Source organism: Echiichthys vipera (assembly GCF_963691815.1).
Source record: "Echiichthys vipera genome assembly, chromosome: 15".
Taxonomy (NCBI): domain Eukaryota; kingdom Metazoa; phylum Chordata; class Actinopteri; order Perciformes; family Trachinidae; genus Echiichthys; species Echiichthys vipera.
This window is the reverse complement of record NC_139840.1, coordinates 17,072,335-17,138,619: the sequence shown is the minus strand read 5'-3', so window position 1 is coordinate 17,138,619 and position 66,285 is coordinate 17,072,335. Positions and strand designations below refer to the sequence as shown.

Below are 66,285 nucleotides of genomic sequence, written 5' to 3'. Positions count from 1 at the left end.
GCCCAGAATGAGTCTATATAAACGGAATAAACAATAAAATAGATAGACGCATAGATCCTCATTAGGAAACTGCCCATGGTGTTGTTCCTCTGACCTTGGCAACCTCAAGCTGCTGCAGCTAATCTAGTTTCATCCACCTGAGTAGCTCCAGGAGCAGACAGATAGGGAGTTTGTAAGGGAAACCAATTGAAAAACATGTCAGGGTGAGGTATACTTGTACTTTTTATTTAAGTCTTGCTTGCTTAGTGTGTTACGACTGCGCCTGCTTCCTCGCTGTATATGTAGTTTTTTTTGTGGTTGCTAAACCTTTGTTGAAAGTATAATGCACGTTCATTGTGATGTGCATATAAAGATCTGAAAAGATGAAACCTTTGCGCCGGCTTCTTTGGACACAGCTATGATTTGATGATATTAAGTGGATTCCCAGGCTGACAGCAGCTTTGGAGACGCTCAGACAGCAATGGAGGTGACGGAGGACAGCTTCAGTGTTCATCACAAGGAAGATGATGGGACGGTGTGGTTTGAGAGCTACATACCCCCCTCTCGGGACGCTATCCACCTGCCCACCTACGCCTTTTACCTGATCATAGCACTCTTTGTGGTGCTGGGTGTTCTTTACGCCATCATTGGCCACCTCATCAAAGACCTCATTCATGACATTGCAGGTTTGTTACAGCACTGCAGATCTGTCTTAAGACAGAAGATACTCAAAGTGTCTGCTATTAAATATCATTACTCTCTTTCCTGTCTTTCTGTTTTCCAGACTGGGTGTTAGGGGAGCAGCCTGAGGAAGTGGTGGTAAACTATTGTGAGGCCAAGGATAAGTTCATGGCAGACTGGTGCCCGGAAACCTCTCCCGAACTGGAGGCGATGGCCCGGGCCGAGGAGAACATGGTTATTGACAGGGACTTCATGAAATCCCCCACCATCTGGATCATCTCTGCAGAACCTCGGGGGAGCAAATCGGGACCCCGTGTGGTCTTTGAGAAGAGGACTTAGGAAAAAGCAGACAACATCAGATTAGAGACTAGCTGTTAATGTAGATCTCTTGTACAAAGTGTGATTGTACTGAGACGATGGAGAAGTGAAGTGAATGGCTGTAATGTAGCGTTACTGTGTAAGGCTGGAGAAGTGTTGTGACGTTGGCGATACAGGGTATCACTGTCTGGAAGTGCCGAATGTTTGAGTGCCCAGTGGTCTTATGAGGACATCTAGTGGTCATTAAGGTCATCGCAGCTAAAAATAAAAACAAAGAACAGAAAAACTATGATCACTGCTACGGATTGTTTAAAAAGTTTCAGATCATATTATTTTTTCCTGTAATGTAGATATTCATGTCTCCTCTGTAGTGTGTCTATATAGTGTGACATTTATGACTTGATTTTAATAAACACAAAAACAAAAAATGTCCTCAAGTCATTGAATACTTCACTTCTAGCCCTAAGCTCAGCGTTCAGGGGGTACTCCTTTGATAACCAAAATGTCAACACTAGGATTGATTCATTAATCATATTGGAAATTATGGGAAAATATAATCTAAGAGAGAGAAATGTGATACCTTATGGAATAATAACAACAGCCCAAATTACTTTCATATGGAATTGAGTGAATTGCAGAAAAATCATGATGGGAGTGTGTGTAAATGCCACAATAAAAAAAGGTTGTAATGTGATGTGGTGATTTATTGGCTGGCCCATATTATCGGCCGATATTTGCGTTTTTTAGGTGTATCGTCCACGGGCAGCTCTGATTTGTTATCATCATTGTGTAATTTTTGTGATGTAAATTGAGGAAGCAAAAGTAGAATCGGCTCCAAATATCAACTCAAGAAAATCGTTAGTCCGCATCGGTCCTTGGCTTTAGGCTTGGCTTCAAAGTGCACCAACCCTGTCTACCTTGGTGTAACACTGGATCTCACTCTCTCCTATAAGGAACACGTGAAAAACATCAAACTGAAAGTTAACTCCCAAAATAACATTCTTCGGAAGCTGACCGATTTCAGATCCACTGCTTTGGCCCTGTGCTACTCCTCTGCCGAGGGAGAGATCATCCCATGCCAAGAAGCTAGACCCAGCCTTGCATAATACCTGCCGCTTAATCATGGGATGCTTAAAGCCCACAAATATAAACAACCTGCACCTCCTCGCTGGCATTGCCCCTGCTGATGTGAGACGGGAAGCCGCCAGCCGAGTAGAGATGACCAAGGCCACCAGTGATGAACGCCACCTCCTCCACGGACGTGTACCCCAAGCCCCTAGGGCTGAAGTCCAGGAGAAGCTTTCTCAGCCATGTCCAGCCCCTAATTGCATCATGGGAAGAAACCCGACTCCAACTATGGTCAAAAAGGCTTGAGGATGACCCGGCTCAGAAGCAGCGTGGGTCCAGTGGAAGACACTCAAAAGCTGCCATGGCCAGATGGGGCTATGAAGCTGGCCAAACCACCTGTGAACGTGGAGAAGAGGACAACACAATGCAGCACTGCCTCATCTGCCCCCTTCTACCCAACCAGTGCAGCCCAAAGGATCTCGCAGTGTTCAATAAAAATGCAAAGGACTGTGTAAAGAAATGGGAAACTGTCGATACTACAAACCAGCTAGACACGAAAAGAAGAAGAAGAATCGGCTTTGGTAGATAAAAAAAAAAATCGGTATAGGCATCGGCCCTTAAGAATTTATATCGGTCGATCCTTAGTGATGTGATTCAACAATTGTATTAAAGAAATAGAATATATGCAAATAACAAAAATGTTTAGCCTCCAACTGTCAGGGCTGGATCCCAACTCACCAATGAACCCCTTTGTTTATTAAAGCCCTTATCTTAACCATGCTAAATTAACATGAAAATGTAAGTTCACCCAAATGATGTGTAATTTACACCTGCATTAACAGGTATCTGAATGTAAAGAAACAACCAGAAAGTTCACTTAGTTTGTCTTCCATCTTTATAGCAAAAGCGGGAATTTCTGTGTTCACAAAGGTCAAAGCTTGGGTTGTTTGAACCCTTTTTTTTAATACACTATGTTTGAACCTTGCAGTACAAAAGCACATGCGTTGGAGTGCACCACCGCTCCAGGAGAGGGCGCCATGTGTAAAAATGTAGCCATAAGCTGCATGCCATCACATCTGATACTCTGGAGGAAGCCTTTTTTATGGGGGAGGCGAAAAACCCTTTTAAGGTTACTTCAGTGAAGAAGTAAATGAACTCCTTAGCTTTGATATTTTTGGTCCTTTATGAGCTTCTTCATCCTTCAGACTGGTGTGTGTTCCCACAGACTCAGCTGAGAACTCAAACTATGTCCTGCTACTGTTGCCTGTAACAACATTACCAAAGCTGTGTTCCTCCTCACATCCATTTGCTGTTACTGACTGCTTAAGGCAAACAAATGCATAATCTTATTAACTTTGCCCCCTCCTAATCCCCCTGCTCTTTCACGGCAGGACCCTTGAGTCAATACTTCACAGTCAGCAGCTAATGCAAGAGAATATAAATAACAGCTGAGAGGGAAAAGTGTTTAATGTTAGGCCTCAGTGAAATGTGCCCTAAAACAGGATTGTGGCTGTTTCGATAAGGAAAAATCACCTCCAGAGAATTATTTTTGAAAGATATGTCATTATGCAAAGATAGTGTGGAAACAGTTTTCCAAGCATGTTGCAATGATTCTGTTAAAATTAGAAACCAGAGGAGAGATCATATCATGGGTTTAAAATCATCTGCGACCTCGCAAGTGGTTTCTGTTTCCAATTAGAACATTTTCTTCCTCTGATTCAGAATGGTGTACTCATTACTTTTATTAGTATTATTTTTGTGTGCAATACTTTATAAAGGAGAGGGAAAATATGTTGGAAACATTTGACAGCTCAAGTTAATTTACAAATGACATTTTAAACATGTGAGATTCTTTTAAAAAAACAAGGCACTGTTACAGTTTAAACTACCCAACACTAAACTAAAATGCTTTCTATGTATTATGGCACCAATAGTACAATCCAATATACAATGATGATAAAAGATGAAAATAAAAGTCTCTCAAGTGCTATTCTGCTGCATAATGAGTATTTCATTTATTAGCAAAAGTAGTTTAAATTACTTGTAATGCAGTATCTATAGGCATCTGTCTTCCTCTAAACATAATACATATTTCTTCCTCCATTGCTGTTTAAAGTGTGTTGTTGTTAATTGTTTATTCATATCTGATAATGTATCCGGCTACTGAAAATTTGCATATTGATCAATACCTAGGATACATTGCATTTCAAACAAAATGGACATTTGACTAAGAACTCTGATGGGGGAAAATCAGTCTATAGGCTACATGAAGGACATTAATAAAGTGGAATATTAGGCTGAATGTTGCCTTGAAGTCATTTATGTGGGAAAAATCAGCCATCTTCAGTGAAATTAGGAAATCATCATTATTTTCAACTCAGCATCCTAAAAACAGCATATTCTTCCTCTCAGCTCATCTGGTGGTGGGCTGGTTGAACAGCAGGGGCTCTGCTCTGTGGGATGGGTCCCTCTCTCTCTCTCTCTCTCTCTCTCTCTCTCTCTCTCTCTCTCTCTCTCTCTCTCTCTCTCTCTCTCTCTCCAACATCCCTCCTTTCATTCCTCAGGGCGCGCATCCACACACACCTCCTCCAAACCTGAGCGGTGCGTCGACCGCGCACATTAACATGTTCCCGTTTGGTTGTATTTTCTCTAAAAAATGAATAATGGTCGGGTGATTTAAAGGGCGGCAGGTTACCGGCATGGATGCCCGTTGACTGAAGGAGCAGCCTTTATGGAGTGGAGCTCATCGCCGCTGGAGCAAATCTGGGGAGAGTCTGAGAGGTGAGGAGGCATTTAACCGATTGTGTGAGCGGGGGGACACCGCAGAGGAAGACTGTGGTGCTCATTGGGGCTTTTCAGATTATAAACCGTGATTTGACCCTTTCGGTTACAGTTATTTTCCATCACATGTCTTCTATCATAAAGCAGCCGTGCATCCTCCGGTGTAGCCTAATAAAGGCCGTGGCTGTATCACATACAGTAGCCATCTGCAAGCTTTATGGGTCGGTGGATAAAGCGATGAGGCCACTGGCGATACAGTTTTTGGACTTCGATTGTAATATTGCACAGGATGTCTGTATCTTCCCCCAAATACATTCATAATATATAACATAATGTTCTGATGAAATAGGCTATGGTTACATTTTGGCCTACTTTGCACAAATTAACTTACATTGCGACACAGTAGCAAATATTTAAAGGGCCCAATTGTGCTAGTGGGCATTAAGGAGACACTTAATGTAGCAGGTCAAGAAGTAATGAGATTACATTCCTCCGTATGCTACTCAACTGAATGCATGACCTTTAATAATCAAAAAGGTTTTTACACAACACACATATTTATTATTAATTCAGAGTGGTTGCAGTCCCCCCACAGTTCAAATTCTCCATGCAGTGTGTGCTATTGTATAGGTTACTTCATCACCAAATCCCTCCCACATACAGAACCACTCACTGTAGCTATAAATGGACCATCCCACATCCCAAAATTTGCAGTGTGAAGCAGTGGAAAAAGTGGTGATTCTGACACCCAGCCTTCCACAATGATGCAGCATGTACTATTTGTTTGGGAGGTATGCATTGTCGTGAGGGTGGCATCCACCAACTGTCTTTACATTTTCTGATGGAGCAGCTGCCTGAGGAATTTACACACAGACTGGAAGGGGGAGGACTAATGCACAGTATCCAGTAGTGTCTGAGTAGTGGTAATAGTTGGCAAAGTGACGAGTTTAATGCTACTGTTATGCTGTTTTAGCGTACCTGTCAATCACTTGTGGAAATCAATCACCTTGTTACTGTGCACTCTAATCACTCGGTGATAACCACATTAAGGATGTTATTATTCCACTGATTGCAACTGTTATGTAAGCAGTCACCCTGTTTTGGTTGGTAGACCTGTGGGTGAACGTACTGAAGGCCTGAAAGGCTCAGTTGAACTTTGACCCTCAGTTTCTCCTCCTATCTCTACTCTCTCTAACAATTCCCTACAGAGATGCAAATGAGATCATGCTGTTAGAGTGAAAAGATTTTAGAGGCTCTTTTAATTTCCTGAAGCACTCTCTGCTTTTCAGGCTTACAAAGCTTATTACCTATCGGTTGGCGGATTAATTGAGCCGATTAATACCATTTTGAGATAATCAGCTTTGGACGATACTGTCGCTCACAAGGTGAATTAACAAAAAAATGTCCACAGACACATCTGCAGGCAGTCCTGTAAGTGTGGCTGCTGTAGAAAAAAGTTGGTGATCCCACTTATGCCATTTTCTCTGTTCTACAGTCGCCACAGTAGCAAGAAGCAAGTAGTAAGCCTTCAACCAGCTAAACAAGCTTATAGGTCTGAAAAAAACTACTGTATGTGCGTTCGTAGTGCAAAAGTTATTGGATTGGTTATTGGGATTGTTGGTGTGAAGCTTTTTACGAAATGTTTTGGAAATGAAGACTGTCATTGTGTTGTATGCTGCAGGTTAAAGCCTACAACTAAACACAAATGAAACAGAGACAATGCAGCAAATAAGAGTAATAAATAAATGTTTATTATATAAGCTGCTGTAGGTTTTTGATTTCACAGGTTTGTTCCTCTCTCTCTTGACAATGCTTTGTTTTTCTGGACAGTGCTGTGGAAGAACAGACTTCATCCAAGATCCCAGGTCCCATGACAGGTACGCAGCTCTCTTAATAGACCATTTCAAATTGATCCCATTGCTAAGCAACAGCCTGGGTCATTCACATACACTACAACCAAGTAGAGTTTCCCTGCCATAGATAGGCTATTGAACAAGGAACCTATGCAGCAGGAAATAAACTGGGACATTGTTGTAATGTTTACAACTGTGAAATGAAAAAAAGAAACGCGAGTATGGCTTGTTAATTTAAAAAATATATTTTTCCTTTGCTTAGATTTGTGTGGCGATGAAACAGACAACTCTCCTCCTCTTCAGCTTCACACACTCAAGGAGTTTGAGCAGGTGAGCCTTCATTTTGAGTTGTTATTGATCTTGATGTCTTGACACTTCCTGTCCTTCAGCATAATGCACAACACTCTGAATATACCCAACGAGAATATGCTCTACAGTGCCCTCTTGTGGCTCTGTATCTGCTTGTGTTGAATGTAGTGAGCTGATTTGCTTTGACTCAGCATCCTCACCATGGATCAGATCACTGACTGTTGAGAAAATCAGGAGTGTCTAATACAGAAACCCATGCTTTATCCAAACTCTCTGGAACATGTGTTATAAAATACAGTACAGAAGAGGGAAACACCTGCAACAGATGATTTCAGATGGAAAACACCCTGAGCACTCCTGGTGGTGAAAGTCTGCCTCTTGGTACATCGTGGCCCACATAGGCTCAGGTTACACCAACTCCAGGATATTTGTGTCTGATGCACCGCTAGATAAATTTGTGTAGAGGTCTTAAAACTAAAGAGAAATGGTCAAGAGTATGATTGCAAGTCACAGACTAATTGGAAAATCTAAATCTCATAAAGATTGCATGTACTATGTTGGACTTGCTGGTCAGTTTTCCTTTTATATGTTTGAGAGCAGCGTTACATTTTATGAAGCTGTTGCTGCTATTTAAAGGTGAAATATGTAGAATCTTCATTAAAAGCTATATATATATATATATATATATATATTTTTTTTTTTTTTTTTTTTTTGAATGATACACCCATGGGGCGTCTTGAGGCGTATTGAATGAAAGTATTGCTTTTCCATAAAAAAATATATTTAGTCTGAATTAATATTTAAATTTTTTTTTGATGGGTTTGACAATGACTTTCTGTCACATTGTATCACATTTTACCAGCAATTAAGTGGCCAACATTGCGAGTTGCCAGGGTTGTCTGTTGTTTGGCGCAGCTACTGTAGGCTGGCACTGGGTGAAATGGAGTTTGCCAATCCTGCAGCTGCTTTGCTATTTGTCCCAGCAGCTGAGTGACTGGAGACGGGCAAAAACTAGAGTCAATAAAGGCCAAGCATTCACTCGATGGACTGAGATAAAAGAGTTCAACGGCATTAAAACGCATGCCGAAATTGCTACGTTTTGCCTTGATTGGTAAGCTAACTTTCATGTTTACTTAGCTGTTACAGCTAACGGTAACAGCTAACGGTAACTGTCAGTCAAACTCCTCTGCGATACTTGTTTTTATGGCGCCGGGTCTGACCAACCTGGCAACCCAACTACTGGAATTATTTTCTCCATATTCAACCTTAAGATAGTTATATGTATAAAGGCTTGTTTCATCCACAGGCACCTAGAGATGAATTCAGAGGAATAGTTTGACATTTTGAGAAATACGCCTGTTTGGTTTCTTGCCAAGAGTTATCTTAGAAGATTGATCCCTCTCATGTCTGTGCGTTAAGTATCAGTGATAGCCAGGTGACGGTTAGCTTAGATTAGCATAAAGACCGGAAACAGCACGACAGCCAGCCTGTAGCGTAAGTAGTACTCTACATGTAAATAGCACAGCATGTAACAACAGCCCCAAAAGGTTGTTTTTACATTTCTGTTTGTGTACTAAGAATCTAAAAACAACATGTTAGCATTTAGTTTGGAAGATTTTGGCAATGTATTTCACCCTGTTTCCAGACTTATTGCGGTATGCTAACCTCCAGGATCCAGATTCATAATCAACGCACAAATATGAGTGTCATTAATGTTGTCATCAAACTCATGGCAAGAAATGGAATAAGTGTATTTGCGCTTTGCATTTCAATTTCCTCACCTGGATTTACCCTGCCGGTCTAGGGGATTGAAACAATGACCCATCCGGTCTTAAATCAAAAGTCTCTTCTGGTAAATATAGCACACAAGTAACCCATTTTGAATGTGTATTGTCTTTTTGCAGTGCAGGTTTTCACTGTGGACAGGTTCTCAGACTGTGCTACATTGATTTCGAGTCCAAACCACGCTCACGTCAATACATACCTCCCAACTTGTTTCAGACGCATACCAGATCAGAACAACAAGTCAAGCACTATTACTGTCTGAAAACTCGCAGCCAGTGACGGTTTCTTTAATGTTATTCTGGGGGTGTTGCTGGGCCCTGTTAAAACCAACTGGAGGTGTCACCAACTAGTCATGAAAGCCGAAGTTACTTTCTAAAAGGACTCAGAGCTGGAGTCACTTACATGGCTGCCAATTCTTGGATGTGTCACTTTTACACTGAAATAAACACATACTGCACGCACATACTCACACACATTCACTCCTATGTGTTTGTCTTTGATGACGAGCTGAAAGGAGTGTACGAGTGGTGTCACGTGTGGAGTTTAAAAACACACACACACACTATGTACATGATGTCATCCCTGATGTATTGTGGAGACTCCGCTTGGCGCCTGTCCTATCTTTGCTCAGAATTATTTAGCAACAGCATGTAATGTGACACTTAAATTGGCACACTCACTGAACGCATTAAGAACTAATATTGACGTAACTATGTGTTAGTATGTCTTGGTCACTTCATTATTGCACTGAACATCTGTCTGAAACTTGATTTAAGCCAATCTTTTATTATGAGACTAAAAGACTCATCCGTCTTCCTTTCTGTTCACTCATCTCTCTGTGGGACACTGAGGGATTCACCGCTCTGTGAGATTCAGGACACCTCCCTATTTATAGCACTGTGGCTCCCAGGTCTCCTATTTCATCCAACTTCTTTCCACTCACCTGTCTGCCCCGCTCCCATTGGCTCCTCTGCCTTCCCGTGCTGGTTACTCTTTGTCAGTTTGTTTGATTTTACTGGTTTTCTATCTTGGATATTAACTCATCCCATTTTGTCTTTTCATCTCTCTGTTTTGAGCCATGTTACTACTTTACTCTCAGCCAGACATGCTATATATTCCAATTTTCTGGAGAGATAAGACGAGTGGGAGAAAGTAACTAATACACAAACAAATACATTACTGTACTTAAGTACAATTTTGAGATACTTGTACAGTAGGCTTCTTTACCTTGGTATTTATGTTATATTACTTTATGCAACTACAAAAACATTGTATTTTCTTTACTGTACTACATTTATTTTTGCAGCAATTGATATGATGTTACTTTGAAGATCAAGGTACAATGCAAACCATATGATTCATTTATAAGACATTATGCATTGTTATACTGTACAAAAAAGTAGTCAAACTTGAACCAGCTACAACATAAAATGTTGCATAATGCCTCTAATAATCCTATATCTACTGAGAGTTGTCATTCTACATTTAAGTACATTACTTTTTTAAATTAGGTTAAAGTACAGAAGTATTTTTGGCAAAATGCATCAGTATCATAAAAGTAAATGCATTCTAAAGTACAAATTTTAACATAAATATCTTTATTGATCGTTTTCAAATTATTTCCAATGATTAATTAAGTTGTCAAGTGTATTAGCATGCTGAGTATGTAAGTGTAATGTGTAAAATAAAACAAATAGTGTTGAGATTGTCATGTCCCTAATTCAGAAGAGACTAAATGAAGGCGAATTACTGTTGTGATTATATAAGATGCAGTCTAGTGTGGACAGAGTTTCAGCTGTTCTCTCAACGGCAAACAAACTCCACACTTAAAAATATATTAAAAACAGACAGGGAAGTGATTAAACTGGACAAACAAATTGTATTTTCAATCTAAAAGGAACCAGACAAAATGATAAAGAATGGGACTCACATCTAAGCCCTTCCTATCTCTTCATGTCCCTGTTTGTTCCTTCTGGCTCTCCTGTTTTGCAGAGGGGTGAAATTTCTCTTCATATCACAACTGCCTGTTAGCCCTGAGCCTCGTACCTCCCCCGACTCACCCTCCCTCCCCTCTTCTCCCCTTCCACCCATCTCCCCTGGCAGTCTGGGATTCCAGGGATGTCTCCTCCTGTAAAATAAGCTCTTGTCCCGTCCCCGAGCACACCAGAGCAAACCATGGAGCTGACATGGTTACACCTCTGACCGGCCGGGCTGCAGAGTCGCCCTCTGCAATGCAAACACACCTTTAGACTCTAGTGTGTGTGTGTATGTTTGTGTGTGTGAAGGTGTTTGTGTGTGTGAATGTGTTAGATTTAATGTGTGTTTGTAGATGGTATCCCAATGGCCTGTTAGAGGCTAGGATACCACTTTGTAAATAATTTGTTTATTTTGACATTATGCTCTTCCTGAGAAGGAGGTAGCATGTCTAACGGTTACCGGACTCTACTGTCATTTAAAATGGACTCCGTGTTTCCAAATGATACGGAGAGGTCGAAGACGACTGTTTATTTCTGACCTATAACGGACATGTCAAGTCGTGTCGGTGCTATTTGACGGACATGTCTAACGGTTACCGTACTTTGTCACAGCACCTGAATGACCTGAAGAAAGAGAACTTCAGCCTCAAGCTCCGCATCTACTTCCTGGAGGAGAGGATACAGCAGAAGTACGAGGAGAGCAGTGAGGATGTCTATCGTACGGTGAGTAGGGAACCCCACAGGGCGTGAAGGAAATGATGGGAGTCCTGTTTGATTGTGATAAGTGGTGTGGGAAGTTGCTATTCAGGGGCCAAGGGTCCTCTCACCAAATAACAAAGATATCAATAATCACTGATTTTGTTTTGTTGAGCGATTTGGCAGCGAATAGTTTATGAAAAGAGTTCAATTGTGCCTTTATCAGGCAGTAGGTGGTTGTTATCATGACAGCATACAGGTATGTTATCCTGAAGCGTCACTGTTTGTTGACCCAGTGATGTGGTGGAGGTGATTTTGACGTGCCACGTGTTTAGTTTGTTTGTTTTTAGATATGGCAGGAATACACATAAGCTTTATGTTGTGTCACTAACCATTGTGTCTTGAACTTTACAAATTGTGTCTTGCACTTTACAAATGGTGTCTTGTCTTTGTCTTTGTCTTGTCTACGCATGGAAGAGGGAGAAACGAAATTTCAATTCCTTTTATGTCTTGTTCATGTGAAGAATTGACAATAAAGCTGACTTTGACTTTGAGATATATGAGCTAGCTCTTTGCTCAGGAGCTTGTATTTGATGCAGTTTGTGTGAACCAAGCTGACATTTGTCCAGCAGGACCTCTGTTTTGCTGTGCAATGTTGTCTTATACTGGGATCATTGTATGCTCTTAAATTAACCAGTGTACAAATGTTTTACCACACAACCCAGTGATACTAGGTTACAGTGCAGCTCTGGATATATAGAGACCCAGTGAGATACACCTTTGGATATATTATGAAAGTTTATCATGACAGCTTGTGTTGTGTTTGAGCCTTCTGCAGAGTTGGGTATTAAACCCTTTTACTTTTTTTTGGTACAGACTGAAATGTGTCTGCAACACCAAGTATCAAAAATGAGAAAGGAATGAAAGCTGACATCAAATCCCCATTCAGATGGGTGTTCTTGTTTACTTTATCAAACGGATCAGTACTGCTGGTACTGACCTTATTGAGCAGATTGGGTATATTGGCCATGATCATGTTGAGCGCCATCCCTGTTTCTGGCCTCATTTGACCTTATTTAAAGAATATTGTAATAAGTTCCACTAAGTCTACATATTTATATGTGAAACAAAGAGAGCTCCGGTATTGGAATCAGTAAGAAAACGTTGGATCGGTGCATCCTTGTGTTTATCAAGTACTTCTTAATTGAAATTTTAAAATGCCCATTTTAAATTTTATTGAAATTTGGCACAAAAGTCCAACAGTATCTTCATTTGACCATCCTCTGGCGACTGTGTGACGATAACAAATCCAATTCAAAACAACGCTGGAAGTATGTCGGCACGGTTGACGTTGTCCATGGTTGCCTTTGCTCTTGTTCTCTTCATTCCTTCGTTGGTGTGTTTTGGAAAAAAATCTGTGCTCTACAAATTTAAAACTGCCACAGGTGCATGCTGGAACTCCTCAGCTGGTGTGTGCAACAACATTAACTGTCACTGAAACTGAAGGGTTTAAGAAGTCAGATGGTCCGGCCCTGGTCTGGGTATAAGTGCGTGTGCCTTATGTGTGTGTAAAGTGTGCATATACAATAAGGTGACCCTGTCCAGCTGTTGTCTGTTTACCAGCACTTAAAACGCGCCTCTTACTTTCTCCCTTCATTCCTAATCTCCTCTGAACAGCAACAGCTCTTTGATATGAGAAAACTAAATGAGTGCTTGATCCAGCCGAACAAGACCTGAGTGTCCTCCCACTTATGCTCCACAATTACTACATACCAGCAGTGATTGAGTAAACTGATCCCACGCCATCCGACTGTATTTTAATCCATGTGTTTCACAATCTCTCACTCTGTGCGGCTGAAGGTTGATCGTTCTAATCAGTGTTTTATTGGAGACTAAATCTTTGTTCCATAGTTGTAATGCGACCCGAGCAGCTCATCGCTCTCTTGGTCGTGTGTCATAACAGTGCCAGGGTTCCTGTCCTCTCTAAAGCATTTCAGTGTAATACAGTACAGACTAGGTGTGTTGGTCCTGGGCACATAGCGATCTTCTCAGAGCTCCAGAGACTCTATTTATAGAACAGGCTTGAGTGCACTGATTTATTTATCACATGCATTCACATGAGTGTCCATATGTGACAACTCATGCATCATAATGTGTGTTTCTGTGTGTTTCTCTTCCGCATATAGTTTGTTACATACAAAGCGTGTCATTTTTATCATGTCAGTTCATTAAAAATATAGATATGTTTGATATGAATTATAATTTAATATGTAATTTAAGCAATCAGTCGATAAATTGATCAAACGAAAATGATACAATAACTATTTTGATAATAACTAACCATTCTTTTTTCAAACAAAAAAGCCAATTATTGTGAATTAAGAGGATTTGCTGCTTTTCTTCATCTTATGGGATAGTAAACTGAATACCTTTGAACTCAGATATTTCAGTTTTATAACATTTATAACAGATATTTCAGTTTTATAACATTTTATAGACAAAACTAATAGTACATTTATACAGAAAATGATCTGCAGAATAATCAAATCATAATTGTTAGTAACATATTTAATATATTGAACAGCATATTTGACCGTTTCCATTAAATAAAATGATGCTACCAGAGCATGTAATTGGTTTGGAATATAGCATCTTTAATAGCTGTATTAAGAGTAAATCATAGTATCTGTCAGTAAGTGATCAGTCACAGGGTTGCAGGTGTGTTTGGTTTATGATGACACTCCTGTCAGTGCGGCCGTCTCCCTCCTCATGCACAGTTTGGTTATTAGGGGATCTGTTGCTGAGGGTCGGCAGGCCAAGAGGGGCCAGAATAGCAGGTGCACTGTGATGGGTGTCTATATATAGAGCTGTTTTCAGGATGGGAAAACGTCTCTCTTACTGAAAGCCAAGTTGTTGGCACACACGGGAATATGTGTTCATCTTACTTGTGTGTTACATTATTTATTATCAGAGCATTTAGATGAATCATTTACCGTCACTAGCTTCGCAGAGCACATGTCTGGTCATGTGATGCATAAGTTCTAGTTTCTGATGCATATTACTTTACTTAGTACTGCACAGTTGAATTATCGAGAGATTAACTGGTCTGAAGATAATACTACTAATAATAATAATAATACAGAAATGTGTTATTAATAAAATAGGAATCTTTTCTACTTTACAAAACACAACCTCAGTCATGTCCCTTTGAATTCATTTCAGCCCTCCTTTTTTCTTACTGCACATGTATAGTTTAACAACTTTAACTCTATGATAGTAAGAAACAAGACGTTTTCATTTTTGTTGGTTTGTTTTGCCTGAAATCCATTCGACAAGCAGTGAAAATGTGTAAACATGTAATTTGAAACTCTGGTTTTGATATTCGTCACTTTCTGATTTGACGTGACTAGTTTATGTGTAAGTGCTTTGTGCTTTGGTCACGTCTGCAGAATGAATGTGTGTAATGTGTTTGTGTGAGTATGTGTGTGTGGAGCACTCATGATGCCTCTCAGGAACATTTTTATAAGTAGGTTTGGTTTGTCGTTGCACGTGTAAGCCCGACTCTCTGAGTGTTACGGATAAGGGACAGGGCAACAGACTTACCTAAGACGTACTAAAACTTTTCTTAAACAGAAAGAAAAAACGAAAGAGAAAGGAGAGGAAAGAAAGCTAAATCAAGATGACGGACAACAGAAGGTGGACAATCTGTTGAGATTAACACGAGCCTAGCCGTAGTGATAAAACCTATCTACAGAAACACCCATAAACTGTCCTCTCGCTCTTCTCTAACGTCAGCATGGAAAGAATGAGCCCAACCAATCCCCCTGTTTAAATCGTCAGCCCCCTGGCCCGATGTAAGAGCCCTGATTGGCCCTGAAATGTCCCACAGCAGGTAAACAAACGGTGGAGTTTAGCATTTGGCCCTCAGGGGTGAATATCTTAGCTGTCCTGAATTCTCCAGCTCTAAATATACCAGCCATGTCAACACGGTCAGATGTTCTGTACTGATGATACACAACACTCACCAGCCCTGGTCCGCACAGCAGAGACGGAGAGATTAGATACAGAGACAAAATAAAAAGGTGCTTGAGATGTGAGGGAGGGAAGTGTACTTTCAGACAAACAAGTGAACATATAAGCATTGAACTGCACTGTGTCACACATTTTAAAAGCTTATAGGATTTCTAATTAAACCTCAAGTGTACACACCTTATTTACATTAAGCATGATCCTAATGTAGATTATGTGGTCCTTTGTCTACGCAATATCTTCAGTTTGGCTATTAATCACATGCTTTGCTGCAGCCATGATAAATCAAGTGTGTAAGGCGAGATATCTGATATGAAAATGTTTTTATTTTTGTGTTTTTAACTTATCATAATGAAACTTTACAGGGGTTTCCAAACTTTACAAAGTCACAAACGACATAACTACCGTATCAAGATTGATTTCTTTTGTTATCTTCTTAAATTAAATAGACTTATCTCACAGCAGACATGGTCAGCAATGTCCGTTTTTAATATTATTAAAGTGTTATGTTTGGAAAAGTACATTTATGCTTTTGCTGCTATAACAAATCAAAATGTCTGTGTCTATTGGCTTATATTTTTGTTATCAGCCCACACAGGTGTTTTTGTTTATTCTGGCTGATTACAGCTCTTACAGCCCTGAGAGAAGGTAGAATCATCCAGTTAAGTAAACCACCTGTGTGGAGGAGGCTTGTAGTAGCTTAAATATTCACATATTTCTATGTAAATAAATACACTTGACAGTACTGTACATCCAGTCAATTTCACTATTTCGGCCTCAGACATTTAAATTGCTATCCTATTTTTCACACAGAAAACCCTTTGAAAATTAAATGGCATGAAATTAATAATTTGAATGAAAATGCAGAGTTTATAGTTGCAACAAATCACAAATTTGATCTGTTGTGCAAATATTGCTGGGTTTCTCGATCACCCGAACAGACAAAGTATAGTAATTGGCCACAATAACTGATACTGCAGTATCACATGGTCATTTATCGATTACAAGATTTAATGTTGATGTTGGAGGAGATGGTGTGTTGATGATGTGCAATGACGGATTGACAGATATGACTGACCGTACTACTTTCATCTGTTGCAGAACATCGAGCTGAAGGTGGAAGTAGAGAGCTTGAAGCAGGAGCTCCAGGAAAAACAGCAGCTTCTGGACAAAGCACTGTAAGTCCAAAAATATGAATCATAATTATTGATTAATGGGCAATCCTTACCTTAAATAAACTAAGGCTTACCAATGTCTGAGTGTTCATGTATGTGTGAACTAGGCGGATTAAAGATACATTTAACCAAAGAGAGCTTTTTATTTAACTTAGAAGTTAAGATGAGCGACTCTTTCTGCACTTCAACATCAGTCGTGAACAGACAGGCAGGTGTAGCTTCATTCAAATACCCTTCATTAACAGCCTGTGAAACATCATGGGATCCAATTACTTCACATGTACTTTTAATGCAGTACATAGTGTTGTTATACTCCAGTATGTTATTCAAAACTTCAACACATTGAAGTTTGTTTGACTTCTAGGTTGTTATAACAAAGATGAATCCTCTGTTATGCTCAATATTCATCTGTCGGTCCGTTTGACTTATGTAAGTCTGTGTGTGTGTGTTTGTGTGTGTGTGTGTGTGTGTGTGTGTGTGTGTGTGTGTGTGTGTGTGCGTGCGTGCGTGCGTGCGTACCTCTATCTATGGGCATCAGCTCCATGGTCGTGTCTTAGCTGGTAACACCTCATATCTCCAGCGGCTCATATGTCATGCAGCAGCTGATAGCTGATAACGCACACATACACACACACATTATGGACACACGCAAACCTTCATGGATAGGCAAATTAAACACACAACTTAAACCCCTGACCCCTGACAAATGTCTTGTTTACGATTATTGTTGACAGTCTACAGCAACTGCTGTCGCTGTAAGCATGTTACAAGCTGATGAAAAGGGATTCAGTGTCAGGGCCTCTATGAAAGCAAGTATCCACCTCTGTTTCTGTTCAAAATAAATTGATGCTTAAAGATTGGTCTCAAGTAAATTAACAGTACTTACGAGGACCAGTTAATGTTATTTAGAGGCAATTGTTTGTCCATTTTTGAAACCGTTGATTTCTTAAAAGATCTCCTCCTTGACTGCATGGGCAATGATGGCAAAGGTGGAGATCTCCCTGGGTTGTTTGCGTGGTGGCATATCAGTTCCTACTCTATATGGTTTAGACTTTGTTATAGTTGGCCCTGCGTTGGTGCTGAAATTGTCAGAGATGCTGCTAAAAGGTCAGGGTTGTTGACCTTTAAGCAGCATCGTTGGCCAACTGCTGGAGCTTTTGGAAAGGATAAATTGGTTCTTATTACTGGTCTCTATTTTTGTTGCTGTGTTCACTCCCTCTCTTCACTTTCTGTTGTATTGTTACAGTCTGACCAACACTGGTTCTTGCCTGCACTTGTCACATTGGTGTCAGAATCTCATGAACTTGAAGCCTAACAGTGTTTCTCTGTTATTTAAATTGTATGTGTTGTTGATAGACCAAGATTACAGAGGTCACACAGAAAGGCTGGTGCCTACAGTAGCATGGAGCTCTTGTACTAACTGCACATGAATAAAGACAAGACACAAGACAGGCAATTGCATTACTCAGACTGGTTCAAAATATCCCAGTTATTTGAGCTGTTGCATGCGGTGGACAGAGTTAAAAACGTATGTAGTGAGGGTCCAGGACAGGACTCATGGAGACAGAGTGGCGTGTGCCATTCTGGGAGCAGAAATTCTGGGACAGCGTCGTCGACTGACTAAGGGATACAGACAGATGCTCGCACAGTTGGGGTCTGAAGGAGTCGGAGGAGCACATGCGCCAAGAACTGAGAATGCAAAGAAGGACGTTTGAGGAATTTCACATATCTGCAAGTGTAAAATGTTCATATGCATATACAGTACATGTAGTTTTCACAATGTGTATCAATTGGGTGTGACACTGTGAAGGAGAAATGATCTAAATTGCATCCAATGCTGTATTTATGTCTAGCCCATCACTACTTACGGACTGCGTGAATCACTAACCATGACAATAAAAGCCTACACCATGGGTGGGGCAGCTACACTCTGCTATAAGTGGAAGGGTGTTGGGTATCCCATGAGCACTGTAACGGGCAGGAAAGAGATGACATCATTGTTTCTTTGCATCATGCTCTAATGCTGACCTCTCCGACCACATTTGTGTGTGAATATAAACTGAGTTGATGTGGGGCTGTATGCAGTGTGATACCTCTGATTAACTCGCATTTTCCCCTGTTGAACAGCACAACAGCCGAGAGCTTGACCAATCACAATGAAGCAGAGCTGCAGAGACGTTGTCGGGAGAGACAGCAGGAAATCGACCACATGGAGCAAGTCCTTGAGACGAAGATTCAGCTCCTGCAGGAGGTTTGTCCTCTCACACCTTCAGCTAATTGAACTGACAAACAGGTGCCTCGCATTTACAAATCATAACTGTTTATGCATGTGTTATTTCCAGGAGGCCCAGCTAGCACGCAGCGAGGCTGAGCGGATGGCCTCGCACTCCCATGCCTCCCTCCTCTCCCTAGACACCCCAATGGAGGACATCCCAGAGGACGAGAGACCTCTGAGCATCCTGTCCCCATTCGACATCAACAAAGACAGGTGCAAAACACAAATAAATATCCTCAAGAAACACCAGAATCAAACAAACCAAATCCACCTCCCTGTCTCACTGCGATTTCTCTGTCTGTGTTCAGGTTAATAGAGGAGCTGACTAAAGAACTTTGCTCCAAAGAGGCGTTCATCACAGAGCTGAGCGGAGAGAAGGCGACTCTCACTCTCAGGGTGGGAGAGCTGGAGGGACAGGTTCAGGAGCTGTCTTCATCTCTGCTGCAGAAGGACAAGGATGTAGATGTATGTACACATTTTATCCCTGTTTTCAATGACACCTCACATCAGAAATATTCTTAGGCGTCTCTGTTGCTGAGTCTTCGCAAAGTGAAAACCCAAACTTTCTCTAACCTGAGGAAGTGTTCAGTAAATTAGTTCATATTGGCTTGTTATCCATTTTATATGTATGTGGAGTATATCAATTACAGTGCACAATGTAGACAAGACTAATTAAGGCTGAGCAATCTGGCCAAAATATTCTTTCCCGATTTAGTTTATTTCATGAATCAATAGAAATCACAAAAAAATGTATTGTTTCTGGTAATTTAATCAATAAATAGCCTGTGAGTAACATATATAACTTCAGTGCAAAAAGAACATAATGTGCAAGGATCAGAACATAAAGCGTCGTCCAAATGGCGTAAATATTGCTGTAATGCAGTTTAGCCGCTTGTTTTTCATCATTGTGATAGAAATGATATATAAAAAGACATTTTTATGTCATTTTGACGATGCACATCATCATATTGCCAAGCCCTTCTTCTAATATTACTGCATTCCTCCCTGACCACCATGTCTCATCTGGTCTGGCTTCTATTCTCGAAAGAGGCTCCTGAAGCAGCATATGTGACATTCCTAAACCTTATTTTAACAGCTATTCTGTGGGTCACAAGAGCTATTTGCATGCACAAAGGTACTACTTAAACACACACACAAAGTGTGAAGTCATCTAAAGAAAACAATAATCTCATTTCCCTGTCCTCTTCCCTATTTCTGTGTTTTTCCTTAATTTTAAGATTGTTTTTAGTATTTCTCTTTTTTAATTCTTAGATTAGTGCATAGTAGGTTTACAGTCTGTCTCCTCTATTACAGTTTTATCAGGAGGAACTTGGTCGAGAGAGGCTGCGCATCGAACAGGAGATGCAGGTACATGGAGCTCATCAGTCTTCACATGTTATAATAGAGGTGTCCACTAAGTGTCAGAACAGCATCACATTTTTCATTGTTTGAAATCGGACAGACTCTGCCTCCCAATGGAGAAGTGACACAGCATTTTCACAAAAGAGCTGACAGACTGTCTGTAGATACAACATGACACATATTTGAATCATTCGTTAATTGTCTATAGTATTTAGGAAGATCAGAAAATGGACAATAAAACCAATATATTAAAGGTTGTGGTACAGAACCAACAAACTGTATCAAAGTTTCAACAATGTTTTCTCATTTTGCCACTGAGTAAACATCAAATGAAACATCCTGCAGTGAGCTGAAACGTTGCTCGTCTTTGTGCAATCTCACCCTGAATATGTCATGAGTCATAAGCAGTGGCTCATGGTGATGAACCTCGCTCTACAGCGAACAAACAGAGGCGGGGGAGATGGCGCAAAAAGAAAGTGCTCAGTAGTGTAATACTGATATGAATCATGATAGACTTCCAGTGAGAGACGGATACAGAGGGTTTATCTCATTACACAAGGTGCCAGCATCTCATTACATTTACAGGCTTTATCCCCGAGGACACGTTTCTCTCCAGTGTCTAATGAAACTACAAATGGAGAGGGACCATTACCTTCATGTCAGCTCCCATGTCCTCAAATGAGTCTTTACCATCACTTTGCAGTTCTATGAATTAATAATCATAACCATAGTGAGCTTAACTTTTCATCTTTGTAGTGCTGTGCAGTGTTGCTTCAGGTTATTTGGCCATATTTTGAATACGTCGCAGTATTTGTTTCAAACGCATTTGTTGTTGGGTGAGGCATTTTAACTTGTAAATCAGTCATTCACCCTAACCCTGAAGGATGCAAATGTACTTGCCAGGCAGGGTTTCTGCTTAGATTTCACAGTGGATCCATGTGTGCGTAAAAGAGCTGGCACTGAAAAATTACTGGGTACTACACTGTATGTGAAAAACCTTTAGTTACTAAGGGGGCTTGTGTGTGACAGGACTAGTAATTTACATATGATATGCAACATTTTGTGTCGGAGTGTTTGTATAGATAAAAGAGAAGATACCTTAATATGAGTGCATTGAGTAGTGAAAGTTTTTTTTATGGTCTAGTGTGTTGAAATGTGGGTTTTTGGGTCAATGCAGAGGAAATTTGTCCAACGGAGGTGACATGTGTTTGTTAATGGTGCATGTGTGTGCAAGAATGACACAGCATAATTTAAAAATATATAAGACAATGCTTCCAAATGATCCATTATACCATATTTAAGTATAACAATATAAGTAAACACCGTTGAAGGTGAAATATGATGGTTTGCCATATTTTGTAGCTTAAAATGACACTTGTGTATTTTACAGCCATTAAATTATTGTTAATATGGGCTTTAGTTATAGTTTTTACAATTTAAGTTTTGCAGCAGGGACAGAAACTGTTCATACAGCTGCATTTGCGTCTTCTCACAGAGATCATATGAGGATCGGTGTAACTGGGGGTCTGTGTGTGTCGTGGTGTGTGTGTGTGTGAGTGTGTGTGTGTGTGTGTGTGTGTGTGTGTGTGTGTGTGTGTGTGTGTGTGTGTGTGTGTGTGTGTGTGTGTGTGTGTGTGTGTGTGGTTGTGTGTGTGTGTGTGTGTGTGTGTGTGTGTGTGTACATTCCCATGAGGCGCTTTATTTCATATGTGCGTGTGTGCATGCAGGCATCTCGCTGGTTAGCAGGTCTGATTTCAGCCGGGTTGTCGTTAGGTCAGATTGACCTTTGATTGCTCGGCGCCCCCAACGCTGATATCAAGTTGTGTTGTTTCAGACAGACACTTGCAATAGGAGCTCTTAATTTGTTCCCCAGACACCACAGCCATTAAGATCAAATCTATGTCTGGGGAGAGAAGAAGAACCCGGAAAGAAATACCCTCTGAAACCTCTTAAGACAATAATTTCCAGGGTTTCCTATTCAAGAACAATTCGTAGTAAATGCAAACAACTAAATTCTTCATACATTTGCTTTTATTTACAAACATTTAATTTCACAAAACATCTGATCAAAAAGGAGAAATATCATGTCCACACTTATTGTTGGCTCTCTGCGGCCTCCTTTAGCCAAATTCTAACATCTGTTTTAGAGAAAACAACTCAGGTCCAATCGTTAACTTTCAAACAATCAGCAATCAAGAATCTTGAAGCAGTTACAAGGTCTCAGGACTGTGACTCACACATTATTGAGCACAGGGTGATCTGAACAGAACTGCTTTGAGTGTGTAAGTATATTGACGGTCGACAGGAAATTTGCACACAGCGTGACAGCATAACCATCTGTTCTCACGCCCTCGGGTAAACAAAACTTGTGGTCGCTGCAAAGATGCTACAGTCAAATGGTTGAGAAAGGCCCGGTTGTTTGACCATCACAGTGAAATAATTGTTGAGAAATCTGCACCACGGCAACAAGGAAAACAAATAATACTCATCTTTAGGCAATGGCATGCAACGTCACACAAGTGACGTTGGTCGGATGAGGTCGATATAAAAAGGAGCAAAACCACCACTTTCATTCCCTAGTCAGGCCTAATATAATGACAAACGCCCAAACAAGCAAAAACCTAGTTCCACTATTACTTAATAGAGACCAGGCAGCAATAGTGTCAGCAGTTCTGCAGCTGAGACCAAAACCTGATTATTAAAATGATCATCTGTGAAGCACTGACTCTGTTATGCTGCTAGGATGACAATGACCTCTATTCAAAGTGTATCTTCATATGTAACCTCAGGTAAGCTTTACCTCAGCACACAGCAGCCATCTTGGTGCTTTATTGCTCACTGAAAACATGATTTGTCTTGACTCTGCAGAGCTTCTTGCCTGATGACCCTGAATACATGCATAAAAAAACAATAGAAAGTATTAATTTCATTGTTATATTCTGTGGTTTAGAATAAATGGTCTAAATAAATTAGATACACATTCCCAGCATTTTTTAATTTTATTTATTTAACCTCCATTTTACCAGGAAGTCTCTTGAGATTGAAATCTCTTTTTCTAGGGACCCCTGGCCAAGACCGGTTGCCAGTTACAGATAGTATGATCATAAAGGTTACCTAATTATTGCAGAAATACAAAATTAAACAATGTTTTATACTTATTGTAATTTAAATAGAAAACGTTTTGATGTATATATGCAGTACAGAGAAAGCAAGGTGGCTCTACAGCACATTATATTATTGAAGAAATAAATATTTGCTTTTAGGATATAATAGGATCTGAAAAACATTCAAATATTATATATCATATAGGTTAGAGTCTTTTTGTACAGTGCATATAGTAGGCCTATTAACCTTGCATAATTATTATGTTGTAGGCTCAAATAATATCTTCTGATACATATACTAATATTTACCATCTGAGATACATAGACTTAAATTGTAACCGTTTTGTTTTAATAGAGAAAAAAATGAATTTGATAAAAATAGAAGAGAATAGAGTATGTCTCTCTGCTCTTTAATTTTACAGAGCGTCACTAATGTAACCATGCTACAGGGCATTTCACCTGTTCAGTCAGGCGAGCAGAGCTAAGTAAACCGGGCAAGAGGAGGTAACAGACTCCCAGGGGAACATCACTCCGCTTTTTTCCAATAAACAACAAAATGAAGATAAACTTCGCTGGGTTTGCATGTTATTATGTGTTGTAACAGAGAAATGTCTGTTTTGAATCGGAACCATAGCGGGTATTTAACCCTGAGCTATCTGTATGACTGCACCGTGCTTCTCCAACCCCCCTGTGTGCTCTGAATGGTACGCTCCGCCGCTGCAGGTTTGGTTCAGGCAGCCCTATCGTTATTATCAGCCCGGAGGATCTGACTGCACGAAGCACCGATCCCGGTGAGCTACCTCTGTCGGTAAACGCTCTGTAATGAATGAGGAGTCCCCTCTTAGGACGCAGACACCGGGGGAAAGACTCAGAGGACTGTCCCGGGACGCGTGTTGACTGCTATGTGTCCGGGTCCGGATTATTATGACCGATCCCCGATCATTATTAACCTGACGGCGCGAGGTCTGCCTCTTTGAGTCCGTGACAGCCGGCCGATGGTGCAAAGGCGCGTGTGAGGAGAAATGCGAAACAACGGTATCCAGATAAATACTGCATCATCTGATTGATGAGACGTTCCCATGACTTCGTTGTGCGTCTGTGGGGAGTATTGCGCCATATTCCCCATGCACCTGCACCTCCAGCAATGGGTGGTGATCCTGGGCTGATGGATATTTTTTGATTAAATTCACAATATTAACCTTGTTTTTACCTCATGGTCCTACCAAGAACCTCACCTGCAAGAAATCTCTACACGCATTGCGTCTCCTTGTCTACCTCATTTCATCTATTTAAGCCATTGCAAGGACTGATTTCACGAAAAGCTCTACACTGTTTCAGATGAAAAAGGCTTTAATTGTGCTCCAAAGCTTGTGTTTACTCTGATGCAGCTTGTAACATTATGCTCGTTTGTGTTTACGCGGGATCAGCTTCATCATAAGGACTCAGGTGTCTTCATGTTAGAGGAAATAAGGGATAGTTATAAACCTGTGGAATGCTTGATCTCAAGATGAAGGACTCGTGTCGCATCTGTGGACGGGAGCTCTGTGGTAACCAACGGCGATGGATCTTCCACCCCACCCACAAGCTCAACCTGCAGGTGCTGCTGTCTCACGCTCTCGGACGAGAACTGACCCGGGATGGAAGAGGCGAGTTCGCCTGCTCCAAGTGCACCTTCATGCTGGACCGCATGTACCGCTTCGACACGGTGATCGCCCGTGTGGAGGCCCTGTCCATCGAGAGGCTGCAGCGGCTCCTGCAGGAGAAACACCGGCTAAGGCAGTGCATTGGTGGGCTCTACCGGAAAACAAATTCAGAAGAGGGTGTTATAACATTACCCGGAGGAAATGAAGAACCGGAAGAAGGGATGGTGGACATTTCAGGTCTCACTCATGCAAAGTACTGTGCCCTGCTCCAAGATGATCTGGTCTACTCTCTGTATGAGTCCTGGGCCGACGATGGTCTGGACTGTCAACACCAGCTCCACCACTCTCAGTGTCCTGCTGGTCCAGGGTCAGAGGTTACAGTTGCAGGCCCACATCGTTGTGGTCCCAGCACTCCCAGGAGATGTCGAGGATGTTCCTACTGGCGGGTGGCGGACTCTGACTATGAAGCTGTTTGTAAGGTGCCCAGGAAGCTTGCGCGTAGCATTTCCTGTGGGCCGTCATCCAGATATTCAGCCAGTGTTGTTGGAGGGAGTGTGACTGGAGGTGTAGGAGGTGGTGGAGAAGGAGTAGGAGAAATAAATAATCTGGAGGATTCAGAAGAACCCCCGTCCTCTTTAACGCTGGTTCCTGGTTCTCAAGACCCCTCTAGGACATCAGACAGTGATCGAACGCTGGCTGGACGAGCCAGCTCCAGCCCCTCTGTAGCATCTTTAGAGACGTCAGAGGAATACATTCAACCTGGAGCCATAACAGATGGGCTGCTGAGCTCCCCCAGGGAACTAATAGATGACCGGATATTTGACTCCCTTTCTGAGGAGCACATGGGGGTCCCACATGGCCAATCCTCACCGGGATCCAGCCTCTCTCTGGCTCTCTGTTTGCTGCAGAGCTATGCAGTCTACCGGCCAGTCCTGAGCTCCAAGGGGAGCAAACTGCCTGTGCTGCACCGACAGAGCTCCAGTAATGAAGGTTTGAGGCTGGGCTTCCCTGATCCTGTTCTGGGAATGTCTTATGAAACTCCAGAGGGAGAAAGAGACAACCACATGCCTACAACGGAGCAGGAGACCCCTCTGATCAGGCCAGTTGATCAGGATCTGAACCTGGCTTGCATAGAAGATTTGATGGAAGATTTGTACAAGGAGTATCCTCCCCCACGTCCTCACCAGGTAGAAACCCCCAACAAGGACAGTTGATGGTGATGAATGCAAGGATTTTACCACTGCAGGATGATGACACACAGAGGGGTAGTGCATTTTGCCTATGCACTGCAAATCTGCAGCACTGAGTGAACCAACCAAACAGACTTTGATGTTTGACAGACAAATAGTGCAGCCTGTGCACAAAAGGAGTATAATAAAATCTTAGTTAGCCTCATTATCCCACTGTCAGTCACCTGATGTAAATCCTGCCCACAGTATTTCCAACAAGCTTTTACCCAGGCAGATGTGAGCTACAGTGAGGTTGTGTATGTTTGTGTGTGTGAGCACTTAGTTGTCTATGTTTGGGAATACATTACATGAGCAGTCAGGTGAGGGGTAAGCTGTGACACTCGACATGGCCTAATTACCTAGTGTGTTTGTTAGTGAGTGTGTGCACGCACAAAGACGTCATTAGTCATGTCAATAATGTAGAAAGCGCAGTAATTTTTTCATCTACAGCCTTATATGTATTTGCATTTTGAGTCTACAGCGACTCCTATCACAGCTGCCAAATACTCTGAGGCATGAACACGGCCTGCAGACAAATGAGTCTCCCGGTTCTTCTAGTTACAAAAAAATGTGTTGTAGCACAGGATTTTCTTCCCAAGTATGTGAGGACACGTATGCTTCTGTGTGTGTGTGTTCAATACTGAAATTCCCCAAGACAATAATCCTCAGCAATAGTTTTTTGAGGGTGTGTATTTGTCTCTGTGTGATCTTGGAGCTGAGGCTGCTGGCTAAAGTAGGTTGGATGTGGGCAGACATTAAGACAGAGTGACTCCACTAACTGGCCTATTTTTACTCAGAACCCTTGAGGCAAAGTGAACCACGCAGAGTCAGACCATCCTATTATCTCAACCCTGGTTGGCTACTACAATAGCCCGGTTTAAATTATATGATATTTTAGAATAAAAAAGAATAATAATCACAGTGGATTTGTTTAATTTAATCTCTGCTACGTTAAAGCACAAATTGATCTTGGTGAATCAAAGTATTAGTCTAAGTTGAAAATTAGGTTATGTAAAGATTATAGTGGCACAGAGCACTTTGAGCACGCTCACTTGTGCTAACTCATGCATGCAGACACTCACACACCCCTTCACAGCCTCTCTCCCCATCATGGCACACATGAATGAGCAGAGTTTGTAAATGTTGTACACGTATTACACAATCCACTGTGAAAGTTATGCAGCCTACAGCCTCTGTATTTTTTAATGCATTTGAAACAAAGCGCTAGATTTGGTTAGAAGACTAAGCAAATTAACATGTACAGTGAGTGGTGTTTAAAATTTGAAACCTCTTTTATCCTTATCGTTCTTCTTCATTCTAGAGCCTCGTTGAGGAGCAGCAGAGTCAACTGAACCAGTATGAGTGTGCGGCTGGTCAGTGTGTCAGCGAGCTACAGAAGGCCCAGCTCCAGGTCCAATCCCTGCAGGCCAAGATCCACGAGAGTGAGGCCAACAATATGGTACGGTGCATAAAAATACCTCATCACCGCTTTTTCATGTTTGATAAATCTGAGTAATGATGTCAGCCTAACAGTGTTGCCTGTCTCTGTCTGTAGAAGCTGCAGGAGAAGCTGAATGAGATGGAGTGTGAGCTGCGTTCAATCCGACAGGCTGCTCAGAGTCAGGAAAGAACCATTCAGGGTCTCACAGACTCCATCAGCACCAAAGACAGTGAGGTGAGTTTTTGTCTTTTTTTTCAACTAGTGTGAGATGATGGCTGTGTTTAAGAAGATGCTCACACCCATGATTTATTCCGCTTTAGGCCCAGGAGCTGTACCAGCTGATGGAAGGACAGAACACCACATTGTGTAAGCTGAGAGAAATGGTCCACCGCAACCAGCTTGCTCAATGCAAGGTGAGACTGCTGCACATGTAGTGGTGTAAACCCTGATCCAGGATCTTTCCTTATTCATGGTAAGAAATCTTGTCTCCAGGCTGATGACATACTGACTGGTCTGTCTTTCTTTTAGGCTCCAGAGGGGATCAGTGAGTCCTTAACGCTCGCACAGCTGCAGGGCGACCTAGTGGGGGTGCAAAGCTCCCTGTTCTCCCTTGGTCTGGAGCTGGAGGCCAGCCAGAGGAGTCTGAGACAGAGCCAGAGGCAGGGAGATGACCTGTCGAGGTTCAAGGACAGACTCAACTCTGATCTGCAGGAGGTGCAGCAGCACAGGGAGGTCACTGAGAAGCACAACCAGGTTCGTGTGTTTGTGAAAGTGAGTGCGAAAGAAGTCTTGGAAGGTTGAAGGATGCAGCATGTGTGACCTCTTCTGAACTCCTGTGCTGCAGGACCTGCACCGTGTCCTTCAGGAAACTCGATCTGAGCTTCAGGCTAAAGAAGCAGCTCTGAGAGAGGTCGAGGCAGAGAGACACACCGTGGTGCAGGAAAAAGACAGGAGCATCACACAGCTTAAACACTCTCTGCAGGACAAGGAGCAGCAGTTAGAGGTAGCAATCCCAATCCATCAATTCACACAGTATGTATTTACACAGATGCACAGAGTTATTATCCTGTCTAAAAAATAAAATCTTTATATCTATAGGAGTACTCAGAAATGTTGGAGTCAACAGGAAGCTCCAAACCAAGAGATGCCCTGCTGGAGAAACTAAGAGAGCGTATTAAAGACAGAGACAGAGCTCTGGAGGTAAAGCTCACACATTCTTGTACACAGAACAGACATGAATAATAGCAACTTGGTTGTAATGATGAGACAACCCCACTACTGTTCCATGTGGATCACTGTACCATATACTGTGTGATTAATGTGACAGTCTTTCCTGTACAAAGTGCAGTGTACCTCAGGAGCAAAGACCTAAGTATGCATGTTGCTCCTCCTGAATCCATAGGTCAGCATTAAATTTCTGGGAATTGTTAAAGAGAGCCAGGAGAGAGAACATTACTATTGTCTTCTTTAAGTCCGGCACAACTGTACAGCAGTGAGAAAGAGATGCTTAGTTGCCAGTATGCAACATAGTGTGCAATTTTATAACATTACAACATAACACTGCAGACTCATTTGATTTAATTAGTTTGTGAGGAACTGGAGCTTTGAATACTGCACACCTTCTTAGAACATGTTGAACATCACAGGTGAGGGTGCCAGGTTAGCAGCAGCAGTGTGATTTTTCTCCCCCTCCGCCATCTGCAGTGCTCCATCGATGACAAGTTCCGCTGCGTAGAGGAGCGCGAGGGCCAGGTGAGGAGGCTGCAGCTGGCCCTCAGGGAGAAGGAACGAGACCTGGAGAGACTCCGCTGCATCCTGTCCAACAACGAAGAGACCATCACGGTGCGCCCATCGCAGACAGAACAAATGTATCAGAGCTGCCAGCTCGTACTAATGGCATAAAAAAACTGTAGTTTTTGATAAAACGTTGTTTCTTTGCTGCCAAAGTTAAACTGTTTAAAGTTCAAACGAGTTAGAACAACTCTGATTTGTGAACATTTTAGACATATATAAGGTTTTGTATTTTCCTTTCTGTGTGGTTACACCTGTAATTGTGACCGTCAGAGTCTGGACGCCTTGGTGCGTGGCAAAGAGCTGGAGCTAGAGCAGGCGGCAGAGGCCTACAGGAACCTCAAGTGGCTGAAGCAGCAGAGCGAGGAGAAGGAGAGAAACACCCTGAGAGAGAAAGACACCATCATCAGCCAGCTACAGGCAGCTCTACACACACACAGCCAGGAGGCACAGGTAACACACACATTTATTGCCTTTATAGCCTTTATTGTCAGGACAATTGTTTGGTGTTTGGACAGACCGGTGCTACTTGTTTTTTACTTTCACAAATACAACAGGTGAGCTGACAGGCTTCACTGTGTGTGTGTGTGTGTGTGTGTGTGTGTGTGTGTGTGTGTGTGTGTGTGTGTGTGTGTGTGTGTGTGTGTGTGTGTGTGTGTGTGTGTGTGTGTGTGTGTGTGTGTGTGTGTGTGTGTGTGTGTGTGTGTGTGTGTGTGTGTGTGTGTGTGTGTGTGTGTGTGTGTGTGTGTGTGTGTGTGTGTGTGTGTGTGTGTGTGTGTGTGTGTCTGTCTGTGCGTGTACAGGATCTGACAGCCGCCCTCGTTGCCAGAGTTCAGGCTGGTCCCACGGAGGTTGTAGAAGAGTTGAAGGCTCGGCTGGCTCTGAAAGAAAAACTCTTCCAGGAACTGCTGTCGGACCGCAGCCGCCAGTCTAATGAACACCAAGCACAGGTCCAGGACATGCTGAACACTCTCAGCTCCAAAGACCAGTATCTGCAGGTAGGCCATGTTGCAGGTATTGTAATGTTTAAGGAATGCTGATATGACTGTGCAAAAAAAGTTTCAACTTCTTTTCTCTCTCTATCTCAGGACTACTCCTACAGGCTCTCCCTTGTGATTAGTGAGCGGAGCAGCCAGCTGCAGGAGCTACGCAGACAGCTGTCATCAAGAGAGCAAGAGCTGTGCGCGCTGAAACAGGACAGGGAGAGAGAGATGGGAGGAGAGACGGAGCATCTGCGGAGCCTGCTCAAAGAGAAAGAAGCCTTTATCAAGGTACCCAATATATCGTTTCTTCTTGGCTTTCTCCCTTGCTTCATCGCCTTTACATCTGATTTTCACGGTACGCTTTTTATCGTCAGGAGCTGATGCAGGGCGAGGACGAGGCGATGTCACCATTCTCTAAAGAGAGAGAGGCAGAGATGAAGGCTCTCCAGGAGGAGTTGCAGCTGGTACTGAAGAAGGAGAGGGAGGCTCAGGTATCCATGTGGACATTGTAATGATGCATAAAGAAAAAAAAATCCTTGTTAAAAAAATAAATCTCAAGTCATATCTTTGTGCCCTACAGAAGGAGCTCTCTGCTCTGCGTTTATCTATGGCTCACCAGCAGAACACTAAGGACAGCACAGATCATCAAGTAGGATTTCCCCTCATTCTCAGTATTTGTTTGTGGTTGTTTGTGCTACTTAATAATATGTATTTATTATGTCTCGCATTCCTCCCCAACCCTGCCTGCCACTGTGATCTAGTGTGTGCTGGAGCAGCTCGTGTCAGAGTACAATAAGCTGAACGATGCCCTGAGAGCAGAGAAGAGATTATACCAAAATCTCACCCACATTCACACCAGGAGTGACAGGTAGGGGAAGCAGCACCCAGTTTATATGACAGTTTTGTGTAATTACAGTAAGATTGCAGTTTTTTGGGTTTTTTTAAAAACGTTTTTCTTATCCTCAGCTCCGAGAAGATCCAGGCCCTCCACACTGAGCTAGACTCGGTCCAGGCACTCCGCAGACAGCTGGAAGAGGTCCTGTCCAGGACCCGTAACATGGGTCTGGTGCTTGAACGGGCAGCTAAAAGGCAGCCTGACTTTGGAGGTGGGGATGGGCAGGGTCCAGCCTCCTGGGCTGCTGGGGGCACTGCCACTAACACTCTGTGATGCTCTGTCTGACCATAACACTGCTGAGGAGTGATACTCTTTATGTGAGATGGAGCTGTTTGTAGCCACTGATGGTCAGATTTAGGGGGGAAAAAATATGGAAAAAATGAATATGATCAGGACAATTCTGCTCTAAACGTGAATAAAAATCTGACTGTCGGACTTCAGGCAGCTTCATCCAGATAGCACAAGCACTACTCACAGAAGCATAAGCCAGTTCAAATTAACCTTAACGGTGTGAAGTGGCAACGTGCAACCCAGCGTCTTATTTGTTAATATATTTTGTGTGTGAATATGATTTTTGTATTGTTTCTGAAAACAGCCTGCGTATTGCTTTGCAGTGCAAATGTTCTGTATTGCCATTTTTGTGTACTGTCTCTCACCGTTGTCACTCTTCCAGCCTTACCGTCACTGTGAAGTTAACGTCTTGTGGAGAAACTCAAGCTCATGCCTTACAGCAAAACGTCTCACCATCCATCATTTGTTTTTTATATCATCTGTTTGTCTACAAGGATGTGCGCACTTAACTGCGCTCAAGATACAAATCCCAAAAGATGGCCCAAGTAGTTTCCTTCAGTTCATTTTAACCTTGGATTGTTCTCATCCAGTTTTACCTGCTCTACAATAGTTACATTTTATATGCATGAAACATGAGGTCAGCTGCAACACCGGATATAAGATGGTGGGTTCGCTCTGATGACTTTGAAGTAACATTTGATAATTTAGTGTGATATGTGTATCTGCTTGTACGTAAGATTTAGACTTTACATCGAGTAATTTTAATGTCTGCACTGTGCTCTCTATAAATCACATGAGATGTGAATGCCAGAAATAATACTTGCCCATTAAATATTTATGTTAGAGTACATTTTCTTGGAATTTGTGCCCCGGTCTCTCATCTAGCCTCATAGATGGAATCCTTGTCAACACTTCTTTTTGTATTTTTAATGCAACAGAAATAAAAATGTGCTGGCTTTTTGTCAAAAGCACGTCTGCTTGTTGTGTTTAATTGGGAATTTGTCTTAAGAATGTCCCAAACCTGAAATCACCCCCTGCCCCCACTTGGCCCTTTTTCTTTATACCTTTCACCTTCTCGCAGAGATTCCTGTGTGTGATCCGCTGCCTCCTAGTTTGTCCGGATATGCTGCTTTAAAATATAAACACACATGTTATAAATGTGTTGAAAATGGTCTAACATATCTGAAGATGTCAAAAGATTATAGATAATTCACTTTTCATGTATAAATATACACTTGAAACTATGTGTACCAGCTATTTCCAATCCAAAATGTTCTTCATGTCCTCCCTCATGCATGACGTTGTCGCATGGTTTTCACGTTTGCATGGCTGTTCTGCTGTATTGCCCAGTTAGATATTCACAACACTAGCATACCAAATACCCTGAATAAGGGATGCTCGTGTGATCCCTTTTACTCAACATCCCTGATCTTTCAAAAAAGAAAGAAAAAGCATGAAATCTGCATTAGTTTAAACGACAAATACACCCGACAACACTTAGTTTCAAGGAGTGCCCCTTCTTATATGGTGACAATATGTAGTGCCCCAGTGTGTAAACAGGGCCCCACATTCAGTCAGTTCATGTTACAGAGCACATTGTTCAATATATAATAACCCAGCAGTTCACTGTAAGAACTTCCTGCCCTCTCACTAGCAACACAAAGACATTTCATATATTTACCCCTGATACTTGTTTTAGGGTGGAGGCATTTGTAGTAATTAAATGCCTTTGAACTTAATCCAGATTATGGAGTAATCCCATAATAGGTCTCCAAAAATGCACAGAGTAACTGTAGATACACACCCATACACACACGATACACATCTAAAACTGAAGCATGTGCCTGTTGTGTCTCAGTAGTGCCTATTATATAAAACAATTTTCCTTTGCCAGTCCCATTCCACTGAGCCTCTGCATCCTGTGCGTGTGTACAGTACTTTAAAGGCCATGCTGCATACATATCCAGTTTTGGCACAAAATCACCACAAGATCGTTCATGTGAGTGGATATTAATCTAGTTTTTAGGCTCAGTTTCTCATGAACACACACACACACACACACACACTCTTTCCTGGGTTGCACTGCTTCACTGTTGAGTGTGTTTTTTGGCTGGCAGGCAATGTATGACATAACATTTTTCCTTTAGTCCCATGACTCTCAAAGGTGTGATTCAGAGGTCTGGAAAGAGTAGGATAGAGAGTGGATACAAGAGAGGGAGAGCTAGAAAAATAGAAAGAATAAGAAGAACGGGATGATTAAGAAGTAAACAATAAAGGGGAATAGAAGCAAGTTGACATTGTCCTTATATGGTTGTTGTGTTTCCAGAGCTCAGCACAGAGGAGGAGGAGGAGGAGGAGGAGGAAGGAGGCGACGAAGACGGCAGTAGTGACGAGTTCACAGACAGCATAGAGGAGGATGATGAAAAAGTGACAGCCAGAAGTTTGGCCTCCATTCAGGTAAAATACTTTTATTTACATTTCACTGTTAAATCCCTTTACATTCAGACCGTTCGTAACCACAGATTTATGTATCTCTTACTCAACCTTTCAAAAAAACCCTTTCCTTAATGACTTCAGTCGTAGCACAATAACTTTTTTTTCCCCTGACTTGTGTTAAGGCTCGTGAAGATGTAGGTGCGACTGGACTGCTGGTGTCACAGAGAGCTGATGTAAAGAAGCTTGAGGAAGCAAAGAAGACACTTGAAGACCAGCTTAAAGGAATAAGTTCACAACTGGAGAGGGATGGATACACCTCCATGGCTCAGATGAGGTACATATTTGTCTCAGAGATCCTCTGGAAATTTAAGGTTTTGTTTGTCTAAGTCGAGGACATCACTTGTTGAATGTTTGAACCTGACAGCTTCATCATGCATCCATTTCTCTTTCTTGCTGTCTTTTGCCAGGAGTGCCCTGCAGAGGCTGAAGCAGGAGAACCAGGCTCTGAAAGAAAGCAGAAAAGGAGCTGGACTGGTGGGACTGAGGACTAACCCAGAGAGGAAGTACAGGAGTCTGAATCAGGAAGAGGAGGAAGAAGAAGAAGAGGAGGAGGAGGAAGAGGAGGAAACATCTCCAGTTCCAGTGGGGAAGCGAGGTCATCCATGTGTTAGTCAGAGTGACGAGCGAGGGAAGAGGCACTGCAAGAGGCCACGCTCTCTGATATCCCATCATCACACACACCAGCCTGAGACGGTAACATATTATACATTTAAACAGGAATTAAGCTTTGAGTGACTTACAACCACAGCTTGGGACTGTTCTCTATTTTATGAAGCTGCTGCAAATATATTAGTCATTTTAATTCTGAGGCATTGAATATTTGTCTTATTTCCCATTCAAATCATCTTAAACAAAATATCAAATAAGTGTGTACGACTATACATGAAATTTTCATGTTTTTTATGTTATTTTGCCACCTTTTGTACAATTTGTACAGTACGGTCAATTAAATACTTGCTGCTGAAATAATTTACAGCAGAAGATGAAATAAAACAAATGTGTTGAATAATTAATGCCCTGAATTGTTTTGAAAAAGTTTTACATTGTTAATAATCCTGGTTGCAGTGAGTAACCTTTATCTATCAGCCGGCAGATTGATTTAGCTAAATGTTCTTTGTTATGTCTGTCAATAAAACAATGTCTTTGCTGGTTGTAAAACTGATTATAGTAAACTCTGCTGAAGCAGTGTTGTCTCCAGGCTCTTCCCTCCTTTTCTCATCACCTGGTTTCCATTTACAGTCTCTACGTACAAGTGTCTTTGAGTCTCGTGGCTGTTTGTATAAGTAAAGGAATCCTCGCTGTTGTGCCTGCAGTTAATATCCTGTTATATGTGATAATACGTCAATTAAATCATTGTTCTCAACAAGTTTCCATCTGTTGAAATGATAAAATGACTTACATGTGATCTCCCTCCAGTGAATTACATGTCACACTTTGCTGTTGCAGGAGGTGGAGCCTGCCGGTGACAGCAGTGAGGTGGGAGAGCTCTGGCAGGATATAGAGGAGGGTCTCCATGAGCAGGCGGCCCGCCTGAGCTCCGATCTTGCTCTGAGCCACCAGGAGAACAGAGAGCTGCAGGAAAGGCTGATGGTGTCTGAGGCCACGGTCCACGCTCAGGCTGAACAACTGAAGGACTACAGAGATCTGCTCAGTGAGTCACTCTCAGAGACATGTATAAAGACATTCAGACATGTTTTTATTAAACTCATATAATAAAATAAAAATTACTCAAAACCTTTAACACTGATAAGTAAACAAGATTGAAGTACTTTCTTTTTCATGGCTCTGCAGCGGAAACATCAGTCCAGCAGGCCAGTAAGCAGGTGCAGGTGGATCTCCAGGACCTGGGTTATGAGACTTGTGGTCGCAGTGAGAACGAAGCTGAGAGAGAAGACGCCAGCAGCCCAGGTGACAAACCGACCAGCACTCTCTCACAAACTGTAACAGCATAGATTTTTTTCCTTTCCTGTGAAATACACTCACTCACCCTCAATATGTTTCTTCACCTGTCTCCCTCCTTCAGAGTTTGACGACCTGGAAATGTGCACGTCCCTGTCCCATCAACAGGACTATGAGGGTGCAGGGGGTAGCTGGTATGCTGGCGACGGTAACACAGGTGCTTATGAATTGGGGGATGAGTCTTCCTCTCTCCACCATCTGGTCCAGGATCTCCGTTCACAGCTGAACCGCTGCCACAAGGTGATCCGTGGGCTGCAGCTGCGTGTCCGCTCCCTATCTACCACCAGCGACTACGCCTCCAGCCTGGAGCGGACCCCGCGCAAGGTGCTGTAAAATTAACTGGATACTCTACATTACTGACTGTGTTTTAGGTTAATTTTAGTTTAATACTAATCCCCATTTTATCCTCACCTTCTAGGTAAACTGGGCCTTTGAGACATCACCAGCTCCCAGCGGTGTGGAAGAGGATGAAGGCTGGATGTCTGACACCCAAGGGATTCGCTCGGCGTCAAAGCCCAGCAGGGAACTGCAAGAACTGATGGCACGAGTTGCGTCACTGGAGGCCCAACTGAAGAGCACCAGACTGGAGGACAAAAGCCAAACAGAAGAGGGGAAATGTGCCACCTGGCCAGGGTGAGTTGACAGAGACAGAGAGGCCATGGTGCTTCTTCTGTCCCTGTGTACCTTAAGGCACCTTTATTTTTATCTAGAATCAGTTAACTCATGCACATGTAGTCATATGACATACAGTCCTTCTAATACAGTGGTTCCTTGTGTCCCTTCCCAGGAAGTATAACTCTCTGATCCAGGCACAAGCTCGTGAGCTGTCCCACCTGAGGCAGAGGATGAGAGAGGGTCAAGGAGTCTGCCATATCCTTTTCCAGCACCTGGGTGATACAACCAAGGTACTGCAAACTCTCCTGCACTCACTAAATAAATCATTAATCTACATTTGATTATATTTCTACACATTCCTCACATGTGGAAATAACATGAAACAGAGTAGCGTTAAGATTTTCATTGATATTCTTATACCTGCTCAAATTCTCCACAACTCACAGGCCTTCGAGGAGCTGCTGAGGGCCAATGATATTGATTACTACATGGGTCAGAGCTTTAGAGAGCTGTTGGCACAGAACTCTGCCCTTGCACAAAGAGTGGTCGCCAAGATCAGTGGACGTAAGGAACATCCTCCCATATCTTCCATCGCACACAAATGTGTAGTTTCTCATTATTGTGGTTCTTTTATGTCCAAATTGTAATTTTTTCAACGTTTCCCCTCTCCTTTTCTATTTCCATAGGCGACCGTGCAGAGAGCCATGATGACAAGACAGGCCACGAGTTGCTTGCCCTGCGGTGAGTCAGCTTGGCTTTCAAAACTGACAAATCTTAACCTCTTAACTTTTGCAACAACAAAAACAAAGCAATGGTCTACAGACTCACCTGTAGCATTATGGTCAGTGGACCTGCCTTAAAGTAATTAGCTTACTTTGTCAAGCACTTACTCTGTCCTGGTGATTAGTTTACCAGTTGTCATGTGACACGCTGCGGCACACCACCTGGCTCCATATGGTGGAGAGGAAACAGAAGGTTGCTGTTAATCCACAGCATGGGTCCTTTACCCTTAAGTTGCTTTAGTTGAATAGACTTAGAGTACAGGTGTCCCACCAGCCGGGCTTAAGAGGCTCAGTGTGACTGTGTGACAGTCCTTTACTGGTGTGGCCTCATTCAGTCGTACCGTGCTGACTCGAAGACTGTTTCTGTTGGATGTGTACTGAGTCACTCATTCATGGATTTCTGTTATTTTGACATGTGCAACAGCATCTATAACTACTGCGATTTATTTGGCGTTTTTGTTTAAAATTCACTTTCTGAATACTGATATTTATATGGTAGACTTCTTGGTTAACTGACTTAATCAGAAGACAGCAAAGAGGTACATTTTTTCTGGATTTTAACAGGGAAGGCTTACCCAGCTCAGGTTGTACTGCATCAAGGACTCAGTCTTTGTTTTCTGGACTGGACTGCTGGTGTGATGGCTCCTCTGTGGAAATCTCTGATTTCTAAGAACAGCCCCTTATACAGGGACTCTCTGTGGTCTTTTTCTACCGCTCGAGGCCAAACAAGAGAGACGGCTTTTCTTAGGATGCTGTTGGAGAGAGAAAGGGAGTCCATGCTTCGGCAACTGAATCAGTAAGGGAAAAGGCTTCACACAGGCGTATTAAAAAAGCAATTACTCATATATGATTCATCCATCCACAGAAGATGGTTGCCTTGAAATAATCAAAAACAACCATAAAATGGAGACACCGACATCATTACTAAGACTAAAACGTAATACATGTATACTATATTTAATCATTTATACAATGACGCATGGATGAAATGGATAATGTATTTGTTTGAATTAACAAAAATAGCATCCAGTTTTCCACTCCTACCTTTGCAAACCTTCTTTCCACATCTTCAATTGTCCTGTTTTGTCTGACCAACAAGCTTTAAAAAAGCTGTGTTGTGATCTGCCAGGCAATGTCGAGCAGCTATTCGTCACCAATTATGGTCTTTTGTAATGTCTGATTTTCTTGTGTGCACATGTAGGCTGAGTAAGGAGCTCCAGCACAAAGATAAAATCATTGAGTCGCTCCACACCAAGCTGCAGCAGCGTCCAGAGACCCCGTCCAGCTGCCATGCTCTCTCTGAGACCACCGACCAATCAGACAGAACTTCCTTGGTATCCGATGAGTACAGAACCAACGAAGACTTGGAGCTGTGCTCAGATTTAGACGCCAGAGAATATCAGGAGGAGCACCAGCTGCGGCAGCCAGGACACGGATTAGAACAAGACGGTAAAGTTTATTCATGTCTTCCATCTCTCCGTATCTGTGCCTTGCCTCTTCTATCCTCTCACTTTCCATTCCCCTCCTTTAGTCCGTCAATCTATCCCTCCTCCTCATGGTTTCCTCAAGTCCTCCAGCAGCTGTCCCAACATGCTTTGCTCAGCCCCTGTGGGTTTGACCAGTCAGTCCTCCAGAGGTATGGGACTCACAGATGGTACCCCAAAATCACTTGTTTTTTTGTTTCATTCTCCTCTTTTGTGTTCAGTTAGTCACTTCCTGTCATTTTCCTCCAGCCTTTTTCAGTGAGCCTGTCTCCTACTCCTTCTCTGTCCCCTCTGTCCCTGACGTCTGGGGTAAAGAAGTCATTTCTGACCCCCGGCCCAGGGCTCTGTCTGTGATTGCTGTTCGCCCAGAGCTGGACACACTGTACAAACAGATGAATGAACAGAACAGGGGTGAGGGGCCAGGGGGGGTGTGTCATGTGTGAAAAGTGTAAATAAAGACATAAATATTTATAATACCTCCTGTTAGCTACCATCTCACTCGCACGTTCAATTCCTCTGTTGTCTTGTGAGTATTGTCATATTTCAAACACTTTACTTGTGTGTTACGGTTACAGGCTTTGCAGTTCCCCATGACAAGGCTCTGTTCACGGTCTCCCCGGGTGCCCACAACCAGCACGACATCTCCGGCTACAGCCAGCTATCCCATCATGCCTTTCAACAGTATCAGCTAGGTGGCATTCCCGAAGGTCACCCGCTGAAGTCAGACTCAGGTCTAGTGACGGGAGGAACTTTGTGGGACATGGAGAACATGGTTCAGCAAGTCGGAGGCTACTCTGGATCATCGGGACACCTGCCAGGAAGCAGCCACGCAGGTGTGACTCCATACTGTTGTCTGTTAATACAGTAGACTTGATCAAGCAGTCACTATGGAGTCAAATTCTTACAATATTACTGTGATGCTGTTTGCCTCTAGGGGTAAATTTGATAGAGGAGCACCTGCGGGAGGTGAGGTGTCTTCGTCAGCGTCTGGAGGAGTCCATTAGGACCAATGAGAGGCTCCGACAGCAGCTTGAAGAGAGACTGGCCTCGACTAGGCGTGATGGAGGTAATGTAGCCCTCGCTGCAACATTGCCACTTCTTCCTCTTTGTCTTTACGTAACAATTGACTTAAAATTGCTTTTTTTTGTCCAGGGGCACCTACAAACATCTACATTCAGGGACTGGACACAGTCACCCAACTATCAAATGAGATCAGGGTCCTGAAGGAAGAAAACTTGGGTCTACAGTCACGCCTGCAGGCCAGCACAGGTGCTTCATCTGAAAATCAACTGAAGTTTTCATGATAATCTTTTAGGAAATATGTGTGATGATCCATTTTGAACTCTCCTCTTCCCTCAGACACATGTGAGGAGGTGGTGCAGTTGCGGGAGGCAGTGTTTACGGCACGCGCCCGCCTGAAACAAGCTGAGCTGGAGGCAGAGCAGTGGAAAGAGGAGCTAAGACGACTTCAGGCTCACAGTCAGGAGCAGGGACAGCAGATACACATATTACGGCAGGAACGGCAGGCCAGTCAGGAGAAAACCAACAGGTTGGTAGACTGAATCAAACGGTGACGGATTCATACATGAATGTAGTGCTTGTCTGTGTGTATATCTAATCTCTGACTGTGTACTGTGACGTATCCTCAGGCTCCAGCATGAGGTGTCTCTCCTGCAGCAGCAGCTCTGTGAGAGCAGAGAGCTCATCCACTCCCTGCAGAGTGAACTACAAGTGTACGATCGAGTGTGTTCCAGCACACAGGCCAACAAAGGTCAGTCTGTTCATTGTAAACTAGCTATGCTTAAAGGAGACATGTCATGCTCATTATCGTGTATTTTGGGGTTTCTACTATACCATGTTGACATGCTTTAATGTTCAAAAAACACATAATTTTTCCCATACTGTCTGTCTGAATGTACCTGTATTCACCCACTGTCTGAAAAGCTGTATTTTAGCACCTGTCTCTTTAAGCCCAGTCTGCTCTGATTGGCTTGCGGGAAAAATATGACGCACCTTTGCAAAGCAGTTAGTGGAGATACTCAAATGGGGGGCAGTATATTCTTATGAGTCAGCATGTGATATAGGAAGGGAAGCCACATCTGAATGGCTTGCTGAAAATCATGTTTTCTGATTTTGGCGGTCCACAAAAAATGTGTCTTTCATGATATGTCCCCTTTAACACCCCTTTTTAAATAGAATACTTTGGCACCATCTGGTGATTGTAGTAAGAATGGCACTGTGGTGGATCAGGGACACTGGCATAACATAAATTGCTCAAATTCTTCCCTATGATTGTTACATTTTACTCATGCAATCAGAACAGTTTAAAATAAAAGTGTGTACATTGAACTTCTACCCAAATAACACTGAAAAACATATAATCATTATGACTGTATTGTTGCTGGTATGAAATCCTCCAAACCGCCAAAGAGCTCTGAAGCAGAAGCGTGTCCAGTCAGATACTGCAGTGATTGTGTGTTTTTTTTCTTTAGGCTACCTGTGTGAGCTCCCGGGTTTGCCGGTGGAGTTGGGGGAGCTGCTCGGGGAGGTGAGGAGTCTGCGAGCCCAGCTGCAAAATAGCGTCCAGGAGAACAGTGCCCTAAAACAACTTGAGCTCCACAAGCAGCTGGAGCAGAAGCTGGGTGTGGGCTCTCCTCGGACCCCCTCTCTCTCCGCCTTCACTGCCAGCCCTCAGAGAGAGAATTTCTACAGGAGACAGCTGCTGCACGGTGAGACGGCGGCTTCTAAATATAACACCAACAAATAACAACGCTAAATGTGATGCTCAGTGTGCTGTGGTGTGGTTTGCTGTGCCAAAGCCTGGTTTGTGTATCTGTGTGTGCTTCACAGACCCAGCTCCATCTCCACCAGTCAGGGACATTGGTCTGTTTAACTGTGGATCTCCCGGTCCTCCCTACTCAGACATGGACGACAGCCATAGCACTGCCAATGGTGTGACTTAAACTGCACTGCATGACTGCAACTTAATCTTTAATTTGTGGACTGGTTGTAAAGAGATCGCATTGCTCTGTAACCATAATAACTCCTTGTTTTATTGTAATGTACCTGACAGAATGTTGTTTTAATCACTTCTGAACTCCACAAAATTCTCTCTTGCAATAAAAAAAAATACAATAATGTCGTTCACAGTTGAATTCCAAAATACATTCAGCTCTTTTACCTCCAGCAGACCCTCTTGACTCTCACTCCGAGCTGGAGGGGGAGGCCCCCGACGGATCGTTTGCGAACCGTAATGGCCGCCATGCCATCGGTCATGTGGATGACTTCAGCGCTCTTCAGCAGCAGGTCCTAGAGGGCCGGAGCCTTGTCCAGCGCATGGAGACCACCCTGCAGGCCTGCCTGGACCCCCTACTGCTGGAGGGCAGCCAGAAGCAGAGCACTGAGCTGGTGAGCTGGTTTTAACACAAAACAGTGTCAACAAATTACGACTGAAGAGCACAAGTATTTAACTGAGCTCTGTATGCAGATCCTGGATTATGGATGTGTGAAGAGTCTCCTATCCAACACCAAGACTCTGAGGCAGATCCTGGAGGAGGCGATGTCTCTGCTGAAGATGTTCTGGAGAGCTGCTCTGCCCAGCACGGATCCCTCCATCCAAAACCTCAAGAAGGTTTGGGACACATTTTATGACAAGTCTTTGAAGTTTGTAAATGTTTAAATTAACCATTATGTTTTTCAAGGTTAGGAATGTGCTTGAATGGACGCGAATATACTCCTTGAAAAATGCTTGATTTTCAACATAATTTGGTGTTTCATCCATACAATCTCTCCGAGAAACAAAAATATGTATTATTTTCTCCTTTTTATTAAGAACTTTGGTTCTTTGGATCAGATTTTTCTAGAAAATATGAGTTAGTATGTGCTTGTAATTATCAATTCAGATGACATAATTGTGTATAAAGACATCTTGATCTTTTGACCCCTTTATATCTTGATTTCATCGCAATACGATTCGATAGACGATAAATGATCGTATTGAATTATCACCCACGAGGTTAAATGGTTTCCTGACATAGCTACGGACTGTTTTGTTTCTCTCCGAAAGTTACTCAATGAATGTAAATTGTGAATTTATTTGGCACTATTTTCTGCTGCGAATCTGGTGTGCTAGTGAGCAGCAGGACACAGTGAACATGACACCGGCACCAGTGGGACTCAAGATGTGTTTTAATTGCTTTTGGAGAATGCAGCTCTTCGTCACAGAGATATGAGCTACAGGCACACAGACAATCATTATGATGTAGTAATTGTTACAAAAAAATTACAATATCACCAGTTCTACCCTTGAAAGAGCTGTGAAACCCAGAGCTGTTTGGTAAGAAAGCCGAGCTTCGATAACAAATGTTACATTGTTTGTGTGTGTGTGTGTGTGTGTGTGTGTGTGTGTGTGTGTGTGTGTGTGTGTGTGTGTGTGTGTGTGTGTGTGTGTGTGTGTGTGTGTGTTGTGTGTGTGTGTGTGTGTGCGTGTAGGAGCAGTGTATGCAGGAGGAAATCTTGTCCCTGAAGCTGCGCATGTCAGAGCAGGAAGAGGCTCTTAGGGGGACGATTCAAAGACTGAGGAGCACCAGCCGCACCAAGGAGAACATGGAGCACTTCATAGTCAACCAGTGTAAGTGTTTCTGTGCTTTCGTGTGTGTGAAACAGATAGAGAGAGATTATGAAAGAGACATGAGGCACAAACAAATTTAGTATTATTATTGTCCACACTCTTGTATGGAGCACATACTGTAGATTGCTAATATGCATATGAAGTGTAAAAACCGGTAAGATCACTGTCAGAAAGGTTTCCAGACAGACACCATGAAGTTACAGTAAATAACCATATTAAATAACAGTATAATTAATTTAATTTAACTGATTTTGACTTTAAATTTGCTCTATTTTTTATTTTTTTTTACAGTTTATTACATGTAATTCTGTGATACGGTTATTTACTGTAATTTCAGTGTATCCCGATTTTTTTTTTTTACAGATCTGTTTTCTTTTTTACAGTGCGGACGTATCATATGTGTGCTTGTGTAGGTTTGTAATATTAATATAGAAACATCTTTTTTTGCAGTGTCAAGGACTCGTGATGTGCTAAAGAAAGCAAGGACAAATTTAGAGGTAAGCAAAAATCACCATTGTATCTAAGTTATCATCTATAATACGTACTGGGCATACTCCACAATATCATGTGTATACGTATTCTGTGATGTCCCTTCTGTCTCTATGATGTAAATTCATCACTTTTGGCTTTTCTGCCTCACTTGTTTCTTCGTCCTGCATTTGTCTCTCCTCTCCTCCTTTAAACCCCCCCAGAAGAATGAGCTGAGACTTTCCTCTCTAAGCTCCTCCTCTTCCTCTCCTTTTGCTGGTAATTGTTTGACATCTTGTGATCTTGCGGAGGTAGATGTTGTCCCAGATGCTGTATTTTTTAATAACCAGACTTAAGACCTACTGGTTAAACTATAAAAGTAAATGTGAGGGGGACTCTGTGGTCTGGGGCAGCTTTTACCTTCTGTGTGGATTTGCTTTTTTCGAACCATGCTGACATCACTGCTTTACCATCCCGTCACAGCAAACTGCACCCTAGGTTAACTCACTTTTTATGACTTTTCTGCTTTATAAGAATTTTTATCATGGGAGGTTGGTGTAGGAAACAAGCTGACCACACACACCTCCACAAAGGACTTTCAACTAGAGGTTGAAAGGTTGATATTTCTGTCATTGGAGTCGTGTGTATGTGTGTGTGTGTGTGTGTGTGTGTGTGCGTGCGTTTGTGTGTGTGTGCGTGCGTGCGTGCTTGCGTGCGTGCGTGCGTGTGTGTGTGTGTGGTCACTTTGTTTTCTACATGGGACACAGACATGACCAACCCCTACAGTATGTATTTGGTGTGTTTTCACCTGACAAGGCAATCTTAAAATCTCACTGCAATGACTCAATAACTGTATTTTTGAATAAAGCTGTTCCTGAACCCACAGCACTGACACCAAATTGCACACACACCCATATGCTAAGCTACCACTGCACTAAAGTGTTGTTTACTTCTACATGTATTAAAGTTGAGTTTATTCATAGCTTCGGACCTCGGTCAGCGCCAAAATAACTGCACGCTGCATTCCTTCCATTCTGTGTGTATGATTTCACAGTATCACTAAAGGATGTACACAGCTTCAAATAAAGAGGTTTTACTTGCACCCTTCAATTTTAGGAATGAGGGGGGTCATAAACACCTGGATTCATTCAAACCACAAGGCACGCAGCACACAGGGAAAACACAGCAAGTGTGTGTGTGTGTGAGTGTGTGTGTGTGTGTGTGTGTGTGTGTGTGTGAGGGACAGAGGATTTGAGTCACAACTTTGCTTATTATCTAATCACTCATTTTCAGCTTCTCATTTGCAAGCGGTTGTATTTCAGGAATGTTATTACAACTAACGTTACGCACAGTGACCTACTTCTTGCTCTGGTGTGACTTGTTTGTTAAACAATAATTTGACATTTGAGGAAAAGATGCACCTTCTCTTTCTCTCCGAGAGTTAGATGATACAATAATCCATCTCATAACTGATTTTTTTTTTTTTACCCTTACGACCGGGCCAATATAAATGACATTTATAATTAAATAAATCAAACATCTGTCGTTAGACAGAGCCAGGCTAACAATTTCCACCTGTTTCCAGTCTTTAAGATAACTCCTGGCTCTAACTTGTTTACAGATATGAAAGTAATATCTGCTCAACTAACTCTCGGCAAGAACACATAAGTGCATTAGCCAAAATGTTGAACTATTCCTATACTACACTATACTATACCATTTCACCTCACCTACAGTTTGTTAAATCATCACTTACATCTTGTTTTCCCTCTCTACTTTATGCCAGCTGAGGACCCAGGAGGTCCTGCCAGAGAGTGGCCTGCTGATCGCAGTTTCCTGAAGACCAGAAGTGCTTCCGGAGCTGCAGCCAATCAACGTCCAGCTGCGAGGAAGCGCAGCAGCCAATGCCTGCTTTAGACTTTTAAAGAACCAGCCTCAACGCTAGCACCTCTGACCTCTAACCTCTGTGCTGTAATAGCCAAGACCCACTGCCCCCACCTTCCTTCCAGCTCCCCACACCAGCCTTTCTTGCCCCACCCAACCTCCATCCAGCTGTGGCAATACGTGCGCAGTATAATCTGCACCTTGACCCTCACCAAACTCCCTTCACCCTCTCCCACCACATGTATTATTGTCTTTGAGTGATACAGTCAGCAGTTGCCTCGTCGTGTGTGTGACAGAAGAAAGTGTTTGAAATGTGCCTCTGGTGGTTTCAGTGACGTGCGTCCTACTGACGGAGCTGGTTGAAGATGCTCCTAGACACTGATCTCAGACCAGGTGTGTGTTCAGTACAGCCATTTTGGTTTCATGGGTTGTATAACTTCCAGGATAACTGATTTAGACATTATCAAAAACAAAGAATTTACAACAGATGATTTTGAAAAATTAACTGTAGACTTGAGAGAACTTGCGAGTTAAAACCTAAAGTTTCTTTAGTACACCCCGAGATCTGTGTCCAAGAGCATCCTCTTCTGAGAGCCAGACAGCCTGTGGACGGAATAAATGTTCCTGCATGTTTAATCGTGGCTTGAGAGAGGAATTCTGCACACGCGTAGACACACATATATTCTGTATGTGATCGAAAACGGCTCACTCGAAGACAACGCAACCTCAACGTCGACTGCCACAGAAATGCAAGTTTACTTCTTGTGGCACTTTAATTAACAAGGAATTTATTTTTTTTCTGCAAATGCAATGCAAAGAACTTTGACACCCACTACGTATCACTACACACAGTGGAGGAATGTAGAGGAAGGTTAAGTAGTCGTGTACTAGCTGTACCTGTATTTGTGGAGGGAGATTATGAATGCTTTATCAGCCGTCAGTCAAGAGTTACGGATAGCAGATTAAAAGTCAGAAAAAGGTTTCATTTTAGTCTCAAGCCTCCTCTTTTAGGGTCCCAACGATCCTTTTTTGGCACCTACTAAATTTGAAGTACTGAATAAGTCAAAAACAGGGCAGTAGTGTCAATTAGTGACTTTGAGCAATCTGGTTGGTTGTGATTTCAGAGCAGGATGTGTGCTACAATATGTAAAAAATATTAATACAAAAAAGAGGTTTAAGTGCTCAAATGGAACCAGGCTAAACGCGTATTCAAGCTCCTCTGTAGGAGTTCTCATACGAGCATGTGCAATAATGATGTTGTTTCTTGAATGATCATGCTGCACCAGGTTATTATTATTTCTTTGCTTGACACTGGATTATTAGTCGCACTCATAATAACGTTAGGACACTAATCAGTGTTACGATTGTACTTTTTACCAGAGTGTTGATGCATGACAGAGATTGTGAAATCTAAGCTATGGAACAGGGGATTGCCAATACTTGCCAAAGTTTGAACTTTGAACTCTTTGCTTCACTTTGACTTGCCTTATCCATGCGAATGACAAACCCAGGTCTGATTAGACCGTAGGGATACCGAGGCGTCTTTTTACAGAGGGCCTCCAGAACCACAGAGACGGTAACCGTTAGACTACTGAGTCACTTTGTTTTGAATTGTGCAACGGAAACAAGCTCCTTTTTTGGACCAAAACTCTAAAGTGTGGATATTTCCCACATGGCCATACGCTATTTGTCTTCATGGTATTCATTTTGGTTCAGGCCGTTTTAGCATTCCCATGGCAACGGCAATATAAGTTTTTTATAGATGATGCAAAGTCAACTTTGGCAGGCTACTGGTGGGATCATTGTTCTTTAATTCACTCACTTATAACAGTTCAAATTTAGTTTGATGTGTTCTTGCTGTACATTTGCCATTTTACGCTGTAAATAATCTGCTCTTTCTGTATGAACTTGTGTGTGTGAGAGCGTGTGTGTGTGTGTGAAAAACATTTACCTTTTGCAACGTTGATTTTCTGGGTAGCTGTGCAATAGCTTTATATGTTTTATTTTGATGTTAAACATCATTATTTTACGTGTGTGCTGCATTCACTTCCTGCAACGTGATATGCAGTGTATGTTAGAGGATTATGTTACTTTGGATCAATTAGTCACATAGGCTCTGTCTGATTAGAAACTATGCCTTCATGATATCTAAGTCACTGATCACAATATCGTCCACCTATAACAAAGCTCTGATTATAGTTGCTTCGCTTGCCTTTAAATTGCTCTCAGTCGTAGAAATGGCCTTGAACTAGCGCTCGTCTACCTGAGATCTGCCAAATTAGGTTTTGTTTGCGCTCAAATCTTCGTAAAAAGGAGAAAAGTTGCCAAGTATTTTAACAGGGATAAAAAGTTTGATATTTTCTTTGGAAATTAAAGAAGTTAAAGGGAAAATTTTTGAAGAATTGTCTACTGTAAAAAGAAGAAAGCCAATGACTGGAAAGATTGTGAAACACTGGATCCAGAAAGCACCTTGTTAGAGCGTAAACAAAGCCTTTTTGCTATTTGTTATTAAAAAGGGAATCAAACAGCAGTTTGAAATGATGTACTGTTGGTCCTGAGTTGCGTGTGTATATAGTGCTATTTGATTGATAAAGCTTATGTGGTTGGAAAGCAGCTTTTTCTGAGTTTGTGCATAATGAACTAGAAAGCCGATACAGGACTCATATGGATCCTGTCTCTGATGACAGTTAAGTTTGCTGTGTTGGCAAAAGTATTATCAATGAAAGATTTTGGGGGAGAATGAATAAAACATTTAAAAAAGATTGTGTGGTACATTTTGGTTCAAATTGATTTCGTTCTATATTTGGATCCCCATTAGCTTCTGCCTGTGCTGTTGCGAGTAGACAAACATTGTACATTTGTTCATTAAAAAGTATCTTAACACCAGGCACATCTGGCCATACCCAAGAGTGATGACGTCCCAGTGTACAGACGTGCCCCCTACAGCACTGAAACCCTAGATACAAAGGTGTCTTAATCCCAGAACAGAGAATATCAGTTATTATTCTATTTGTCATTTGGATTATTAAAAAACAGAAATTAAATATTGTTGCTCCAGGCCCAGGGTATAAAACTGCCTAACATACAGGCATCAAGCCAAAAACATAATATATTTAGTGTGTGGATTTAAAAGACCAAACTAAACTGAACAAATGAACTTGGAACTTGTTTAAAGAAGATACCAAAGTGTCTGAATACAGAGGGTTGGTTTCTTACCCCAGAGAGGGTAAAAAAGACAAACAGACAGATACTAGGACCAGCGCGTCCTCTCTTTATTTGCAAACAAGTAAAACCTTGTACAGTAAATCATCACATTGGTTCTGCAAAGCATTTTTAAAACATTCAGGATACAGTTGTAAAATTCAAGTTTTGGTTTAAGCCTTTAAACACCACTTCCATGGCGCTTGTCCACACTCTCTGATCATATCTGTGGGTCTTAAAAACTTTTTTGATTCATGGCTAGGCTCAACATTCACAAAATACTTTCTGGTTGAACACCAACAGGATTCATGAAAGCACCTTTTATAAGTCCGGAGAATGTGTCAACCGCGGATCTATACTGTACTGTGAGAGCAGACAATTTAACAGCACGACTTACACGTGACAAAAATAACTGTCAAAGCCACGACACCTCAAAATACAGATTAACTTAAAAGGTTATAAAAAAAACCACACGGGTGAGAAAACATTATTCAACTTTTAAATGTATGGCAACTGTCCACCCTCATATAGCCCTGTAAATGTATCTCAGTGTGGTCGATTTGCTTCCAAATGTGCACCACGCTCAGTAGAGTTGCAGACATTCAACGCATGCAAAGCATCATGTTGAGACTGTTTAGCCTCTGTGTGCGACTATGGAACCGACACTAATATTCCTATTAGATAAACGGACAACACACATATAAAGCACGGCAAGTTCATCATATCTAAAGAAGACAAAAAGCACAAATTAGGTTCTATAATCCAGAGAAGCTACAGTACAGTAAGAGTTGTCTGCTGCATAGTTAAAAGCTTATATCAACCCTCCTGCTCACAGGATGGTAAAGTGCTCGCAAAATGATGTCACGTTAAAGGCAACAGCAGAACTAAACATTGACCTCCAGGAAAGTGGACTTTTCCTGTTAAAACAGACAAGCACTCCATCTCTAGTGACCGTTACATTAACTAAGAGTATATTTCTCTTCACAGCGCGTTATTGCACTTTCATATTCAACCAATGTGAGGTCTGCTGCTCTCTTCAGCATCAAGACCCTAGCTCTGGGCTTTGGGCCATTCTGTTATTCTGCATGCACTTGTCATAAATACTGTCAAGTCAATTACTTCACACCTTAATGCAAATAAGTTCAATGAGGATATTGACGACACAACACTTCAAAATCAAACTGTTGATCCACATCAATGACACTCAAAAGCCCTAACTTTAAGGGTGCACTCACACTTGGCATGCCCAAGCAAGATTAACAGCTAGAGTCTCGTTTCTTTGACCGTACCATGCCTTGGCCCGGATATTTTGAAGCAGTGTGAGTGGGGGAGGAGGGGTGGGCAAGTGTGCTTAAGCACGGCACGAATCAACCGGGCCAAGTGTGAGTGCACACGTAGAGAAAATCCTTAAATTCACCACTAAAGAAACAGATCCTTCACAGATCACCCTCTTGTTTAACACACTAACCTGCATATTCACAAAGTGCAGCAAACACTCAAATACACACAGTGATATAGTCAGTCTCTTATCCGTCTGTAGATGTCACAGGTCAAAGCCACAGTAGGGTTTTTGGCTCTCTCTCCCACTCCCTACACACACTTTGCTACTTTTGTTCAGAGCCCTATGTAGACAGAAGTGCAACCTTTTACAGACCAAGCCACAGTCGCAGCCACTGGCCTTCGGCTCACCTGTAGACTTGTTTCAGTGCAAGATTTGGCTAAATACAGATACAGGAACACAAAATTAAATCAGCAGAATACAAACACGCTGCTCTCTAAAAGCACTGCGGAGCGCCCAAGTTGAGGTTTAGATAGGCTTGTAAAGCAGAGAGGTGACGTATTTCTTCTTGTATCTGTGAGTCGCACTCAGCACCATTACTCCATCCTGCACAAACACAATACACAGGCAAGCTGCCGTTAGTGGGATGATCCAAACCCACAGAGTAAAATAAAAATGGTTCAAATTCCTTTTGTCACAGTAAAACACATTTAAAGGTTTGTTTAACCACCTTCATACAAACAGTACATTTGCTGGGTGGATATTTTCAGAGACAAAAACTAAATAATTCAAATGGTGTTCAAGTATAGTATAGTATATGTAATTGATTCCTTTTGATAAAAAAAGACAGCAGAGTTTGAGAGTTAACGGCTATTATGTTAAGGAGGGTTGAGGGATTTGTTGTTAATAGAGTTGGGGGAAACCATGTATATGTCATGTGGTGTCAGTGACATCTGGAAACAAATGAATGGTATTCCAGCTGTTTCTGCGGAACCTACCTTAATCGAGAGCGCGTAAAGGTGGTTTAGCATGACGTGGTTGGGTTCAGGCAGCAGGGCAGGGTCACACTGCCGATAGAGTAAGAGGAAAACTTACAAACCACAAAGAAACTCCTAAACAACAACAAAGGCAAATCAAATCAAGGCCTGAGGAAATGAGTAAATATCTGAATTGCAGATTGATGGAGGCACTGACAGATATGTTGGTGTCCTTGTTGAGAATGACTTGGAGGAGGTGAGGAGGGAGTATAGGTGGATTTTTGAAATGCTCCTCAGGTCTGAAAATGTACTGCTCCTGCCCATATGGACCTGGAGGGGAGCTGGACAGGTCTGCAAACACATTTACTGTCACAATTACACTTCAGACAGGGTATCCAAGCTCGATTACAACTCCACTGCAAAATATCTCAGTTTAGTTTTTATCAGTGTAGAACATTCCGCACCTGATGTGTCTGAGCACTCCAGGGAGTCAACATGCAGAGCGTCAAACACCTCAAAGTCGGACTTCTTCACCTGGATTAGGTTATTGATTGTGCCCAGCTGACTGGTTACAACCGCCTGCAAAAGAGAAATGATCAAGAACGAAATGATGAAGCATTTTTATTATTATTTAAAGCATTCTTCACAAATTTCCCTGGGATTTAAAAGGCTTTGATGGTGATGCTGTGCATGAAGAAATGATCGTTCTGCCATTTTTCATAACAAATTCCATGAAAATAGCAACACTGACAATATCAGTCAGCACCTCAGGGTTTGGAATAAATGGGATTATAATGTCAATTTATTAATGATTTCTTTGAAAATGTTGATTTCCTTAGGAGGTTCTGATCTTTTAATGTTTTTAATGTCATAGATCTTTGTAAGAGTCTGGAACTGTTTGGGATTAAGGAAAAACTTTCAATCACAAGAATGACTAGATAATAAAAATGACACAGATGTACCTCTGAGGGATCATGAACCCACTGTCCATCTACGAAAAACTTGTACTGGTGCTCTCCTTCTGGCAGGTCCAGGATGGCTACAAAGTCATTATGGCTTTGGACAGAAGATAAGAACATTTCAGTTAAAACTCTACAACTGTCACACGTGATTGGAGCTAAGATGACATTTTTTTGCATCCCGACAACACAAACAGACAATTTACCTCTTATTTAGTGGTATCTTGTTGCTCCAGTTATTAAAGGAACCGGCAATGTAGACCTCCTTTCCCCCTCCACCCCAGCGGATGACTGTGGGTCGAGCCTGAGGACCAGTTTTCACCGGGTCAACTACATCCGTTTCTTTTTCTCCTAATGCCTAAAAGCAATTAATTGATTATCTCAACAATAATATATTATGTAACAAATGGCACAGGATTCTGAAAGGTATCCCTGTGGAATAAACGAGATTCTGTACAAACATCTGTATTTCTGTATTTTCCAGAAGCACCTTGGACTCTGGCCCATGGGTGTTGAAGATGTTGGGGTCGTCTGTGCTGTCCACCATCTTACTGCTGGGTTCTTGGTCTTTGTGACTGCCGCTGCTGTCTGAGCGGTGCGCCTTGGCTCCATGGCGTTCTCCAGACACCCTGTCACTTGTGTTGCCCATGATGCCTGGCTATTTAGGGTGCTATTGGAAAGAAATGCAACTTCTTATATGTCTGGGCACAAACCATAAACTAAATATAATACTGAGCATTTTGAACAATATAATGGTATTGAACAAAGCCATTAATGACATATCCTAATAATGCAGTAGCCTGAAAAACCCCAAGGCAAACGGTTCTTTATTTGTTATGTGCACAACAATTACAGAGGTATTCGTTGTCAGTGAAAATCTTGGGCCTCAGGCACCCTCCAACTATTAACAACTATAAAAGAAAACCACACAAGTAAAAGCAAAATTTCAGTCTAAGACACAAGAAATAGTGCAAGTAAAGATATAGGGCTAAAATATAAACAAATGAGGAGGCCTGCCACGATGACTAATTTTGCGAAAAGCGATAATATTGCCGTTTTGAGACCATTTTCAACTGATATAATGATAATGGAATAATAATGCAAGTACACCCTTTCAAAGATCAATAAATGTTTATTTCTAAAGAATATGTAACATTAGAACTCGGAAAAAAAAACAAAAAAACCCACAAACAATAAAAATAGAATGGACTCTCAGTCTATTTTAACACATTGGCACGTTAAGTTGCTACTGTTTTGAAACAAATGCGACACACCAGCGCGCTCAGGTGAAGTTGTTCACCGCGGCCATTCGGTGTAAACCCGTAGTGCTCCCACGCGGCGGCTGACATGTTCAGCTTTAGAAACCAATTCCATTTTTCTTTTTATACCTCCAAATCTCAACTATTATGTCCTCTAACTTGCTCCATATATATGTTGTCTGTATAATATTGTTGTTGTTAAATATGTCGTTTGTATAGTTGGAGTTTGAAACAAAAACAATTCCCCCCTGGGATTATTAAAGTATTTCGGATTCTGATTCCTCACAGATGCACCAGAGTGAAAACTCTTGTAATGCAGTCTCTTTGATAGAGGGACACCACGAAACGGGAAAATGGAAATTATTGCGGCTGGCAAAGTTATCAAGCTCATTAAAAGTTATCATGGGATTAATCGATTTATTGCTTGATGCCACAGGCCTACAAATAAGACATACATTAAGTAATATAATTTGTGTATACAATACTGGAAATGAATGAAACCAGAAAAAAAATACCCAGTTCAGATATCTACAATCCAATTGTTCCTAGTCATAATTTTAATTTCAGATATACATAATGTAATTTTGACTAAATAATAAGTAAAAATGTCATTAAGGACATATGCAACTGCAATCATCCTAATAAGAATTACATTACAGATTAGAGATAGACCGATACATCAGCTGGACGATATTTGTGTTTCTTAATCGGTATCGGCTGCTGCGGGCTGCTGCGTTCACTGACTGAAAAAAAATAAATCAGTATCGGCATCTGTAAATCCATATCAGTCGGTCCCTATTACAGATATCCAGACTGTTCGTTGTAATGTAATTGTGGATATCTAAACTTGAAAGCCCAATACACATGAATGGAAAAAGTCACATCATTTAAACCAGTAAGAATGTCATTGTGGATATCTGAAATCATCCTTATGACTAGAAAGAATACTGTTTTGACTAGGAGAGTTAGTACTATGGATATCTCAAATGTAATGTAACATGCACGAGTGTGATTGTATTAAATGTTAAAATGGGTTGCCATAAAGCTCAGATATTTTTGGGGGGTGTGACCGAGCCTTCTTCTGTTAGCCTTGCCATGAACCCGGACCTGCCACAGCAGATGAGACTGCAACAGCCGCTTAACGTTAATACAATCATCCTGTCAGACACAAACGCAGCGGTTAACGCCCACTAACGTCGCAACAAGTCATTAACTTAAATTAAATTATAGATACAGTTCAGCCATTAATAATTAAAGAGCAATACTCATACATAGCGTGGTAGCTGTAACCTCCCAGTGTCTCCTCTGGCACTTCAGCTGTGCTTCAAAGAATATTTTTAGTTTACGGTTAGTTAGCTACTTAGCAGCTAACTTAGCGGTCCTTTTCGAACAACTGACAGCACAGCGCGTCTTATTGTCTTGTCTTAGTGTCGATTGTGACAGTGATAGAAAAACTTGACCATTGTTGAGTGAATACTTACCGATTCAAGCTGATGTTGTGTAGTTTGATATCAGCTGAGGACCAACTGACATCCAGCAGCGCGACGGTGCCCCAACTACGGTGTGCGGCAATGACCAAATTAGTTAGGGACAATTGTATCAGCAGGACTACCTTTCTTTCTTTCGTTCTTTCGTTCTTTCTTTCTTTCTTTCTTTTCTAGTCACCAACTGGTATGTAGTGTGGATCAAATAACCATAAAACTGCAATTAAAACAAAATAAATCAGATACTAATCATAATAATAATAATAACCTATATCTTGCCAAACAAACTAGTTACCCTGAGATAATACAATATAATTTGAAACCACTTCTTTGAATTACTGTATTTTGTAAAATATCTATGAATTAAATTGTACTTTTTCTTTTCTGAATCATTCACTCATTGATCCTCTTTCTCCCTCATACCTCTCACAACATATCAGGACTACCAGTCGCCTGAAAGGGAGAGGGTTGTTTACAGATACAATATAGATACAGCCATATTATATTATGCACTGTACTCTGATGAGTTATAACTTCATAGATATTATTTCAATTCACTGAATTCAAACAGCAGCAGCAGAATACTGTGTGCGCTCTAGACCAGGGGGTATCAAAGTCTGAGACCGTGGCCTCCCCTCAGACAAATCTTGGCCTTATTTGCTTGATTAGTTTGGTTTAAATCCTGGAAGCCTATGGGCTCAGATAACATACTCCTGCCAGTCAACACAGCCAACAACTGAGCCAAAATAGCCTTATATTGCTGTTTGGTAAAGTGGGGTAAACAGTAGAGCACTTTAACCAAACACACATCTAGGCTCTTCTATGTGATCTTTTAATTACGATTGAAATAATGAAACTATCTGGAGACCCCTTCCCCTGGGGAGGCCCACCTCAAATTTTGAGGCTGTCATGTAATGTATGTCTGCAAGATACGAAAGACTGGAAAAGAGTCATATCCAGACCAATTTGACCAGCTACATTCATTCATTTTGTTGATAGAAACAAATCATTTTTCCTCTTAATATTAAAGATGAGCTTAAATTAATAATTTTTCTAGATCCCCTTTGTATAACAAATGAAAGCAAATTCAAACTGTGACAATTTGAGATGAACTCAATGACCCAAATGCAATGAACCAATTACCAGATAACCAAATCACAAATACAAAGCTGATGGAGTCATTTTCTCAGTCTTAGTTCTTTTACCGAGTCTGAAGTCTTCCTGCTTTGTCACAATAGTATCTCCAACATCTATTGCTGCCCATTTTAAACCCATGTGGCTCCTTTTTATTAGGTTAGCTAGTATCCATTAGAAAAATAGAGCAAAAAGTCTAATACTCCTAAACTGAGATGGCTGGGATTTTTCTGTATTTTTTAAAGTAAGCTCTGGTTTGGTTAAAAATGTCTTTAATCACTAGGTGGAGCTGTTAACACAACTCAAAGGTCTTCAAACCAGTGATCCCCACCCTGAATAGCAGAACTTGATACCACTGAACCATTGTTCTTTAAGTAAGCCTCCAGGCAAAGACCAGGCTAACATCTAAGGTAAGTGTCCACATGTCCAGGTTACTATTATTTATATTAAACAGTCTGTTTCTTAAAACCCACATTCATGTTATTTTTATCTTATAATAAAGACAAATAGGCTGATTGTCATCTCACATGGTAGATACAAATGTCTGACCACTGGGCGGTGTGGAAAAACAAGTCCCACAGTGTTAAAGGTAACAGTATCCTGTTGTGGGTGGGTTTGTATGTGTGCACATGGGGGAGGAGGTCTTGATGTGTTGGAATGAGGAGGAACACAACACCAAACATACTCCTTGCAAGTATTTCAGTCCAATGACATTACTGTTTAAGAGTGTCACCATGTTACGTAATAGTAACCATCATTTGAACCCATAAATAATCACAACTGAAAACAGAATATATACAGTACATAAATGCGGTATACATATATATAGGTATATATACAGTATAGTAAAAAACACATCTGTTGATGTCAGAGTTCACATTGTCTGTAAGGCACAGTTAAATGATTATCAAGTAACACACAGAATTAGTGATTTTCACATTGCACAAGTTGCATTAGTCTTCATGCACGCAGCCTTCCAGTGTTAACAAGTTATTGATTTTTCTGGGCCAATTATTCTTAGTTCACAGGCAGCTGCTGACTGGAACTGATGTCTGTGTTCACAACTTCAAAAAGTGTTAAATTACCTCTAAAGGGTGTGGACTTAGACATTTTCACTGGCATAGTGTCATTTTACTGTAAAATAAGACTCTGCTGTGTATCAACATTGGATAAGCTCAGCTGAGCAGCTGTCTACAAAATATTGCTATTAATGCCAAAAAGCACCGCAAATGTCCCTGCTGCGGGACTAATAAAGCATTATCTTATTATCTGTTTTTTAAAGATTATCTTTTGAGCTGGATGACTTAATCATAGCTGCAGCTTAAAGTAGACGGGAAAAGGGGAAGAGAGGGGGGATGACATGCAGCAAAGGGCCACGGGTCAGATTCAAACTAGATGTGCTACTGGGGGGGACCTTGATGAAAGTTTTGAAATAATAACAGTAGGATGAATTGAACAACGTGTCATGTATTATGTTTTCTATTTTTTACATTTGTATCGAGTACAGTTCCATCTGCATGTCTTTTGAGTGTTATCATGTGTAACAGTAGTATAAAAAAATAAAGCATGCTCAGCACAAACGGTAAATGCTTTAGCTACTGACAGATGACCCTTAGTGGCATACATACGGTTTTCCATCCACTGAACTTCTGTGCCAGCTGGCGGAGGTCATGCTCTGTATGTTTAACGTCTGTCTGTCTTCTTGGGAGTTATTTCAGGCATTTTCAAATCTGACAAATACAGTAAATTGTCTTGTTCATCATTTGGAAAGTCCTAAGCCAGTCTTCATGTACTCATAAACCACATAGCTAATGCTGACAGCGGGAATGACTTTCATGAAGTTTGGCAGGATGCCCCGGTAGAGTCCGAAAAAGCCATCTTTGGCTATAATCTTCTTCATCAGACCGCTCATGTTGGCCTTGTCTGATGCATCCAGAGACGCTGGAGAGGAAAAGGTAAGTTAGGTTGGAGGTGTTGCATCTGAAAGCACACATTTTATTCTTATAGCTATTCATAAAAGGCAGCCCTGCTCCATTACAGACCACTTATTATGATGACTCTATTAAACAGACTTATGTCCAAAGCACTGTAATACAGAATGCCAAATAACTCTAAATTTATAAGTATGGCTATGAAATAAATCCTGAAATAAAGAAATTAAACAATCAATAAATGTGAATAAAAATATACAAATTAGTTAATGTAGTTCTGTCAATAAATGAATGGGTTTTAGGACTATTGTTATTGATTTCAGGGGACTTTTATTTCATAATTGCTATTTTTTTTACTTCAGGCTTTATTTCATAGGTGTGTATATATGTATTGATTACATAGGCCTATTTATTTTAATTATGTATTTATTTATCTATCTAATATTTTGTTAAATAGCATCTACACTGTAAGTCTGGCTCCACCACAGAAAAAAAACGTTCGAGCTTCTTCTTGGACAATAATAAGCCCCGGATGCAGCAGTGTGCCCTTTCATAACAGTGGCGACAGCGTTCTGAATAGGCTTCCAATGGTAGGCTTTATAACAGTCTACACCTGGTAAGACATAATGTGGGCTCTAAGTCGAGTGTATGTTTACAGAAAATATTAGGTGCCTCTGCAGAGTATCACAACATAAACATCTCCTCTATCATGAAAAATATGAACATTTTGTCATCACTGTTATGTCTATCGGAGTTTACCTTGTGCCTGCATCCGTGTGCGCACAAGTGCGAGTGGATAACTTGCCAGCTGGCCGCAGGTACTGGAGATGGTCCCGCAGGCCACCAACACCAGAACTCCAGGGTTAGCTGAGTCTTTGGCGTAGTGCGACAACCACATGTTTTTCAGAGTCTGAGACACGGGAGAAGGATGAATTGAACTTGTGTACATCAGTATAGAACAAAAAAAATAATTGATTGATTAAATGTAACTATACAATCCATGAAGTGGTTTAACGTCCATACAAAATGAGCTAATTCAACAAACTGTTGTTAAATATGACAAAAGGGGCAGAATACATACCTCGTAAACAGCGAGGTCTATCCCAGCGTAAGGAATGATTCCCACTAAGTTTGGAATGTAGCCCTTGTAGAAAGCTATGATGCCTTCCTTCCTCAGGATCTTTTTGGCACAATCAAACATTCCTGAATACTGGCCAGTTTTCCTCAAGGTCAGTCTAGTTTTCAATACCTAAGAGAGAGAAAGTACAGGAGAAGGTTTTGATTTGGGTGATGTTTTCAAATTTTGGTGAAAAGCTGACTGAATGCAACAGCTGTCTTACCTCCATTGGGTAGATGGCTGTCTGTGCTGTGGCCCCAGCCAGGGAGCCAGCCATAAACCTTTTGTGTGTCTCAATCTTCTGGCCCTCTGATGATAACAACTTTTTATACTACAGAACACATGCAAATGGCAAAGAAATAAATCATGTGTATTCAAAATATTTGCAAAAACTACCATTACGTTTATAAAAATGTGCATTTTAGAGCTTACTTGTTCATATGCCATGAATTTAATTGCTGTCTCAGGTGCAATCTTTAAAACGTTGATCCCATTTCCCCTCCACAGTGAAGTTAGGCCTCCCTCTATAATCATCTGCTTGAAGCCTCCTACCAGGCTTATCCGGTTGGTCTTAGAAGAATGGACCTGCAGTACGAATATAAAAGGTTTGGAGGACAGCATCACACACACACACACACACACACACACACACACACACACACACACAAACACACACATATATATTTCTTAACCTATCATAATACATGTTTCACCTGCATGAAGACTTTCATTCTGTCCAGAGGGGCAGTACCAGTGCGGGAGACGGCCCCCGCCACCGCACCTGCAGCAAGCTGCTTCCACCAGTGACCCGAGCTCTTCTCTTCCTCTGTAAATTCATCTGGGATGGCAAGACTGTCACCTATGTCCAGCACCTAGCATCACATAAAAACATTTGCTCAAGTCATTTATTATGGGACAATGGTAGAATTAAATATGTTTCTGTCAGCATTATTGCTCCTGCTAGAACTATAAACACATATAATCATGTCAGTTTATGGCTATAATACATATGTTTCAGTCTTATATCAGAATTTCTGGCCTTTGAGACTGTATGTCTCTCAGGAAAGCACATCACATAGGACATTGTGACACATGAACTCCAAAGAATGTCAGGTGTATCAAATCCTACAAACATCTGACCAAACGGCTATCAGCTGCCACATAGTCCAAAAGTACAATTGATATAATGTTGATAGTTTTGAACATTTTGCAGATGCTTGCCTCATTTTTAAAGTTTTGCATGAGCCTGCACCTCCCCCACTGAGTGAGTCCGTAAAGCAGTAGTATAGCACCCTGCAGGGCAACAAGGACAACTAGAAGAGGGGACTGTGTTGTGCAATACAGACGTGGCAAGTTTGGGCAAATAGTCTTCTCAGTAATCAGGCTTTTAAGTCCTGACGTAACGCCCTTTCAAAATACAATTTCCGGGCCCAAGGCAGTCCAAGCCTCGTATTTCTACAATACCACAATGCTGCGTTCTTGGGTGTTTGAACAGATCTCAGTAAAAAACAACAATAATGTAATTGTCATTTTACAAATTTCCTGTCAATGCAAAGGTGTCTCACTGAAGAAAGAAGCGATCCTAAATGTTCGGCCGTTGTTGTCCGTTTTGTTCAACGGAGCTTTTGGACTGGGAAATCGTATTTTGAAAGGGTGTTAGTTCAGACTCATACCCATACTGGAACAGTCTTATAATTGAACTAAGAGAGAACTCTAACTACCCAACATTTAGACATAAGCTTAAGAGTTGGCTTGAAGCAGACCACACCTCATGAGTTGTCATATACTAATCAACATACTGCCTGCACACACTCTCAATGTTTGCACATGCATCTGCTACTTTTGTACTGTACTGTATTGTATCATATTGTGTTGTAGTATAGTATCGATAACATTAGGCCATTTGTGATAACCTGCCATGGGACGACGGATGAAAATTAGCTTATTCGTTAACTCTGGCACATTTATATTGAAGTGTAAACTGAAATATTGATTAATGTGCTCTGACCCTGGTAAATAAATACAATCAGGCACAGATATCAGTCTTTTGAGTTTCCCTTCAACACATGTAGCACACAAAACTGCTGGGTAATATCTAGATGATTTGTGATTAACTTAAGCTACATGTGTGAAAGGGTTCATATGACAAAATGGCTTTTTTAATTACAAGCCTACAAGGACTTCCTCTTTTGAGGTCTATTATCACTTCAAGGCACCTCCTGTTTTTTTCATTCTTGCCTAATAACCGGTTGTACAATGAGGAGAGGGCAACATTTACAGAACCTTGAACGTGATGTGGCAGCCAGAAAGTAAAAACATCAGAATCATAATATGCTTATTTTGCTGTATATTTGGTACAACTCAAAGAAAATGTCAAACTATGGAAATGGTTAAAAAAATGCAGAAGTTGTGACTATTTTGACAACAAACAATGAATTTAGTTCCTTATCCATTAGCTACAACAGCTTATCTGGGCTGACTGAACCCTCGTCTTGTATGCGTTAGATATTTCAGATAAACATGTTGTTGTTCCAATCTGTGACAAATGAATGCAACTCTGCAGGGTACAGGGTCTTATGCAGCTGATTATGTATCCTACAGTCACTACTATGGCACATTTATGGTATCAGAAAGCAGTTACTTTGGTTTTATAACCTAAGACGTCTAGTGAAGATTTAGCCACATTTAGTCACAAAAGAGAGGCAGTGTTTCCCTTTCTTTATTTGCACTTAGAAGAAATGGAGGAGCGAGCTGAGGGGAAGGGAGAGTGGTGCAGTGACCTAATTATTTTGGACGGTCTAATCTTTCAAAGCTGTTGGCCAAACGTGCACTGCAGAGAAAATCCATAACTAACACAAGAGAACTTAGCATCATGTGATTCATTCCACTGCAGTTGCGTCTGTATTTGTCTGCAGAAAGTGTTTGAGTGCATGCGTGTGTGTGTGTTTGCATATGTCCCATACCGAGGAGTGTTTCCAGTAGCGTATGATCTCTTCCAGGTTGTGAGCAGGGCATAACAGGAAGTGTTCTCTCCACTCGTTCCAGTCCACCATCATGGTCCCATCAATGTCCATACTAAGGAAACAAACAGAAACCTCTCAACATGTCATCTATATAATAATATAAGCATATTACCTGACCAAATAAAGCTTTTATGTTGCACACAACTAATATTTTGGCAACAGAAACATGTTTCAGTGGATATTAGTGGGGGTCAAACCTCTGTAATATTTTCTGGGCATTCTTTTTGCTGATATCCATGCCCAGCTCTGCAAGGGACTGCTGGATCTCTGAGGCATCAATGCGCCCTGACAAGAGAAAAAAACCTCCTCTCAAATATGCAGCAGTATAAACAGAGGATATGTGGTTTTGTAAACATTCCCTAGCATGTGTCATTATGTGCTATATCATCACTGGTGCCAAGTATTTTAACAGTCACGTGAGGCATATCTCCTCTCCTACCATCGTTGTTTCTGTCCAGACTCTTGAATGTCAGCCGCAGCTTCTTCTCGTGCTCTTTCAGATATTTGCTGAACTCGTTCAAGTCAAGACTCCCATCTTTGTTCTGATCACCAGACGAGACAATTTTCTGCAGAGAGAGATGAGACACAATTGGTTCATGTCCTTCCTCCAGCAGTATCAGGGCGAGTCACGCACACACACGCAGCCAGTCACACAGATAAGGAATCCCATGCAAAACAGCAGGCCGAGCCCTGAATCTCTTTTGCACAGTACCCCCACTGGTCCTGAGGTCTTACCTGTGCGGCACCCTGGCGGAACATGCCCATTGCCTTGAGGCCCGCGCGTAATTCAGCGACGTCCACCTTCCCATCTTTATTAGTATCCAACCTCTCGAACAACTCCTGGCATGACTTATTGCTGTGGGCATCCCAGCACTGGGCATTTGTTAGTAAAAACGTCCGTAACATGTGATACATCGTAAGGCTACTGTGGAAGCAGCAGTCCGGGCGAGTCGCACAGCAGTCCGGCTCTGATGTTTAATACATAATGAAACTCATCCGTAAAGCAAACTAAAAAGCCAAATATGAGCTCGGCGTTCGCGAGGGAAAAACGGGGTCTTAGCTGTTACTTTATTTTGCAAACTGTCCCGTGCAAAGGAGTCCTCTGTTGCAGGCGAACTGCAGTAATATCGAGGGCGGGGCGATGGAGGCGACGTAGCCACTAGACGTTTTTCAACGGAAAAGCCAGAAAGATGTTCAAATAGAAAATGGTGAAATAAATAACCCCCGGATAAACCGTGTGCATAAGCCGGCTTATGGTTGTTCTCGTTAACTTCCGCATCTGTTTTTTTACGCTCACTCCGAGTGATATGTCACAGTGTACGATAGAGGGAATGTAATCTCTTTATCTAACAGGACGTGTCAGTAGAGAAAGAAACACATAGCGTTGTATTTCCTGCCGCGCGGCACCGCTGGTCGCCACTGGAGGGCGGTGTTTCCTCGTGTCAAAGATTAAAGGTAGTGCACACCTGCAGTCTGTGGTGCACACAGCAGAAGGGGTCAGGTACGGTGGCCCTGAAGTGCAAATCACAACACACAACAGAAAATAGGAAAACATAACAACAAATCATAAAACACAGCAACAAAAAGAAAAACGCAACAACAAATCATGACACAAAACAACAAATATGAAAACATAATGGCAAGTAGGAAAACACAACAACAACTAAAAAAAGACAAAACAGAATGACATTAACTTCTACCAGAAAAGGTAGTACTTATCTATCAGAGGATCCTCCTGATTGGGCAGACGCACAGTCTGTCTTTTGAACAGGAAGTTAGGTGAAAAACACATGGACAAGCCATAGACTGTATAAAAAATGGAGGTGGCATCTAAGTCAAGGTTCGTTCTCTCAACCTGATCCAATCTTACTCGCCTATGGGAGTTGCCTTGTCAGACTTTGACTCCGCCTTGTTTCCTCTTACCAAAAAACTGCATTGATGTGACGTTGGGGGGAGGGAGATACGTCCATCTGGCTGATGTTTACTGAATTAGCCACAGGAGCTTGGCAATATGGACTCCCACTCCCGCTACAAGATAAACGGGAGTGGGAGTCCAGATTGTGATTTTTTTTCCGGGACCAGGAGGGAACAGGAGTCTTTTTTTACATTTTGTAACAGGAACAGGATTTTTTAAAAGGGTAGAGAGAGCACAGTAAAGTGCAGGCAGCATTTATGATATATGATTTAAACCAATATTCAACACAGTACTATGCCCACAGACTGTAAAACACCAACCCTCACGGCCTGAATCCTCCTGCTGCTCCAGATTAGCTACTTCATAACTAAAACAGAGCTAACACGTTGTGTTCCTAAACCATCTGTTGGTTCAGTTGATCGAAGAGCAAACCATCTTGTCACTTATAGTAACACCAGCACCTGACCACAGTCCAAGTCGAGATGACAGAGTTAGCATGCTAATCCTGACAGCGGCTAGCTGTTACTCAAGCGGCCGCGCCCCTTATTATTCATTAACTTTAACCTCCAACAAAATAAATTTTACCAGACCTTAATTAGGTTTACTAAGCTGTGAAAAAGTAACTACTTACTTACTTACTATATATATTATTATAGTTACTGGAAGTGTGTCTGTGTCTGTCTTTGTGTCTGTCTTTGTCTCTCTCTGTCCATCTGTCCGTCTTTTCTCTTTCTCTCTCTCCTTTTCTTCCTCCCCAACCGGTGCAGACAGATGTCCGTCCTCCATAGAGCTGGGTCTGTCTGATGTTCCTGCCTGTAATAAGGAAGGTTTTCGTTGCCACCGTACTCTACGGGGGAATTGTTGGGTCTATGTAAATCATGAATAAGTCATAGAGTGTGGTCTTTACCTACTCTGTAAAGTGTCCTGAGATAACTTTTGTTGTGATTTGGCACTATAAATAAAATTGAATTTAATTTAATTAAACAATCAAATTGAAATAATGTAATCCTGAGTGACTATTGTCATTTTCACCTGAGTAAATGACCTGAATACTTCTCCCACCACTGTCAACTGTAAACAGCATGAAATAAAATACACCTCCGGGTCACAACTGCCATTTGAACCACATTGCAACAGTTTCTATATGCTTATTTAGCATTTTTTTATTTGTCACGTCTGCTGAATGACACATGTTTAAACCCCCCAACACACACACACACACACACACACACACACACACACACACACCACACACACACACACACACACACACACACACACACACACACACACACACACACACACACACACACACACACACACACACACACACACACACACTTCTCTACCACACTTCCACTTTTGTGCTCACGTGAAGAATGCCACTACAGTGCATTCACTTTGGATGAGCTTCAGCTGTGAAGTGTACGATCGTGACCTCGGTATTTCTCTTTTCTCCGTGCAGCTGCAGCGTCCAATCAAACGGCGGAGTTTCCCTCGCGTCATGAAATGCATTTCTCAGTGGGTGTGAAGGAGGAGATTTGAACTTTGAATCGTGTCTGCAGAAATACAGCAACAGCGGCGACAGCTGAGCGAGCGACGGCCACAGCACAGAGCGGGGGACGTGTGCGCTCGCTTCGCTCAGGGTTGGACTTGTTAGGATATCATGTCGTTCATTCTTATGAAGAAAAAGAGATTTAAATTCAGAGTAGACTACGACTTGGAGGAATTGTCATCGGTGCCCTTCGTAAACGGGGTTTTATTCTGTAAAGTCCGACTCCTGGATGGAGGCTTTGCCGAAGAGTCGACTCGGTAAGAATGTTTTGCTATTTATAGCCACGGTCCGCTGTTTGTTCGAACAAGCTAAAATTAAAAGTGAAACTTGTTTTTGCCTAGTTGTAGGCTCAGTCCCTGTGTAGTGTTCGCTGGACACCTGTTAACGTGAAGCATGTGTTGACTCGGCTTTGCTTCTGTGTTGCCAACAAAGTCCCAGGACTTTCAACGTTTAACTGAGCACCAAACTG

At 41.8% G+C, this 66,285-nt stretch overlaps 5 protein-coding genes across 9 annotated transcripts in view; 3 read left to right on the top strand and 2 right to left on the bottom strand.

Moving 5' to 3' along the window:
• The first annotated feature begins 10,927 nt into the window (after positions 1–10,927).
• On the top strand, positions 10,928–48,731 carry LOC310957519 (myomegalin). 3 transcript variants are annotated; one of them, XM_083928117.1, is made up of 46 exons: positions 10,928–11,473; positions 16,577–16,653; positions 18,778–18,901; positions 18,993–19,138; positions 19,234–19,390; positions 20,240–20,293; positions 27,585–27,722; positions 27,819–27,938; positions 28,025–28,117; positions 28,233–28,457; positions 28,549–28,707; positions 28,803–28,904; positions 29,409–29,546; positions 29,769–29,948; positions 30,299–30,493; positions 30,584–30,766; positions 30,853–30,969; positions 31,059–31,127; positions 31,240–31,346; positions 31,445–31,584; positions 33,991–34,121; positions 34,283–34,434; positions 34,568–34,853; positions 35,607–35,811; positions 35,952–36,068; positions 36,184–36,443; positions 36,538–36,752; positions 36,907–37,024; positions 37,181–37,298; positions 37,421–37,475; positions 38,718–38,965; positions 39,048–39,152; positions 39,250–39,411; positions 39,576–39,833; positions 39,935–40,066; positions 40,153–40,269; positions 40,360–40,549; positions 40,650–40,771; positions 41,493–41,729; positions 41,851–41,952; positions 42,191–42,408; positions 42,488–42,631; positions 43,492–43,630; positions 44,081–44,127; positions 44,323–44,377; positions 45,885–48,731. In XM_083928117.1, exons 1-46 carry the CDS (start codon positions 11,333–11,335, stop codon positions 46,013–46,015), a joined length of 6,729 nt encoding a protein of 2,242 aa, XP_083784243.1. In that variant the 5' UTR covers positions 10,928–11,332; the 3' UTR covers positions 46,016–48,731. The 3 variants fall into 3 exon arrangements, with proteins under 3 accessions (XP_083784243.1, XP_083784242.1, XP_083784244.1); XM_083928116.1 differs by having other exon boundaries at positions 42,188–42,408; XM_083928118.1 differs by lacking the exon at positions 41,851–41,952 and having other exon boundaries at positions 10,929–11,473.
• LOC310957805 (uncharacterized protein) lies at positions 24,884–26,248 on the top strand (the record flags this gene model as incomplete). Its single annotated transcript, XM_083928538.1, has 1 exon — positions 24,884–26,248. One exon carries the CDS (start codon positions 24,884–24,886, stop codon positions 26,246–26,248), a length of 1,365 nt encoding a protein of 454 aa, XP_083784664.1.
• Positions 48,732–49,251: 520 nt separating the features above from the next.
• prkab2 (protein kinase, AMP-activated, beta 2 non-catalytic subunit) lies at positions 49,252–55,218 on the bottom strand. Of its 3 annotated transcripts, none has more exons than XM_083928445.1 (8): positions 55,139–55,218; positions 52,889–53,068; positions 52,605–52,756; positions 52,402–52,495; positions 51,904–52,018; positions 51,657–51,790; positions 51,461–51,529; positions 49,252–51,068 (listed from the first exon to the last, which is right to left on the bottom strand). In XM_083928445.1, the coding sequence occupies exons 2-8, from the start codon at positions 53,045–53,047 to the stop codon at positions 50,991–50,993; spliced, it is 801 nt and encodes a 266-aa protein (XP_083784571.1). In that variant the 5' UTR covers positions 53,048–53,068; positions 55,139–55,218; the 3' UTR covers positions 49,252–50,990. The 3 variants fall into 3 exon arrangements, with proteins under 3 accessions (XP_083784571.1, XP_083784572.1, XP_083784573.1); XM_083928446.1 differs by having other exon boundaries at positions 52,605–52,702; XM_083928447.1 differs by lacking the exon at positions 49,252–51,068 and having other exon boundaries at positions 51,475–51,574.
• A 1,778-nt stretch (positions 55,219–56,996) lies between these two features.
• On the bottom strand, positions 56,997–63,452 carry LOC310957980 (mitochondrial adenyl nucleotide antiporter SLC25A24-like). The gene is made up of 10 exons (XM_083928749.1): positions 63,082–63,452; positions 62,786–62,912; positions 62,544–62,631; positions 62,287–62,398; positions 60,037–60,195; positions 59,756–59,908; positions 59,547–59,654; positions 59,288–59,455; positions 58,966–59,116; positions 56,997–58,216 (listed from the first exon to the last, which is right to left on the bottom strand). Exons 1-10 carry the CDS (start codon positions 63,259–63,261, stop codon positions 58,035–58,037), a joined length of 1,428 nt encoding a protein of 475 aa, XP_083784875.1. The 5' UTR covers positions 63,262–63,452; the 3' UTR covers positions 56,997–58,034.
• A 2,387-nt stretch (positions 63,453–65,839) lies between these two features.
• LOC310957462 (EEIG family member 2-like) overlaps positions 65,840–66,285 on the top strand; it is a 7,745-nt gene continuing 7,299 nt past the window's right edge. The window contains exon 1 of the mRNA XM_083928035.1: positions 65,840–66,073. Within this exon, the coding sequence (XP_083784161.1) occupies positions 65,928–66,073 (146 nt within the window). The 5' untranslated portion in view covers positions 65,840–65,927. The remainder of the gene's footprint in view (positions 66,074–66,285) is intronic.

Coding starts and splice junctions, on each gene's coding strand:
- prkab2 (XM_083928445.1), bottom strand. CDS start 53,047: ATGGGCAACACAAGTGACAGGGTGTCTGGAGAACGCCATGGAGCCAAG. Junction 52,757..52,888: donor CCCATGGGCCAGAGTCCAAG/GTGCTTCTGGAA, acceptor AATTGCTTTTAG/GCATTAGGAGAAAAAGAAAC. Junction 52,496..52,604: donor AAGATACCACTAAATAAGAG/GTAAATTGTCTG, acceptor TTCTGTCCAAAG/CCATAATGACTTTGTAGCCA.
- LOC310957519 (XM_083928116.1), top strand. CDS start 11,333: ATGTCTAACGGTTACCGTACTTTGTCACAGCACCTGAATGACCTGAAG. Junction 34,122..34,282: donor GAAGTTTGGCCTCCATTCAG/GTAAAATACTTT, acceptor ACTTGTGTTAAG/GCTCGTGAAGATGTAGGTGC. Junction 34,435..34,567: donor ACCTCCATGGCTCAGATGAG/GTACATATTTGT, acceptor GTCTTTTGCCAG/GAGTGCCCTGCAGAGGCTGA.
- LOC310957980 (XM_083928749.1), bottom strand. CDS start 63,261: ATGTATCACATGTTACGGACGTTTTTACTAACAAATGCCCAGTGCTGG. Junction 62,399..62,543: donor GCCCAGAAAATATTACAGAG/GTTTGACCCCCA, acceptor TTGTTTCCTTAG/TATGGACATTGATGGGACCA. Junction 59,456..59,546: donor CAGCCATCTACCCAATGGAG/GTAAGACAGCTG, acceptor TCTCTCTCTTAG/GTATTGAAAACTAGACTGAC.